Source organism: Miscanthus floridulus, chromosome 15 (assembly GCF_019320115.1).
Source record: "Miscanthus floridulus cultivar M001 chromosome 15, ASM1932011v1, whole genome shotgun sequence".
NCBI classification, from domain to species: domain Eukaryota; kingdom Viridiplantae; phylum Streptophyta; class Magnoliopsida; order Poales; family Poaceae; genus Miscanthus; species Miscanthus floridulus.
The window spans coordinates 19,137,287-19,188,117 of NC_089594.1; the positions used below are offsets into that span (position 1 = coordinate 19,137,287).

At 40.8% G+C, this 50,831-nt stretch overlaps 3 protein-coding genes across 3 annotated transcripts; 2 read left to right on the forward strand and 1 right to left on the reverse strand.

The window, feature by feature from the left end:
- The first annotated feature begins 19,312 nt into the window (after window positions 1-19,312).
- LOC136507131 (disease resistance protein RPM1-like) lies at window positions 19,313-20,371 on the forward strand. Its single transcript, XM_066501954.1, has one exon. The coding sequence runs from the start codon at window positions 19,313-19,315 to the stop codon at window positions 20,369-20,371; it is 1,059 nt and encodes a 352-aa protein (XP_066358051.1).
- A 5,992-nt stretch (window positions 20,372-26,363) lies between these two features.
- Window positions 26,364-36,374, forward strand: LOC136509415 (putative disease resistance RPP13-like protein 2). Its single transcript, XM_066504220.1, has 3 exons — window positions 26,364-26,716; window positions 28,491-28,712; window positions 33,914-36,374. Exons 1-3 carry the CDS (start codon window positions 26,451-26,453, stop codon window positions 36,204-36,206), a joined length of 2,781 nt encoding a protein of 926 aa, XP_066360317.1. The 5' UTR covers window positions 26,364-26,450; the 3' UTR covers window positions 36,207-36,374.
- Window positions 36,375-37,087: 713 nt separating this feature from the next.
- Window positions 37,088-43,006, reverse strand: LOC136508779 (UPF0400 protein C337.03-like). Its single transcript, XM_066503556.1, has 8 exons — window positions 42,927-43,006; window positions 42,619-42,822; window positions 40,562-40,809; window positions 39,623-39,799; window positions 39,373-39,529; window positions 39,116-39,255; window positions 38,987-39,022; window positions 37,088-38,312 (listed from the first exon to the last, which is right to left on the reverse strand). Exons 2-8 carry the CDS (start codon window positions 42,758-42,760, stop codon window positions 37,431-37,433), a joined length of 1,782 nt encoding a protein of 593 aa, XP_066359653.1. The 5' UTR covers window positions 42,761-42,822; window positions 42,927-43,006; the 3' UTR covers window positions 37,088-37,430.
- Window positions 43,007-50,831: the final 7,825 nt, after the last annotated feature.

The following is a 50,831-nucleotide window of genomic DNA, read 5'->3' on the forward strand; positions in this document are numbered from 1 at the left end:
TAAACAATGACTTTGATTAGTTTGTATTTAGGGCAAACTAATCAATGAATAAAGTTTTGTGTTTTTCCATGATTGTATCTCGATGCAATGTCTTTGTATATGTCATGATTGTCTTTGTTTTTGCTTTTGCTCTATAGGCGATACATCTTGTATTGGCTTTTCCCCCTTTAGGGTTAATTTTGAACTTGAGGCGATACCCTTCTTGTACCGGCTATTAGAGCTGATGACTAAACCAATCAGCTGTCAAGTGTTGATCTAAATGCTAGGATGATATTCCTTCAAACACTTTTCATTGATTGCTTTTGATAGGTTGCACCAGAACTCTTCAGGCCAAAGATTAAACAATTAACCGATCTAGGCCAGGCATCTCATCAAGCAAAACAATCTTTAACTTTCCCTTAATAAATTTATCAACTCTGGCTCATACTCAGGATTCGATTTAGTGCTCACATACATCGGCCTAGGCCTATCTTCTGGACCAAGGTCTATCTCCTTTAATCCATCGGCCGACGCGAAGCCATGCCCTAACTTACCACTTGTGCCATCTATTGGATTATCCATTAAAACAAACTCTTGGAGCTGATTGCTTGGATCGGCTGTTGGCTTTGATTACTGATTTTAATGAAGCCTCCTTCCCATAGCTTTCTAGAAAACACTCGAAGTCTTCTAGCTCCCAATATACTGGATCGGCTGTTGCGATACTCACAGATTCATCAGCACGAACCAGCTCAACATCATCTCCATGCCACTGAATCAAACATTGATGCATGGTTGATGACACACAACAATTTGCATGAATCTAGTCATGACCAAGGAGTAGACTGTATGACCCTTTTCCATCAATGATGAAGAATGTGGTGAGCAAAGTTTTACTTCCGATTGTCAATTCGACGTTCATTGCCCCCTGGTCTTTGATGCATTACCTCCGAAATCCTTAAGCATCATATCAGTTTCAATCAAATCTCCTGGCCCCTTGCCAAGCTTGCGAAAAGTGGTATATGGCATAAGAATGACAAAAGCACCTCCATCCACTAACATCTTGCTCATCGGCTTCCCAACAACAAAACCTTTTACATATAGAGCCTTTAAGTGCCGATGTTTGATTGGCTTATCGAATATAGCCTGTTGTATTACTATTAACTTGGCAACTATTTCTTCAAACTCTGATTCATCAAAATCTGAAGAGACTTCTTGGTCTGCTGGAGCTCTAAATTCTGATGGCAATAGAAAAGCCATTTGAATATTAGCCAGTGGCTAACCCCTATCGACTATCTGTTTAGCATGCCACACTTGAGGTCTACCAGATGCCTGAGCCTGTCCCAGCTCTCTATTCCTTAGGCATTGCACCCTTCTCTTCTGGCTTCTCATCAAACCTTCTAGACACCATTGGCCTTCCTACCAAACATATTCTTCCTTATTACTTTGTTCTACATAATCAGCCCAATTTGATTAACAACTCGCTTCCCAAGCCGATCATGAACACTTCTATTTTTTAAGCACCGATCCATACTATCATGATGATACTCTTCTCGAGCATGGATAGACCGGTGGTTGGCTTGAGATTGCCTAAACTCCTAATATTGCTCACTACACTCTGGGCAATTATTTCTAGTAGGCTATTTCAAACCTTCATTCCAATAATGTCTGAAGAAAGGATAATTCAAATGTGATTCAGCTTGCTTTCTTTCATACCTCTCTTTCTCTTGTTGACGTTGGTATTCTTGCTCTTCTAACCAATGCTGATAATCCTTTTCCTTCTGTCGCTGCCATTTATTCAACAAAATTTGAGATGTAACACATGGCCTTGTTGGCCCATCCTTTGACGTCTCTCCCTGCTCATATCGGCTCTTCTGTTGGTCACGATGCCTTCTAATCTCTTTATATTCATCAGCCAATATTTGCATCTCAGGATCGACTGTTCCAGTTTCTCTTGCTCACCTTAGTCTTTCCATTGAGCAGCCTAGCATTGACCATGTTCTGATCTCTTGGGAAAGGATTATCATCAACTTTCATCTTTCGAGGTGTATCGAATTTGAGCCTCCCCTGCCGAATAGCTCTCTGTATATGTTGCCAGAAAACCCTACACTCATTCGTAGATTGAGAAGTAGCGTTGTGAAATTTGCAGAACTTCTTATTCTTCAACTGATCGGGAGGCAACATAACATGATTGTTGGGTAACTTGATTTGTCCCTTCTCAAGCAAGAAATCGAAGAGCTTGTCTGATTTTGTGACATCAAAGTCATAGCTCTCTTCAACTCCTCTTCCCCAAGGATTTGGCACCATTACTGTCTTCTTACCCCAATTCCATTTAGCCACGGCAATCTCCTCTTCTTCATCGTCTTCATAGCCGTCATCAACTGAATATGGATTGCAGGTTTCGGCAATTGCGGTACTCTTCTGGAATCGGGTATCTCTACGCATATTCTAAAATTGGCTATTGAGTGCCGCCACTCATTGAGCCAACTGACCCAAATTGTCAAACTCTTGTCCTAGCAGCTTCTCTCTCCACGTTGGCAACATTCCTTGAACAGCTAAAGCAGCTAGCTGATCATCAGTCAAGTTCACTGAGAAGCACAAATTCCTGGTCTCTCAGAACCTCTAAACAAACTCGATGACCGATTCATTAGTTCTCTGCCTTATGGTTATCAAATCGGTAATTTTCTTTTCTCCTATGCTAGTGTAAAAATATGTATGAAACTTCTTCTCTAGGTCATCCCAATTGGCAATGGAGTTAACTGGCAGTGATGAAAACCAAGTGAAGGCTGGTCCTAATAGGGACAAGGAGAAGAAACGAACTCGATGGGCCTCTTCAATGGATGCTTTGCCCAACTGTATAACATACCAACTGACATGTTCTATTGTGCTTGTGCTATCTTGGCCAGTGAACTTAGCAAACTTTGGAAGCCTATAATTTATAGGCAGAGCGACCAAATCATATCACTCTGGATATGGGCGTTTGTACGAGAAGGTCTGTCCTTTTGGCTTCAAACCGAACTGATTCTTCATCATCTCGGTCACTCTAAGCAACAACTCATTAGCATTCAAATTTGGATTTCTTTGCAATTGCTGACCCATCTGTGGATTAAAATTTCGAGTACTCTGATACCCCAGATTTGGAATCATATGAAGGGTATTGTAATCTGTGCCATAATGATATCCTTATGAAATCTCTATCTATTAGGTCCTTTGCTGGTTTGCTGCTTGAAGTCTCTGGTCGTAGATGTCAGGATCTGTATCTCTACGAATCCTTTGAACAGATGGTGCTATTTTTTGAGCCGACGACAGTATTTGGCCCGCTATGCCAAAATTAACTATTTGGTTCTATACTTGCCTCGTCGGCTATTGCATGTGATGTACTGATGGTCCAGGATTGTACTGCATCTAGTCAATAGTAATGCCTTGAACTTGCTCAGATGAGCTCTGAACTGCCTAGACATCATTATTACCAGTCAGTGCTGCTTCTTGATGACTGGTACCGGCTTCATTAGTCCCCTGAGTCAACGGATGTGGAATGTTATAATAAGCTAGTCCAATCTGATCAATTGGATATCCATAAAACACCTCTCTCATGGTATTGTGGAATGTATTCAAGAAAACTGTATTATGGTTTAATATGGCATCATGAACAGATTTGCTTACGGCTTCTACGAAGAAACGCCTATCCTCATCTTCATCCGCATCTGTCTGTCCATGCAACAAAACTCTTGGCAGTAGATATTTCAAAAAAACTTTATTGTCACGTGTCTTGGTGTAGGACAACACACACTTGTTCTAAAATTCTTCTATAGCTTTACTGATGACATCTTTATCCTCATCAGGTAGATCTTCATAAGGCACTATAAGAATGTCACTATTGTTGTAAGTCGCCATGACGATTGTGGGGTCCCACCGAGCGTCCCAGAACATGTGTCGGCACAAAAACGTGTCGATGCGCCGAGGCACACAGCAAGCCAGAAGGATCTGCTTAGGATGAGCCCGGAGATCCACTTGGCTTCAATGCAGGACCCATCGACCTTGCGTATTCCTCCTGAGGCGTGCCAGTCAATTTTACCTGCAATTGACAATGAGAGAAAGTTTATCAGTAATTTAAGGTGGAACATGCCAGTCTTGCCCAGATAGTTCCAAGTGTGCCGCTTCAGGAGCAGCCAGACAGAAAACCGAAGCGCCGATACACGAAGAAATCGGTTGTTACAGACTGTGAAGCTCGTGGGTTACGATTGATTTTATGTTGACAAGTATAATGCACGCAGAAGTAAGTGAAATCATCAGCTAGGTGGATATTACCATTGTGAAGCGTTGAGCCAATGAATCTAACAAGAAAGGATATAACATGCGAACAAATCGACTGTTTAGTACAAATGGATCTACAAACGCTCTGAATCTAATATGTCACCATCAACAGTGAGGTTCAACTAGATCGATGACAGCTATGATGATGATAACAAACTAAAACCGAAGAATCCATAAAACCATCTATACATTGACAGGCTTTCCGAAAGACATGCTATATGTGTGAAGGCTCAGGCGGATCGACTGAAATAGCTGATTCAGGTGAGAAAAGGACTACAGCATGTGAACAATTGACTATTTGACATGGACAAATCTATGAACTCGTCAGACTTAACCTGCTATCTCTAACAGTGGGGTTCAATCGGATCGATGGCAGCCGTGATAAAGACACCAAATCAAACCTTTAAAGTAAATAGAACTATTCATATTTAACAGAATCATGGACACATACTATAGGCGTTGAAGCATAGGCAATTGGCTATTTAGCCGATGCAGGCATAGCAAACAGTCAAGGTCACGTCTGATCGAAAAACAAATCTACCAACTAACATCCTCCGATCTAAAGTGCCATCAGTGGGGATCGACCAGATCGTTACAGCCATAATAACGAACTGTAGACTAGATTTAACTAGCCAGCAAACCTCTTCAAGATCATATATGCCTTAACCGCGTACTATGCACGATCAAGATCGAAGTAGAACAGCCGATGAAACATAATCTGTCGCTTAAAGTAAGAATCATCGTATTGTAACAAAGCAAATGACGGACCCAAAGGATATGAGGCCGTTCTAGATCGATCTCGACTGGGCAGATTGATGTTGCCGAAAACTAATCATAGTAAGAACATCAGCAAGATCGGTAACTTAATGATTCTACCCAAAGGACGCCACTCTTAGGTAGAGCCAATAACTTGACCTTAATCTAATTCGAGCAGTGGAGGTCGGCCGGACCGATGCAGCCATACTTGAACTAGATAAGAGTCGATAACTAGCTTAAACTAGAGTTCGCAGTGGAGGTCAAACTTAACCGATGCAGCCGTACAAATGGAAGTATAAGCCATGATGGTACTTATAGACAAGCTGGAGGTCGGTCGGACCAATGCAGCCCTGTTTGTTGAAGAACTCGCCGAGATCTACACTACTCCTACTCCTAAGGGTTGGCACGGAGCCAAAAAAAGTAATTTGTATTGATTGATTGGATGTCCTTTTACAATAGCTGGGGTCCAATATTTATACCCGGGCCTAAGCATGAATCCTACTCAAGTACGACTCGTTACAATCTTTGGTATAAGACAAAAAGTTCCTAATTTAAGATAACTTGGACCCTAATCTTTCCCTTTTTGTAGAGTCTGACATGTCTTTCCTGATGCCAACCATAGCTCATTGTCATTATCTGCTGACATCATTTGAAGAGAGCCGATTCTAGTGCCACATCTGAATCAGCTGATATCGATCCTTATGCAATCGATTCCTTGATGACATAATCTTGGAAGTTTCAAGTTCCCGCGTTCTTCTTCCCAAATTTTGGTGTAAACAGAAACTCGACGGGGAAAGCACGGGAAGAAAGAGCGGGCGACGATGAACTCACCTAGGGGGTTATCATCGATGGTGAGGCACAGAAGGGGCATGGGACACGATGGAGCAAATGTCGATGGTGGCGCTAGGGTTTCATGGCGGTGGCGCGGCTTGAGGTAAGGTAGCATGATCTAGGGTTTGGGATAGAGGCGGCGAACACGAGGCTCGAATTTTATGAGGCATGGTGGCGTGCGGTGCACGGCACGACACGAAGATGTGGTGGCGGCGGACTTCCTCGGCGGTGGCTGTAGAGTCCGACGTGGTTGCGATGCGAGGAGGAAGAAAACCCCACTGATAGATGGGGCTAGGGTGACAGCGAGAGAGGAGAAGGAATGCGAGCATGGTAGCTGCATGGCTTTGCTGGGCTGGCCCAAGAGTGGGCGCGCGGCGAAGCGGGGAAAGAGAGAGAGATGGGCTATGGGGGAAAAAGAAAAATGGGAGCAGGCCGGACCAAGCGGGGAGGAAGGAAGTGGTGCAGGGCCGCTGTGGAGCTGACTGGGCCAGCACAGTGGAGAGAGGGAGAGAGTGAGTTTTCCTTTTTGTTTTTTTCTCATTTGAAAACCAATTTCAAATATAAACAAAATCAAATTTGAATATGGTTAAAATACTCTTTTCAATTCAAATAAAAATGAGCAATCTTTTAAGTTTTCCAAAAAAAAAATTTACAACTTTTTAAATTCTTTTATTTTCAAATTCTCTTTTCCTTCTTTTCTTTTACTTCAAAGCCACTTTCAAATTTATTTCCAAAGAATTTGAATTCATTTTGAATTTAGGATTCAACCACCTAGTACAAAAATCCAAATGCAGAAGCATGTATGCTCCAACATGTTGCTACCTTATGATGAATTTTAATTTAATAAAAAAATATTTTCCTATGTTTTTATGAGCTCAAAAATACCAAATTAAATGTTTTCAACCCTATTTCAAAAAGAGCAATTTTTAGGGTGTTACAATTCTACCCCCTTAAGATCAATCTCGTCCTCGAGATTCGGAAGACGTCGACTAGGAGATAGGGATACTCCGTCTTTGGATTCTTCTTTACTTCCTCGTGTAGTTCCATTGTGTAGTTCCATCTTCTTGATAAGGATTCCACCTTGCTTTGCATATGATAACCTTACTCCAGGTAACTTGCCAACTAATTCCAAGATTCTGATAGATACTCCAAATAATACTCAGGTATCTCCAATCACTAGGCCACCTTTCCTATAATACCAATTCTCTTTCTTAAAATATCCACCTTCCAATGGAGTCTGACGAATCTCTTGGAAAGAAGGAGATTCTACTACCAATCTTCAAAACATTAAGGATTCTGGTTAAGTTGCTCGAACCTTGAAGACAATTCATAGTCCTTGGTGTCACCCGAACCTTCTTAGCACAATTCTCCATTGCTAAGGGCATCGGTCATGACTTTGCTCCTCGAAGTGATATCGTTTTTCCAAGTCATAACCAATTTCATTCCAACGAGGATAACACAAGCTCAAACCAACTTAGTGAAGATGTCCTGTAGATTCTTGTGATCCTCCTAGATGTCACTTTTTATGCCCAAATAGATAGCACCTCATGCTCCACAATGGATAACTCCAGATCATACGTCAGATGTTCCATCTCATGTTTTCTTGCATAAGCCTCTACTTTTTGTTCTTGCATAAGAACACATCCCACACCTTTGATAGGGTGCACCATAGTGGATATAAAGCTCTTGTCCTGATCTGACAAAGCTAATACATCGGTTTTACTTCAACATCTTCTTGGACTCCTTCAAACACTTAGCTGAGGTCTCTTGATCCAAACTAACTTAAAAGCTTCTCCGGTAGTTCTACCAATAATTGATGATCTTGGATAAACCTTCCTTGAACCTCTAACCAAACCTCATTATTAAAAACTCTGAGTTTCTCACATCTTTGAGTGGGTTCCTATCACATCATTAACTTTCTTCAATCCAAACCTTTTTGTCATGCTTAGTATATCATTGGGATTTCTTGAGACTCAAAAGAACCATCTGTAGTTATTAGATATCCCATTCCTATGTCATCTGTGCCTACTTGTCTTGAGTATGTTGAAGATTGACTCCCAATTGATAATAACTTGAAGTGATAACCAATATGGGAAAATACCTGAGCCCCTTGATCCAACGAGTAACACATTTTTAGCAAAGATACCTATGCTTAATAGTGACTTCTCATCTAGAGACATAACCTATACTTTCAAGTGAAACACTAGAACGTATGAAACCTTCGTCTTGCAACTTCTTTAGCTTGGCTACCCCCCTTAAGAAAAGATCAACTAGGGGACACAAAAAGGTAGCTTGCATCTCCTTCCAGATGAGCTAACTAGTATCAAGACGTTATGACATCCCAATGATACTCCCGTGTATGAGCAAGAACAAGAAATCTGAAATTCTTCATGGAATGAAAAACAGCAGCACAGTAAAACAGCTGTAACTCTTATTCAGTTACTCCAATGAAGTTGTAGCTTACACCATTGGAAAGCTTATCAAATCCTCCACATCTTCCTTATAGAATACTTTTCCAAATTCTACAATTAACTTGGTCGAAAACAGTGCACAAGATAAACAATTCCAGGTTCCAAACAGCACAGATGCATCGCCTTGTGATTTTCGTATCTCCATAACCGAAATAGTTATCAGGCTGATTCTTGTGCTCAGAGAAAGACATGGAAGTGTACTATTGTCCAGAATTTTTCCATAATTTTAGGTCATCCAAGAACAGAGATATAAGCCGATAAAGACTAGCTGCTTTCAAAAGACAGAATAGGGAAAACAGGAGATAAGCGAAACCCATCTATTTATTGCATTAATCCTTATGCCTTAGGCCTATAAACTAAATGAAATTGTGACAAAATCCCACAAGATCATTACACTCATTACAAAGATGCAAAACAATCATAAACATAATGACAATTCAACAAAGCAATAAAGGTGCACAACTCAATCATTGACTCAACATGCGATACTATCGTTTTTATTACATAAAGGGCACAAACTCCTATTCCTGAACTAAGGATCTTGGATTGTCTAGCATGACTTCTTCATTCATCACTCTCACCGAATGCTTCTTTCGGGTTGGGTGTCACTGACACTTTCTAGTAGCAACCTTGTAGTGATCTGACTCTGGCCACTTCCATGGTACAATTGTTGATTCTTCTGTGGGCAAAGTTTAACATAATGTCCTTCCTGCCGGCAATGATAACACCATCTCTTAGCTGGATCTTTAGTGATGTCATACTCCACAGAATTGTTGCTTAGAGTATTGTTAGCTTGCTGACTCTGAAGGTTCATCTTTGTTAAACTAGACCGCTTTCTAGCTCGTTTGATCCTTCGGGGTTGAAACTCCTTATAGGTGATCGTCCACCCATCTATGCATACCTCATGAGGAAAGAGTGGAGCAATCTTAGCTTGAGAAACTTCTAACTCTTTAGAGTCTGAGTTTATCTGACTAGGGATTGAAGCTGGATGTGACAACGTAGTAGAACTCGAATGTTGATTGCTTCCCAATTTTGGCTCTGGTGAGTTTGTTTTCCTCTTCTTATCTACATTGGCCTCACAACTCAGGTTCACCTTGACTTCCCTCTTATTAGACTTGTTCTGAAGACAGGAAAAACCATAATGCTTACAGCATTGACATTGATACTGACTTCCGAGCATATTACTACCAGCACCTTCATTGGACTTCATTTTCTTCCAAGCTTCTACCACTTGTCCCTTCACTGGTCCCTTTGGTATGTTGGTTTGACCTTGTGGCAAGCACTATTGAGAACTCCCATGTTGAGTCATTCTTTCAAGTACTTGTTGTTGCATAGCTAAAAGCTTCTCCTTGTCGAATGCAATCAAGGACAGCATAGCCTGGTCCTCCTGACCTTTGATGCCGGTGGCCTCCTCATTATGACCCATCTAACAGATGGAGAGCAAAGATTTAGAATATAGACAAGGTTTTCGTAACAGAACAAAGGCTGAAGTGAGCATAACTTTTAGCAAATAACAAGGTTGGAGAGAAAGCAAGAACTAAGCAGAGATGAAAACATGCTAAAATGTCCAGTTCTAACTAGGCTTGCGTCCTACAGTCAGCATTACTCTGATACCAATTTGTAGCACTCGGCTTTAAGGACAAAACCAGATACACACCATATGTGAGCCCAGGAAGTCAAATCTCACATATAGCAACAAATAAGGATAAATGCTCAATATATAACGTACTTAATATAAAAGGTATAACCTTAGACAGCATACAGCGGAAAAACAACTCCGATCTTCGGGTGAAGACTCCAATTCCACAGGGACAACAGACTGGTTGATCACAAGCGTAATTCCTCCAAACTCTAGCAATCTGGTACCCATCTGGGATTTTTATCCAAATAATTGAAAAAAATAAAGCAAGCGTAAGTACATGCCGTACTCAACAAATATAACATGGGGTTCATGAGGCTCAAAAAGGCTAACACTGGTTTAACTGTGATTAGCTTTTAATGAGTCATCTTTTAGCAATTGGGTGGCAACAAGTTTATTCACAAGCCCATATAAACACATGATCTGGTAAACATGAATAATGAATAGCATAAACAGTAATCATAAGTGAGCATCTTTATAATCAGTATCATCAGTGTTCATCATCTATTCCATAAGGGTCCAAGGCCGCTCGTGACCATGAGCACAATTGATATACCAGTTTTACACTCTGCAGAGGTTGTACACTTTCACTGTGAGTCATAATTTACCCTTTCGCCCAAGGTGATCAGCCTCTTGACCCACTACCAAGGAAGGTCGGCAGGGTTCACTATGAAGCCTTTCAAAGGTTCGTCTAACAAGTTAGGGCTATTAGATTCACTCGGCAAACAGATATAGGAACCCTCCTATCGAATGGCACAATTCCATCATGGCTATACACATAAGAGTAGAGGTTGTCCTATACCTGATTCGTCAAGCCATTCTTATGCCAATAAAGGTAACCTCTAACAAGCTAAAAAAGGTCCTCATACTGAGCTAAACCCAAAGCCATGTAGCCCTCATAGCTGTACTGTAAGTCCTGGATGTTCGCTTATAGATAAGTCCTTAGGGAGAGGAATCTAGAGCACCATAAAAATAGCCCAATGCTCTAGCCCCTTGTTCCATGTTGCTAAAAAGCATCTTTTAATGTTTATTGCATATACCATTAGTCAAGTTACAAGATCATGGTTTTGGTTGAGCACTAGAAAAGCTACCCAATGCAATAACCCAAAGGTGTCAAGGAATCCAGGATATCAATTAGCTAGGAAAATCACTACAGTTGCCAAGGTAGACACATGCAGCATGAATTAAATGATTAAAAGTGTATAGGACAACAAGGAAGATACCATGCTATACTTGCCTTAAACTTAGATCCTTCTTCAAGTCCAAAACTACAAAGATCTGCTTCTTGATTCACCACGTATAACTCACCGACTGGACATGATCATAAAGCACCACAGAAGCATCCATGCCATCATACACAAAGCAAACAATAGATATAAATTAGAACAATACACTAAACATATGAAGCAGCAAGTAAAAAGGTTTTATAGGTGCTCTACACGTTACTACGAACACACAGATGCGAAAAGCACGCTAATCGGAGCTACGGTTGAAAAGATACAACTACCGAAAGATTTGCTTTATTAAAGTGAGCCAAGAGCTTTATTCATTTTAACTATATAAAAGGATGTATAAGATATTTCAGAGAAATACCTGAGTTGTATTAAGTCAAAATTCACATTTGCATTTAGAAGACAAAAGTAGAATTAATCATATTTTATTTATGAATCTAGTTGCATAATTATTATTCAAGTTAGAGTTTAAACCATGAAATCCCAAAGCTAGTGATATGATAAATATTTTTACTAATGCATAGATTACGTCGTTGCGAATCTAACGCGACTTGAAAGGATCAAATCAGAGTTAAAACGTAGAAGATATAAATTAAACAAGATATCCTTTAATAAAATAATAGATTAAATCTAACCTTGAATTTTAAAAGTTGAAAACATATCTAACAGTAGTATGAACATGTAGATTATGGAATTGCGAACCTAACGCAAGTTGAACTGGTCCAAACGGAGCTAAAACCAAGAAGTTATGGCCTAATGAAGATAGTGGCAAAACTGTAAATAACTAGATCTTTTTTCCTTTTAAACAAATAAAAACTGAATTTTACAAAAGATTGGACTGCAGGTACCATTTTGAGAAAACCCAGGGGCTAGAACAGGAGAAATAAGGGCCTGGTTACAATTACTTTACACGGACACTGGACGACAAGTTTATTTTGGGGAAACATAGGGGCCTTTGTGCTAAAGGGTGCACGGTTAGCAGGGGAGGGTGACGTGGCTACCACGTGGCACGACGGGAGTGGGGGAAGATGGTGCACCAGCTGTGGGCTCATGGAGTTGGTGCCCGTGCATGTGGTCTATGGTGCATGATTCACCTGTTATGAAGGGGTATACGGGGTTCTAATCTAGATCGTTGATCGCACATCGGGCGGTGCAAATCAAACGGGGAAATAGAAGTCATTGGAGCAGTGTTGTGCACAGCGGTGCCATGGTTGATAGCAAGAAGCTCACTAGTGATTGGTGAAAGGGCGATTCTAGGTGCGAAACTCGATGGGGAAAGCACGGGAAGAAAGAGCGGGCGACGGCGAACTCACCTAGGGGGTTATCGTCGACGTTGAGGCACATAAGGGGCAGAGGACACAATGGAGCAGATGGCGATGCGACGCTAGGGTTTCGCAGCGGTGGCGCGGCTTGAGGCGAGGCAGCATGATCTAGGGTTTGGGATAGAGGCGGCAGACACGAGGCTCAGCTTTTATGAGGCACGGTGGCGTGGGGTGCACGGCACGACGTGAAGACATGGCGGCAGCGGACTTCCTCGGTGGCGGCTACAGAGTCTGGCGTGGTTGCAATGCGAGGAGGAAGAAAACCCCACTGATAGATGGGGCTAGGGTGGCAGTGAGAGAGGAGAAGGAAGGCAAGCACGGCAGCTGCATGGCTTTGCTGGGCCAGCCCAAGAGCGGGCGCGTGGCGAAGCGGGGAAAGAGAGAAAGAGCTGGGCTACGGGGGAAAATAAAAATGGGAGCAGGCTGGGCCAAGTGGGGAGGAAGGAAGTGGTGTTGGGCCGCTACGGAGCTGAGCGGGCTGACGTAGTGGAGAGAGGGAGAGAGTGAGTTTTCCTTTTTGTTTTTTTCTCATTTCAAAACCAATTTCAAATATAAACCAAATCAAATTTGAATATGGTTAAAATACTCTTTTCAATTCAAATAAAAATGAGCAATCTTTTAAGTTTTCCCAAAATAATTTTTACAACTTTTTAAATTCTTTTATTTTCAAATTCTCTTTTCCTTCTTTTCTTTTACTTCAAAGCCACTTTCAAATTTATTTCCAAAGAATTTGAATTCATTTTGAATATTGGATTCAACCACTCAGTACAAAAATCCAAATGCAGAAGCATGTATGCTCAAACATGTTGCTACCTTATGATGAATTTTAATTTAATAAAAAAATATTTTCCTATGTTTTTATGAGCTTAAAAATACCAAATTAAATCTTTTCAACCCTATTTCAAAAAGAGCAATTTTTAGGGTGTTACAATTCTACCCCCTTAAGATCAATCTCATCCCCGAGATTCGGAAGACGTCGACTAGGAGATAGGGATACTCCGTCTTTGGATTCTTCTTTACTTCCTCATGTAGTTCCATCGTGTAGTTCCATCTTCTTGATAAGGATTCCACCTTGCTTTGCATATGATAACCTTACTCCAGGTAACTTGCCAACTAATTCCAAGATTCTGATAGATACTCCAAATAATACTCAGGTATCTCCAATCACTAGGCCACCTTTCCTATAATACCAATTCTCTTTCTTAAAATATCCACCTTCCAATGGAGTCTGACAAATCTCTTGGAAAGAAGGAGATTCTACTACCAATCTTCAAAACATTAAGGATTCTGGTTAAGCTGCTCAAACCTTGAATACAATTCATAGTCCTTGGTGTCACCCGAACCTTCTTAGCACAATTCTCCATTGCTAAGGGCATCGGTCATGACTTTGCTCCTCGAAGTGATATCGTTTTTCCAAGTCATAACCAATTTCATTCCAACAAGGATAACACAAGCTCAAGACCAACTTAGTGAAGATGTCATGTAGATTCTTGTGATCCTCCTAGATGTCACGTTTTATGCCCAAATAGATAGCACCTCATGCTCCACAATGGATAACTCTAGATCATACGTCAGATGTTCCATCTCATGTTTTCTTGCATAGGCCTCTACTTTTTCTTCTTGCATAAGAACACATCCCACACCTTTGACAAGGTGCACCATAGTGGATATAAAGCTCTTGTCCAGATCTGACAAAGCTAATACATAGGTTTTACTTCAACCTCTTCTTGGACTCCTTCAAACACTTAGCTGAATTTTAATTTAATAAAAAAATTATTTTCCTATGTTTTTATGAGCTCAAAAATATCAAATTAAATCTTTTCAACCCTATTTCAAAAAGAGCAATTTTTAGGGTGTTACAATAAATAATGAAAAGCATAAACATTAATCATTAGTGAGCATCTTCAACATCAGTATCATTAGTGTTCATCATCTATTCCGTAAGGGTTCCAAGGCCGCTCGTGACCATGAGCATGGCTGTTATAATAGTTTTACACTCTGCAAAGGTTGTACACTTTCACCATGAGTCCTGATTTACCCTTTCGCCAGAGGTCGTGAGCCTCTTAACCCACTACCAAGGAAGGTTGGCATGCTCACTATGAAGCCTTTCAAAGGTTCGTCTAACAAGTTAGGGTCGCTAAGGTTTCCCCATCAATAAGCATGAACCCCCCTCCAAGGAGTGACTAACAAAATACCAAGAAACCAAAGTGCACCCTCTTGGCAGGCCGAGATCATACCTGTTGGAGCCCCTCTTGCGCCATAAAGGTAACCACTAACAAGCTAGAAAAGGTCCTCATACTGAGCTAAAGCCAGAGCCATGTAGCCCTCACAATTGTACTGTAAGTCACGGATGATCACTTATAGATAAGTCCTTAGAAAGAGGAATCTAAAGCACCATAAAATAGCCCAATGCTCTAGCCCCCTTGTTCCATGTTGCTAAAAAGCATCTTTTAATGTTTATTGCATATACCATTAGTCAAGTTACAAGGTCATGGCTTTAGTTGAGCACTAGCATCATACTACCCAATGCAATAACCCATAGGAATCAAAGAATCCATAAAATCAAATAGCTAGGAAAATTACTACGGTTGCCAAGACACATGCATATGATTAAAATGATATTAAGATGAATAGGACAACAAGGAAGATCCTATGCTATACTTGCCTTAAACTTTGATCCGTCTTCAAGTCCAAAACTCTAAAGATCTACTTCTTGATTCACCACGTATAGCCCACCGACTGGACATGATCATAAAGCACCACACAAGCATCCATGCAATCATACATGAAGCAAACAATAGATCTAAATTAGAACAGTACACCAACCATAATAAACAGCAAGTAAAAAGGTTTTAAAGATGTTCTACATGTTGCTACGAACACACAGACGTGAGAAGCACGCTAATCGGAGCTATAACGAAAAAGATACCACTACCAAAAGATTTACTTTATACGTGGAAAAGAAAACTATAGTCTTTATTTATTTTATAAAAGTATATATAGAATATTCTATACAAATATCTAAATCATATTAAGTCAAATTAGTTTTGATTTAGAAAACCAAGAGAAAGCTAATCTTACTTTATTTAGAAAAGATTGGAGTGAAAAACCTAAGTAGCTTTTATTCGAGAATAAGGAAAACTATAAACTCCATTTATTTTAATGATTATAAAACATATATAAGATACTTCATAGAATATCTAATTGTTTTAAACCAAATTATATTTGTATTAGAAATCCACATAAGATTAATCTTATTTTATTTATAAAAGACTACAGTGAAAAACCCTAATTGCTTTTAATTAGGAAAGTAACTTCATATAGATTAATTACTATTTCATTCAAAAGTTTTAAACATGTTAAACAATGCAACTAATACGTAGATTACGTTGTTATGAATCTAACGCAACTTGAACGGGTCAAATTGGAGTTAAAACGAAGAAGATATGGCCAACAGAAGGTAGTGGCAATTTTGTAAATAGATGAAACTTAATTTTTGAATTAAAATAAATAAAATCTGATTTTTAAATCTACCAGTGGACCACGGGCACTAATAGGAGAAAGGGCAGGGGCCAAAACAGAAAAACCAAGGGCCTGTATTTAATTATTTTCTAAAGAGATGGACTGCGGGTCCTATATCACAGATCTGCAGGGGCTTCTATTCAAAAGAGCAGCGGCAGCCGGCGGCTGACCTGGTCTCCGGTGACGTGGTAGAGCGGGGTCGGCTATAGCACGTGAGCCGGGTGCGCTGTGCTGTGGACGCGTGACAGTGGACCACGTCCACGGGTCTTGGTGGACCGAAGGGGTATGCTGGGCTAGGGATCTAATCGTGGCTGTCTATTCTCAGATGGACGGCTGAGGGAGGTTAGTGGGGATGGGGTCGCTGGAGCGGCTCTTCTAGGTGGTGGTGCCATGGCCGGTGATGACCAGAGCTCATCGGAGCTCGGTGAAAACAGCGTAGAGGCCATGGTTAACCAAACAAAGAGCACCGGGAGACAGATCAGAGGACAGCGTGCTCACCTATGTGTTCTCGACGGTAGAAGATGCACGGAGATGACACGCGGTTTGGTGGGGTGACAGTGGACGGTGGCACTAGGTTTTCGGCTTGGCACGGTGGCGCAACAAGGTGGCGGTCACTCCGGAACGCGACAGGGAGGGCGGCGCGGTGCGGGCATCGGTATTTAAGGCCGGGAAGCTGCTTGGAGTGCAAGGCGACGCGGGGCGGATGGGGACTCCATCGGCGGTAGTGTCGGACGCGGATACAGCGTGAGGTAGAAGACAGCACCGACTGACATGCAGGCCTGAGGTGTCCGCGACAGAGCGAGAGAGAGGATGGCATCTGCGCGCTACTGGGTCGTGGGGTGCGCTGGGCCGAGAGAGAGGGAAGCGACGGTGAGGCTCAGTTGGGCCTCACAAATGAAGGAAAAGAGATGGGCCGCCCGCGAGAGAGGAGAAGCTAGGCCGACCGGGCCAGAAGAGGATTTTCCATTTCTATTTTGTTTTCAAAACCAAATTCAATTATGAACCAAATGCAAATTCAAATAGAGTTTCAAATATACTTTTCAACTCAAATAAAAATGAGAAATTTTGGTAAGTTTTCCAAAAATAAATTTTACAACTTTTTAAAGTCTTTTTTATTTTCAAAATCTTTTCTTTCAAAACCATTTTTAATTTCATTTTCAAAAACATTTTGAATTCATTTTGAATTTTGGATTCAACCACTCATTGCTATAAATCAAATACACCGGCATGTATGCACAACCATGTTGCTACACCCTATGATGAGTTTTAATATGATTAAAAGTATTCTTTTTCCTATATTTCTTGTGCACAAAATTCATAAATAAATCATGTTAATTCTATTTTAAAAAGTATAAATTTTAGGGTGTTATAATTCTACCCCCCCCCCCTTAAGATGAATCTCGTCCCCAAGATTCAGAAGACGTCGACTACGAGATAGAGATACTTCATTTTTAGATTCTTCTTTACTTCCTCGTGTAGTTCCATCTTTTTATAAGGATCCCACTTTGCATACGATAACCTTGCTTCAAGTAACTTACCAAACTAATTCCAAGATTTTGACAAATACTCCAAACGATACTCAGGTAACTCCAATCACTAGGCCACCTTTCCTTTTTAGTCCATACTTATTAATTCTCTTCCTTAAAATATCCACCTTCCAACAGAGCCTTCTTACTTTCTTGCTCCAAAGTAGGTTCTATAACCAACTTTAAAACATTAATGACTTTATATGCTCAGATCAAATTACTCAACTCTCAAATACAATTCTAAATCCACATAGAACCAACTATAGATGTCTCATATCTCCTTCCCAAGGTATTTGTTCCTCTACATTGCCATCTGAAAACACACGGTCCACTTTACTAACCTCACAGGACACACCTTCTAATACGTCATTCTCATCTTCCTCAGGTGCAGGTTGAATACCCTCATACTCAATTCTTTCTCTTGACGGTGTTGTTAGAAGCACCGAACGTTGAGCATACTTAATTACTCCTTTACAAGAAGATAACCATTCCTTTCCAAGGATAACATAAATGCCCATTAACTCCAAAACTACAAGGTTTGTCTCAAAGTTCTTCCCTTTGCTAGTGCTCAACTAAACCATGATCTTGTAACTTGACTAATGGTATATGCAATAAACATTAAAATATGACTTTTTAGCAACTTGGAAATAGGGGGCTGGAGTGTTTAGCTACTTTCTAAATGCTTCAGATTCCTCTCCCTAAGGACTTATCAGTAAGTGATAATCTGGGACTTACAGTACAGCTATGAGGGCTATATGGCTCTGGCTTTAGCTCAGTATGAGGACCTTTTCTAGCTTGTTAGTGGTTATGTTTATAGGCGTAAGAATGGCTTGATGAATCGGGTATAGGATAGCCTCTACTCTTATGTATATAGTCGTGATGGAATTATGCCATTCGACAGGGGATTCCTATATCTGTTTGCCGAGTGAATCTAATGGACCTAACTTGTTAGACGAACCTTTGAAAGGCTTCATAGTGAACCCTGCCTGCTCACCTTGGGAGTGTTTTGGGAGTAATTAACCCGGACATATGGGTATCACGACTCACAGTAAAAGTGTACAACCTCTGCAGAGTGTAAAACTGGTATATCAGCTGTGCTCATGGTCACGAGCGGCCTTGGAACCCTTATGGAATAGATTATCACTAAGAATTATCCATTTATGCTATTCATTATTCATGTTTACATTGATCATGTGTTTATATGGGATTGAAACCACTTGTTGCTACTCTTATGCTAAAATTGTGACAACTAAAAGCTGGATGCTGTTAAACCTGTGTCAAGCCTTTTGAGCCTCATGAACCCCATGTTACCCTTGTTGAGTACGACATGTACTTACCCTTGTTTATTTTCATTATTTAGATAAAAATCCCGGATGGGTAACAGATGGCTATGGTAATGACGACTTTCCTGAGGATTACTAGACTTGTGGTCAACTAGTTGACGTCCCAGTGATATGGAGCTTCCACAAGAGATTTTTCTTTATACTTCCGCTACATTTATGTGAAGACTGTCTTATTATTCATGATATAATAAACACTTGTGATGATACTATTTATAATTTGTCGGCTTATGTGTGTGACTGATCTCTGGGCGCACATAAAATTTTGCATCCCATTTTATCCTTAAAATCGGGTTTGACAGCTACGATCCATCTTCTCTCAGTATGAGCAAGAGCCTAATAAAGGTAACCAGGGGCACAGGTCCAAAGGAAGTCGGGCATATATGTTTCATTTATCTCAACGAAGGGCAATCTCTAAGATGAAGAAAGACATCATATCAAACATCAAGGAACTATTTCATGGATCTGAGTTTCTCCGTGTCATCAATCTACAAGGCATTAAGATTGGTGAGACTTTGACAATTGCAATTGGCAATGTTGTGCACTTGCAGTACCTTGGCATCACATCATGTTCACTGAAACATATCCCACGGTCCATCGGAAGACTCACTAGCCTCCAAACATTGGACGTGAGGGAAACTAATGTCCGAGAGCTCCCAAGGTCCTTTTGGATGATTAAGACCCTGAGACACGTCCTTGGTTTTGTCCTCAAACTGCCCAAGCAAATTGGCAACTTGAAGCAGCTGCATACACTTGACTCCATAGATCTTGAAGAAGTTTCGGAGGAGCTGACTTTGGAAAGGACACTAGGAGAGATGATCCATCTTGAGTTCTTGTCAATCTGGCATATCTCACATGTCAATGTGAAAGCTCTTTCTGGTGCTCTAGACAAACTTGAGAGCCTTAGGACCCTGATCTTAGAAGGTAAAATTATTCCTTCAAATGTCTTCGCCACCGCTTCCCTCCGACGTGTCAAGTTTATATTCCTAAGTGGGGATCTGGTACATTCATCTGATCTAGATGGTAGTGAATCCTTTTGTCTCCCTAATCTCATCATGCTTTCTCTGGAGAAAACATATGTGACTCAGGAATTCATTAGCAAGCTGTCTGAGATTCCATTTTTTGCCACCCTTGCATTATACCCTGGCTCGTACAAGGACAAGAAACTTGTATTTGCTTCATCCAAATTTCCACGCCTCAAAAAGATGAAGATGATTGACGTGGAAGTGCTGGAGATTGTTGAAGTTGAGGTGAGCACGGTTCCTGAGCTCAAAGAGTTGGAAATTCACTCCCCATTCACAGGTTGCTATCATGATATTGACCTGGGTAATGACAAGAAACGTTCTCAAAAAACAAGGATCGTGGTTGATCTTAAAAAAGAGAATAATTATGTTCATGAAGAAAATGATGATATGTCTGAATGGTGGATGATATTCGCATGAGTCATGGTAAGGTAAAATTGGCACCCACCGCAGCCATGCAAGTATTATATATAGATTAACATGCCATCGTTCCTATGAGCTACATGCTTGTATATGGCCACTGTGTATGGGGTATTGTGTGTTCCCTGGGCACTCTCTTAAATATGCTGTGTTGTTCGTGTTGAATGATTGTAATTTGTAAATATTTGGATGGAGTCGTTATTGTCGGTGTTGTTCTATGTACAAACTTATATGTAACAATAATGTGGCAAAAGTCATGACCCTTACACTGCCAAGAGCCCATACATAAATGTGTGCTACTATAATAAAAATGCAGTGAATGTTTACCTGCAGAACCGCAGAAGCATCAAGAATATGAAGTTGAACATATGTTACCATTATTTTTAAATAAAAAACATCACATAAATGATGTGCGATAATTCCACTGGAAGATTGAATTTGAGAAAAAAAAATGTGTCAATTTCTACCTACTCCACTGCTGCCAGTTCCTTGCTTGCTGCCATATCCTCAGCTGTGACAAGGCTTTGGTTATCATGTACTGTTATATATGCTTCTCATCTACACAATATTCTCAGATTGGACCAAATACTGCTGTCCCATTTCACAATGCATAACTTACATCAAAGGAATCTATTACCTCAGCAGACCATATACACGCACGGTTTTATTCACACAACTCAAGTCTGTTGATTTCTGAATCACAGCACTTGATCCAAACTGGCCCTTGTCTAATAAATATCCATTTTCAGAGGGTGTCGAGACTGTTCGCATTTATGTGATTCAAAATATCTACCTCTTAACATAAAAATCACAGTCTTCTATAAAATTATTTTGCAAAAAAAACTATTTTTATAGTAGACAAAATATCTACCCAGCTACCCCTTATAACATAAAAATCACGGTCTTCTAAATTTTTTTATAGTAGTGAGTTGATAGTGTATTGAACAAAAAAAAAGTTAAATGGAGATGCGAGGAGTTGAACCCCAATCCTTTAGAAAGCTTATCATAATGCTCTACCAATTGAGGTACATCCCCACATTTTATATTTATATTTATCCTTTAGTTAAGTATTTTATTTTTTTAGAATTACACGGTACAACACAGATGCTCATAGCGCACGCACACTCACCACCTCGCTGCCGACGGGAACATTGCCTACCCACGGAAAGCACAACGTCATTAAATCCTAGAAAATTTTGGATTATTCAAACCCAGGAACTAAGGTGCTACTAAGACTCTTATAATCATTAGACTATATGCCCTTTTGCAGTATTTTCTTTTTTTTTTTACTTGCACTCCTAAGGTCAAATTTATATAGTGCCCACCGAAAATACAACGTCTTTAAATTCTAGAATATTCAAACCTAAAAACTATGGTGCTACTAAGACTCATATAATCATTAGGTTACATGTCCTTTCGTAGTATTTTCTTTTTTACCTGCACTCCTAACGTCAATATTATATAGTAAGTTTTTTGTCGCAATTTTATATAGTGAGTTGATAGTGTATTTTTTACTTGCACTGCTAACGTCAATTTTATTGTGAGTTGACAGTGTATTTAACAAAAAAAAGTTACTAAATGGAGATGCAAGGAGTTTCACCCCAAACCATTGGAAGGCTTATCATAATGCTCTACCAATTGAGCCACATCCCAAATTTTATTTACTTATTCACTATAAATATTTTTATAGTTAACTATTTTCTTAATATAGTTATTAATTGAAGATGCGAGGAATTGAACCCCTAAGCTGCTACACTCCAATTGTTATTTACTTATATTTACTATAAATATATTTATAGTTAATTGCTAGCTTTCTTAGTCTCACTCCTACCTTCAAATTTATATTGTCGTTAATTAGACATCGATATGAAGTCATCAATGAGATTGTCATCCAATAAAAGGAGTTGTAATTGTATTTAACAAAAAATAAATTAATTGGAGATACGAGGAGTTAGAACCCTGAACCTTTAGAAAGCTTATCATAATGCTCTACCAGTTGAGCTACATCCCCGATTTTATATTTAATTATTCATTAAAATATATTTTCTTTTTTACTTGCAGTTGTAACTTATAAGAATGGACAACCTCACAATTGTTGTCATGTTATTACACTAGATCATTAGTCAATTTGAAAAGAGGTTGAGCGAGTGATTAAATCGAAATAGTTCATTGGACATGCGAGGTATCGAACCCCAACCACTAACATGGCAACATTCCCTATTTTAATTAGGTACTTTTGCACTATTATATAATTGATTTTCTAATCAAATACTTTTTATTATACTCATTACTCATAAGGGTCGACAATATTGGAACAAGCGGCTTCAATTTTGTGCTCTAGATTATTAGAGAATATGAAAACAGATCGAGATGGTGATTAAATACACAAATAGCTCTTTCGATGTTCAAATGAAAAGAGTCGTGAATGTACTAACCAAAAAAGAATTTAATTAGATATGCGAGGAACTGAATCCCAATAGAAAGCTTATCACAATGGTCCACTGATTGAACTGCATCCCAATTCTACTTATCTTTGCACTGTACAAATAATTTTATATCTGAAAACCCTAAACCCTAAACCCTAAAAAAATCACCCCAGCTCGAGCGGACGCGCTCCGCTATGACCGCGCTCTGCCGCGCCACCTCGCCGTTCTCCACGGCGGCTGGGGACCCGACAGCTAGCATCTCCACCGTGCCCGAGCGCGGCCACCCGCCTTCCTCCCTCTCCATCGCGCCTCCCAGCCGCCCGTCTTCCTTCCTCTCCACCACGCCTCCGGCCCGCCGTGGCCTTCTCTATCTCGCCAGCCACCTTCTCCACCGGAGCAGCGACAGCTCACGCCAGCACAAGAGATCGGGAGCGCCAACATCCAGTGCCACCCCATCCACCTCGCCGGTCACGGAAGGGAACGTAGGGGAGGCTTGCGCCTACGCCTGCGCCTGTGCCTGGGGAGGCTTGCGCCTGCGCCCCCATCCACCTCACACCGTCGGCAGGAAGGGGAGGCCTGAGACACCGTAGTTACCCACTAGGTAGGCCATGGCCGCCGGCGACGCTGTGTTTCAAGTGTTTCAGGGCATTATCAGACATGTTGCAGGTCGATGTTACAAATATTCCAGTTGTTTCAGATGTATGTTTCAAGTGTTTAATACGGATATTGCAAAAGTAGATCGGAATGTTGCACATTTTGCAATGGTTGTGCACTTATGTTGCAAGCGTATGTTCCCAATGTTTCATCTGTCTTTCAGACGTATGTTGCAGGTGTGTTTATCTGGATGTTGCATATGTTTCACACATATATTGCAAGTGTTTTATCTGGATGTTGCGTAATATTTGCAACGGTTTTCAAGTGTTTTTGGGTGCTTTTGCAAGTGTTTCAGACGCATGTTTCAAGTGTTTCATCTGTCTTCTTTTGTATGTTGCAAGTGTTGTATCTGAATGTTTTAAAAGTAGATCGAGGTATTGCACATGGAATGCGCGCATGGAAAGCGGGAGGGGGCGTGAGCGGTCCCCCTCACGGGTCTAGTGGCATGGGCAACGTCTGGGGCGCGTGTGGGCCTGCTGCTAGGGCGCTCGCTCGCAAGTCTGACGCTGCTAGGGGCGCTCGCTCGCAAGTCTGACGCTGCTAGGGGCGCTCGCTCGCTTGCTGCGCGGGCACCGTTCGACGCTACCACCCCGGATCGGACGTCCGGGCGCTAGCAAGGAATTGACAATGGAACAACTGGTGTCAATTTTATACAGTAGATCGTTAGTCTACATGAAAAGAGATCATTATAGTGATTGAACAGAAATACTAATTTTGATAATGTATTAAATAAAAATAGAAGATGATAGGAGAGAGGCGAGGTAGAGTAACTGAACACCAAAACTTTAGAAAGCCTATCATAGTAGCTATACACCCTCTATTTCCTTAGTTTTGCAATCATTAAATTTATAATTGCTTATTTTGTACTTGCACTCGTGAACCATAAGAATCGATAATGGAAATGGTGATGTCAATTTTATACTTTAGATCATTTATAGTCAACATGAAAAGAGGCTGAGATGGTGATTAAATAGAAAGATTTTCTTTCTTATAATTCAAATAAAAAGAGCTTCTGATAGCATATATATATTAAACAAAAAAGAGGTTATATAGAGATGCAAGGAATTTAACCCGGAACCTTAAAAAAAGCTAACATAATGTGTAACAGCTCAGAACGGCAGGATCATCCTAGGGCTCTCTATTGGTGCAGTGCTTACAATAATCCCTGTATATTTTCTTTTTATATACACTTGGGGTCGCTATGATTCTAAAAGAGATGTCCTCTAGTATTTGCTAGCTATGCATTGCTGCTACTCCATTCGTGGAAGAAACCGTGTTGAAGGAAGAAGACAAGAAAGCAAAATCCACAGGGTTTATTGTCGCCACTCCCCCAATGGCTGCTAGCCTCTGCCACCGCATCATCTGTTTGTTTGGGACGCGGCAAACAGCAGCCATTCCTTCCTCATCCCGGCATCAACGGAGCCCATGCATCCTTCCCCTGCCTTAGCCGCGCGGCTGGTTATTTGAACCACTGCCGCCATGGCAGAAGGCCGGCCTCACACAAACTCATCACAAGAGTCGTCACAACCTAGAAGGAGGCAGTACAGTACACATGGCTCCCTCCGTGATGGCCACATGGCGTCGTCGGCCACCGACGCCGCTCCGTTCCAGGGGCTCAAGTCCACCGCCGGACCCCCCCCCCCCCCCCCCCCCCCCCCCCCCCCCCCCGTCGCCCGCCGCTCCACCAACGGCTTCGGCGACGTCAGCAACGGCGAAAGGATCAGGTGCATGCAGGTAACCTCGCTCGCTCTTTATATATTTGTTAAATGTCAGTACTATCCGTTGCTCATGCTGTCATGCAACACAACAATGCAACGACACGTGTGGCCGATCGAGGGCATCAAGAGGTTCGAGACGCTGTCGTACGTGCCGCCATTGTCTACACAGCTGCTGAAGCAGATCTAACAACACAGCTGCTGAAGCAGATCGACTACCTGCTGCACTCCAACTGGGTGCCCTGCCTCGAGTTCAGCAAGGTCGGCTTGGTGCACCACGAGAGCGCGAGGTCTCCCGGGTACTACGACGGCAGACACTGCAAAAGATATTCTATTTTTTGACATTGTATATTTCTCGTAACATAGACAACTGATCTCATAGCTCACTATTTATGACATCTGTTTGACATGAACAGTCACGTCAAAAAATGCGTGTCGCGAATAACATTTTTTTACTTTTGTATTTTTCATGTTACTAATTTATAACATTGGTTTTTATGTCAGAAAAATATATGACATTGATTTTTACGTCACGGAATACTTAGACCCTGCCACACGTGTGCAAGTGCCACATATGATCGGATGCTGACATGGCGCTGTGTTGTTAGATCATGAAAATGTGACAAAATTGAAATGTGGCCTATTAAAGCCCATATGACAAGCATGCTTGAAATGGGCCACAAATATATTTGAGCGATTTTTTTATCGTGGTCCATTATTGCATTAGACTTTTTGGCTCATTTTTTTCTCTCAGATCAGATCAGCCCATGCCATAATTTGAACTAGACCCACGCCATAATTTTTTAGCCCATACAGTTTTTTAATATTATTTTCAACGCAATATTCAATATATACAGCACAACCCACTCAAGCGATTCCAAAAGGTGGTTCTAGCTACCTAGCTAGCTAGATGCATCCTTGGTTACGCTGCGTGTAGAAGCCCGGCTGTGCACGCACATCTGTCGGACGGCAAAGCACGCGAGCGCATCGAAGACAAGCAAAGAAAGGTATCATCGGCTAGCTTTGCCGCTCTTTCACCTCCGATTAGCAATGCCTATCTGAGCAGCGAAATTAAAGAATCAAATCAATCCCTATCTGAGCAGCGACTCAAAGCCCGAGATCAAGCATTTTGTTTCCACGCATGCACGCCACCGTAGCATATATACACACACACACAAATGTGCGTGTTGTCGAGCTCGTTGTTTCTGAAAGCTACCCAGGCAGCCAGCTGAGCTACGTACGTTCCCAGCAGACGCGTAGTAGCTAGCAGCTAGGTTTAGAAGGATGGCGGAGGCGATCATCGGGCCTCTGGTTGGGAGGCTGCAGGAGGTGGCCGTCGGCGAGGCCCGAGCGCTGGTGGGGGTGAACGCCGACATCCACCGGCTCCGGGACAAGCTCATGTGGCTGCAGGCCTTCCTCCGCGAGGCCGACACCAGGCGCCGGGCCGTCACCGACGAAGTCACCAGGGTCTGGACGCTGCAGACGCGGGACGCCGTCTTCGACGCCGAGGACGCCCTCGATCATTACCATCTCCATGTGGACATGTCCAGGTACCCACCCATCTTTAGTCAGTCGATCCGCAGCACACACTACTACCTAAAAACTTTTTTTTTTTGAGAAATACATAAAAACTTAACCAAGCCGTTTGGTTTTTGGTCTCCGAGACAGTTGGGCCGGTTGCCCATCTCGGTTATTCGTGGACGGACAGCCGGCCCAGCAACCGCCTCGGTTAATCATTAACCGAGGCGGACACCGTAAGCCAACCGTCTCAGTTAATCCATGATTAACCGAGGCAGTTGCCTTATGACAAGCGTCTCCGTTAATTGATTTTTTTTGGAGACGGTCATTATAAGCACCCATCTCCATAAATTGATTTACGGAGGCGGGCGTAACAAGATGTTCGCCTCACTTAATGATTATAATAAAAAATAATTCATAACTTTTTCATATGAATTTGGATGAAGACAAATTTTATATCCAAATTATAGCTCTCGATGAGATCTACAATTTTGTAGTTGAAAAGTTTTCGAATTGAAACTGTTTAGGGTCTATTGTTGTAAGTGCACAGATTTTGAAATTTAAAATTTAAAATTATCAAACGATCTCGGATGTTGATATGGTCTATACAAAAGTTATAGTTCTCAATAGAATCTGCAACTTTGTAGTTGAAAAGTTTTTAATTTGAAGATGTTTAGAGTCCTAAATATGTGTTCGAATGTTATAGATTTTGAAATTTAAAATTTTGAATTCCTAAACGATCTCAAATGTTCACATAGTTAATAACAAAGTTCTAATGGCCTGACCTGCTCTACATGTTTGATATTGACAAGTTTTTGTTTTAAAGTCATTTAGTATCTCAAATATGTGTTTGAAATTCCCATGTTTTGAGACTTAATTTTTTGAATTTTTCAAAATATCTCTGATTTAGATACATCATATACCAAAATTGTATTACTTCACAAGCTTTAAAACTTTGTAGTTAAAAGTTTTTTCATTTGAGTTCATTTAGTAGCTAAAATATTGAATATAAGATTACGGAATATTGATATAAAAAGATAGCATATTATATATAGACATGAATGAGTGTGTGGTGCAGTGGTATTAACGGAGGCGGGCATTTTAAGACGCCCGCATCGGTTAATGGGATTAACGGACTCGGACACCTTAATGCGCCCACCTCCGTTAATTGATTAACCGAGGCTGGCAAAGCAACTGCCTCTGTTAATCCACGATTAACCGTGACCTTTGGATAGAGGCGGTTGCAATGCCCGCCTCGGTAATAAAAAATATCCGCCTCAAAAAAGATTTGTGTAGTAGTGATAGAGCTTTAAGTACCAACAAGTGATAGTACTCCCCAAACCCCAATGCAAGTATGTTAGTCCCAATCAAGGTCGTGAAATATTTCCTCGGTTCCAAATATAAGATGTTTTAGCTTTCCTAACTACTACATAGCTTTCTCTGTGTAGTCAAAACATCTTATAATTTGGAATGGAGGAAGTAGATTGGCAATACACTACCAGAAAAAACAATTCTAGAAGACTGCCTCTCTAATTAACATGAAAGGGCTATGCAAAACAATTACACTAGACAATCATATAGAGCAGTCTGATCATGACCCTACAATCCACAAAATTGATGACCGAATGGTTGCAACAGATCAGACTGATGTGGAGCAAATCTGGAATAATATATCCTTAGTTTTTTCATTGTAATATCTCTACATTTTTTTGTTATGAACAGTGCTTCTTTTATATTTGCTCCAGCTCCACATAGGTTCACAAGAGTCTTCTCTAATTTATAATATGTCATATATGCATTCTGAAGGTACCCAAGGTGGGCTCGTCCTACTATGATATATCTTGAAACATTCACAATTCAAGTACGGATGAGACGCGGCCTATCTAGAAAAATTAGAGCCATCAACATGAGGCTTGATGGCATCATTGAAGACAAAGATAAATACAAGATAGAGGATTCCAACAAGAAGACAGATGTGACATGGAAACCTTCTACCTCAACATCTATAAATTACACTCATAGAAAGTTGTAAGTAGAAAGAATTACCTTTTGTACTTAACTATATTCTATCGCTGATTTCACTTATGTCATTCCTATGGTAGGGAGTAAGAAATCACTAATTTTGAGACAAGATCACTAGACTATAGATTTCTTGTCTATGAATAATCCAAAAGAGATGAATTATTTGCCTTCCAACTTCCATCCTCTTGCTTTTTTTGGTAAAAAGAAATGAGGAATGAAATGGGTGAATGCCGATTTCACTTGCATTTGAGGATAATTTTGTGCCTTACTTGATTGATAGGGCACATTAATTATGTTGTCCTAGTCAATGGGATAGATAGATAATAAAAATCTCATTTGATTAAATTGAGCTTAACTTCCTATCTAAGGATACACACCATAGCTGCTTTGGTGAGTACAAATGGAGGACCTTACTCTTTGGGTGGGTTATAACTCCAACATATTGTCTTAAGTACATTGGTATCATCTTATAGTCGGTGTGATGTTGTGCCACATAGTCTTGAGATGACTCAACAGGCAACTCATATAATGTGTAGTCTTTTAGGTTGTTTTGTGTTAATTCCAAACAACCGCCTCTTTCCCTCACCCCCTCCCACTGTCTCTCATCCACATCATCCAAAATCCAATGTGGCATTGGATAGGCGTGAGCATAATTAACCGAAACCGAAAAACTGAACCGAAAGAACCAGAACTGAAAAATTCGGTTCCTAATATTGAGGAACCTAAATAGCCGAAGAAAATTCGGTTCCTACTCTTGGATAATCGATTAATCGACAGAACCGAATTACATGAATTATACTTCCTTCACTTGCATTTTATAAGATTATGTTTGGTTTATGTGTGATGTTTCATATTTGAACTGCTATATATTTATGTTCTTATATTGCTATTGTTCCATTTTAAATTATTATTATTATCTAAAATGGATATAGTGTTGCATAAATTTGCTTTAGAACACACGTACTTATTGTTATCTTAACCTCTTCTGAAAAAGTTCGGTTAGTTTGGCTAGAACCGGAACCAAACCAAAATAACTGAAAACCGATCAAAATGGCCAGTTATGAGAATTTTTTAGAACCAATCGATTCCCATTTTATAAGAACCGAATGTTGGTATTTTATAGTGTAAGTAAGAAATTAAAAATTCTGCAAGCGCACAGATATACTATTGTAGCCTTTCACTGGGAGTAATCCGGGTATCGTGGTAATTTATATTTTACCACTAGGAGGAAAGATGGCAAGGATGGTATTGATAAATATTTATTTATGATAAAATCATTAGCTTAAACACATACTCTTATACAAGGGTAAGTTTAAGATATTCAGTAATATAAGTTCATAACAATTCAGAGAGAAGTAGATACTCATAAAATATTATATATAGTTAAGTTAAGAAAGATTTTTCATTTATTTCTAATTAACAAGTCACATAAATATACACACTAAAACAATAATCAACTTCTTATTTATATATAAGGGACATCATTAAAGAGAGATATAATAATATAACTACTCAATTAATGACTACGGTCCTACTAAGCCTACATGCCAAGCTTGGACTACAGAGAATCAATGAGAAAATATCACACACATTGATCTACCAAGTCTCAGAATATAAGTAGTATCCACAGGCAAAACTATGTCTAAGCACCATGCTCACAAAGTTCGGCTACTCAACTCACTCGAGTACTGAATTGAGCACTCTATGAACTCATATATAAACTCAAAGGTAACTAAAACTATACCATGCATATACTTGAAATAAACTAAAAACATAATAAAGAGAAACACAATATAAATTAAGATCAAAGTCACAATAAGAGATAAAGGATACATTAACTTTACCAAGTCTTCCGGAGACAAATCCGGAACCCCGAGTAATAGCACTAATCTACTTGAATCTTACTTATGCTAACTATACTAGAACTAATGATATCTGGAGTTCTACTTTCTTCTTCTGAATTGGATCTCTGAATGAATCAAGATGCTCTCTAGGAGGGGGTCTTCGGCCCCTTTTATAGGAGGGTTTGAGTAGGGAGCAAGTAATCACCACGTCATCGATCCTCACCAATTCTAACGCCCACCATTGGATCAAACCGATTTGAATAAAGGGTGGAGATTGATCCTCAAAGTCGGTGGAGGAACCGCGGCGCCGACAAGTGGGTCCAGGGGGGTCGCCCGACCTATAGGTGGGGTCAGCCGACCCCACCATGGCCCCGTCCACGTGGAATTTTATCTCTGTCCCATGAAGGGGATGTTTTGGGCCCAATAGAGTTGGTTTCGTTGCGATTGGATCAGATCTCTTGTGATATTATGGCCTACTTTATCTTATTTTCTGAGTAAATTCACCTGTAATTATAAAATCACCAAAACTCATGAAAATAGTTAATTTAAATCACTACACCTATGTTGGTGATTAATTTTAAGAATGAATTAAAGGTAAATTGATGGTTTATAATCATCAATATTGACCGTCAACACCGAATTTCTTCAAAAAGCCGAGAAACCGAACCAAAACGGAACCGTAAACCGAATGCCCAGCCCTAGCATTGGATGAGACAACATATATATAAGACTGCTTACGTGTACTAATCACCAATGTACTTGCCCTTAGGTGGTAACAACCTAATTCTTGTGTGGTGGTTGAGTTGTGAGGGTGTGACTTAACCACTATTGTTGAAATTGAATGGTTTTAGGAGTTTATTTGTAGGCATGTGATAGTAGCATCCGTGAGTATGAGATTGTGGTATGCCATGTGGGGAGGAGGGTATTACGAGAAATGTCACCATTGTAACTGCAAGAGGAAACAATTGTTCTTTGGTGCATGCGCAGCAACAGTTTTCTTATAAAGGAAAGACTTAACTATACTTTTAGAACATTAATGAGTTTTGAGAACTCTAACATGATTCAAGTTTTAGAGATGTTAGACTAATTGTTTTAGTTCATTTTAAAGTTGAAACTTCAAGAATTCAAAAATATGATTCTTCTGTTTCAAATATAAGATTTCAAGTCTTAGAAAGTGTCAATGATTAAAAAGTTTACAATGCAAAATATTTTTATTAAGTAGGGATTTCTTGTCACCAAAATAGTGTATCGAACATGAAAACACAATAAGTTATGTAGATTTAGGATTCCCAAGTGGTAATATCCCTACATCTAGTATTTTTCTTCATTATATCAAAAGAAGATTATTGCAACATGTATGTTTTAGATCTAATCATATGACCTCATGTAAAGTCCTAAATGTGTAGTCAGAAGGTTCTTGATTTGGATATGATATGGTGTCTTATCGGCTAGCTTCTAGTCTTTTTTGCAATCTAACTGTGACCTCCCTGTAATGCACCCCACCTAATGCTTTTATAGTTGGATTAAGGGGAGATATGTTATACATGGAGTTCCAAGTGAAATAGTTTGGATCATACTTTTTAGAATATTTAGGAATATTTCTTTGTCTAAGGATATCTTTTGTATAACATGAATAATAGCAAAACTACCTACATGTACCTTGTTTTTTTCTACCATTATAGTTGGCAATTACCAGTAATAATGAACATATGAGGGTATGCCCAATAATTATTAGGTTGGTTATATATGCTTTGGATCTAGAGCTAGATAGTAACACAAAAGACACAAGTTTAGACAGGTTCGGGCCCTTAGAATGGTAATACCTTATGTCTTGTGTTTGGTGGTTTATATTGCTTGTTTTCGTATGTAGATGTGGATGTTTTGTGGCCTCTATTGGCTCAGTCCTGACCAAGGGACCCTAAGTGCCTTATTTAGCTTGGGGGTAGGGTTATATGGTCGATTTTCTTTCTTAGTCGGATAAGGTATGCTTCCTATTGATATAGAATCCATTTCTCAAAGTAATGGAGTCATTCTCTTATAGGAAATGGTTCAAAAATCGATATTCAAACTTTTACGTTAAGGTATCATGAAAAGTGATACATGTGAAGATTGTGTATTTTAGTCACATTCAGATCTATTTTTTGAGTCCATGATATCACTGCATTGGATGGATCTTCCACCTATTTAGCTAAGAAAGAATAGACGCAGAGGTGGATAATATATCGAGATCAAGATCATGAGTTGGCGCATAATGAAGATGCCAGTAGTCGTGAATATCTCCTTCATTCCCTAATCCAAGATTGGAAAAGAAGACTAAGAGGGGCCTATCGAGAACAAATAGTTAATTAAGTTTAGAAGGCTATTCCATAATTCAATTCCCATTAAAAAAATACTTAGTCTCTTAAACAAGACATTCTAAAACTTAGAGAATTCAAGTCATTAGGATTTCCTTTTATATGAAGTAAGCGATATTTGAGAATTTCCTATAAACATTGGTTTTATTTGGAATTCAATCAATCAACTACGAAACAAGAGAGCTCTTTTATTTTAACAGAAAGAAACACAAATTAACAAAAATAGATACAAAATTATTATAAACTAAAATGAATCAAACTTATTTTATATTTTAATATTTTTAACCAAATTCATTGATTAACCTTTTGAATTTAAGCAACTAAACTCATTCTCAATTTTGGAACATGAAGAGATATACATGCTAGTTATCTCAACGACGACTTGAGGTGTTCTAGGTGGCACTATGACCCTAGACCAGCCCTAGGTGTGGTAGCCACAACATAGTCCCTTCGGGGTAATCGTTCGCAGGTTTTCATGATTATAAGTGAAAATTGAATAGTCCAGTTTCATAAAAGAAAAAGTAGCATTCAGTTTCTACAGGAAGAGCCACGAGTTTGTTGGTTATGATTTATCCATACATTGATGTGTGCTCAAATTTTGCGCCAACACATGGGTTCTTAAAGGCAACCGGCCCATCACTACTAAAAAAGGATTTTCAAGAGTCCTCCAATTATTCGTAGATAGCGTTTAACTTCCATTCAATGGGTCCAAGGACCCATGCCACCTCTGTAAATCGATTTATAGAGGTAGTGTGGCGGCAGTCTTAAGATGCATGCCTCTGTATTGTGCATGTGGTGTTATAGTGGTATCCCTTCTCACTTTTATTTGCAGAGTAACTTTGGCTGATTGAGGCATATATTGACTGAAAGAAATGGAAGATTATTTTCATCTTTTCTGAAAAAAATATCGATGGGCAATGGATAGATTATATTTGGCACTATGTTTGATCAACTTACTCTTCAGACAAAACTTACTGGGACTAACCACTATACAATGGTTGAATCTCAGGGATGATGTCCATGATTCAGATGAGGTGATATATGTGGAGGAGCACAAACAATTAGAGGATGCCCTTGTTAATAACCTAACTGAACACCAAGTGTGCAAAGAACACTATCCAGTCATGATCACTGTTTCCGGAGAAAGTGGTATTGGCAAGACAACTCTTGTGAGAGACATATACAAAAAAATGGAAAAGAAGAAAGTGTTTCAAGTGCAAGCCATGGAAAGTTTTGCACCTTATTTGACTGCTCCCAACATCCTTCAACAAATTACTCAACAACTGACAGAAGACGACACGAATTGCCCTAAAGAAATGGCACAGAAGATGCTGAAAAATAAATTAAAAAATAAGAAATACTTGCTCGTGATAGATGGTGAAGTCAGTGGTACTGAGTGGAAGCACTTTTTGACTAGCATCCCAGTTGGCACTAGGGGTAGTAGAGTAGTGCATATCACACAAGGTAAACCAGAAGAGCCACCTAGCAGCTACCATCATGTCACCATTCAGTTAAAAAAACTTACAGAAGATGCTTCCATGTCATTGTTTCATCAGAGGCTACCTAAGGAACTGCAAGATAAAAACCTTAAGAAGTACCAAAAGAGTATTTTCAAAATCACCCAAGGGTTACCTTTGGCGGTTGTTCTTTTATCAGGTCTTGTGCAAACCAAGGTGTTCCCAAGTGAGTGGGTGAAGGTTTTTCACTACCTTAAGTCCAAGCCATCAGCGAATCTTGAAAGCATGCTGTCAGTTTGCTTTGATGATCTTCCACATGAGCTAAAATGTTGCTTCCTCTACTTTGCTGCGTTGCCAACCAACACTACAATTGAGGCACGCAGCTTGGTATTTATGTGGGTTGCAGAGGGATTTCTAAGTTCAAAGGGCGGGAAGACAATGGAGAAGATTGGCTACATCTACCTATCTGAGTTGATTAATCGGAATCTTGTCAACCGAGTGAAAATGGATGATGATTCCAGTTTTGGGAGTATGTCGGTCACAATCCAAAACAAAGTCCATGACTTTTTGCAGATAGAAGCACATGAAGCAAGCTTCGTGGAGGTCCATAGCCATGATGATATCCCTACATTAACTAGTGCTCGCCGCCTCTCTCTGCAGAACTACACTGACAAATATGCTGTCCTAGCCCATCCATTGCCAAAGCTACGATCCATCTTCTCTCAGTATGAACAAGAGCCTAATAAAGGTGATCAGGGGCACAGGTCCAAAGGAAGTCGGGCATATATGTTTCATTTATCTCAACGAAGGGCAATCTCTAAGATGAAGAAAGACATCAGATCTCACATCAAGGAACTGTTTCATGGATCTGAGTTTCTCCGTGTCATCAATCTGCAAGGCATTGAGATTGGTGAGACTTTGACAAGTGCAATTGGCAATGTTGTGCACTTGCAGTACCTTGGCATCACATCATGTTCACTGAAACATATCCCACGGTCCATCGGAAGACTCACTAGCCTCCAAACATTGGATGTGAGGGAAACTAATGTCCGAGAGCTCCCAAGGTCCTTTTGGATGATTAAGACCCTGAGACATGTCCTTGGTTTTGTCCTCAGACTGCCCAAGCAAATTGGCAACTTGAAGCAGCTGCATACACTTGACTCCATAGATCTTGAAGAAGTTTCAGAGGAGCTGACTTTGGAAAGGACACTAGGAGAGATGATCCATCTTGAGTTCTTGTCAATCTGGCATATCTCACATGTCAATGTGAAAGCTCTTTCTGGTGCTCTAGACAAACTTGAGAGCCTTAGGACCCTGATCTTAGAAGGTAAAATTATTCCTTCAAATGTCTTCACCACCGCTTCCCTCCGACGTGTCAAGTTTATGTTCCTAAGTGGGGATCTGGTACATTCATCTGATCTAGATGGTAGTGAATCCTTTTGTCTCCCTAATCTCATCATGCTTTCTCTGGAGAAAACATATGTGACTCAGGAATTCATTAGCAAGCTGTCTGAGCTGCCATTTCTTGCCACCCTTGCATTGTACCCTGGCTCGTACAAGGACAAGAAACTTGTATTTGCTTCATCCAAATTTCCACGCCTCAAAAAGATCAAGATGATTGATGTGGAAGTGCTGGAGATTGTTGAAGTTGAGGTGAGCATGGTTCCTGAGCTCAAAGAGTTGGAAATTCACTCCCCATTCACAGGTTGTTATCATGATATTGACCTGGGTAATGACAAGAAACGTTCTCAAAAAACAAGGATCGTGGTTGATCTTAAGAAAGAGAATAATTATGTTCATGAAGAAAATGATGATATGTCTGAATGGTGGATGATATTCGCATGAGTCATGGTAAGGTAAAATTGGCACCCACCGCAGCCATGCAAGTATTATATATAGATTAACATGCCATCGTTCCTATGAGCTACATGCTTGTATATGGCCACTGTGTATGGGGTATTGTGTGTTCCCTGGGCACTCTCTTAAATATGTTGTGTTGTGTTGAATGATTGTAATTTGTAAATATTTGGATGGAGTTGTTATTGTCGGTGTTGTTCTATGTACAAACTTATATGTAATAATAATGTGGCAAAAGTCATGACCCTTACACTGCCAAGAGCCCATACATAAATGTGTGCTACTATAATAAAAATGCAGTGAATGTTTACCTGCCGAACCACAGAATCATCAAGAATATGAAGTTGAACATATGTTACCATTATTTTTAAATAAAAAACATCACATAAATGATGTGCGATAACTCCACCGGAAGATTGAATTTGGGAGAAAAATGTGTCAATTTCTACCTACTCCACTGCTGCCAGTTCCTTGCTTGCTGCCATATCCTCAGCTGTGACAAGGCTTTGGTTATCATGTACTGTTATATATGCTTCTCATCTACACAATCTTCTCATATTTGGACCAAATACTGCTGTCCCATTTCACAATGCATAACTTACATCAAAGGAATCTTTTACCTCAGCAGACCATACACGCATGGTTTTATTCACACAACTCAAGTCTGTTGATTTCTGAATCACAGCACTTGATCCAAACTGGCCCTTGTCTAATAACTGCCAAGTCAAAGGAAAGCAGCAATTTGCACCCAAAAGGGAAGCTATACTAAAAAATAATAATAATAAATATAAATAAATAAATTTAAACAACAACAGGAGAAGTATTTGCAGTTCACATCATATCTATGACACTATGACCAATAAGTTCTAAAACGGCATCAGCCCAGCCCTAAAACCGTTATGTCAGAGGGCAACTCTTAAGCAACAATTCCAGTGCCACTTTCTTTTGCCTCAGGGGATCAATGCAGATGGGGGAAAGACAAGTCTAACTACTACACAGAACCAGGAAGGGTTAAACAGCTCAGACCAAACCAAGGAGTCATCACAAAACCCTCATGCCTATTCTACAATTTTTCTAACCGTGACAACGGTCCTGCCTCTCTTGCAGGGCCAGTCACGTATAAGTTCGATACTAGGTGATTATTGTTTAATGTACAAAAGTTAGCACAAGGTGCTGCCTTTATAGCCCGATGAATGCCATGCCACCATCGAGTCATTGTCGTTGGGCAGACGGAGACTGTTGCACCTGCACTGGTGGGAAGAACCCCATGCCTGCTGATGATTGGAAGAATCCTGCTGATGTGGGTGATTGCTGTGGTGCCTGAGGAGACTGCTGCTGCTGCTGGGGTTGGTTCTGAGCCGGTGGAAGCTGAGGTGGAGGTGGTGGACCACTTGGTCCTGGAAAACCTGCCGGCATAATGTTGGACATTGGAGGCGGAGGTGGCATAGAGCCGGCCGTCATCCCGAAAGGTCCCATTCCCATCATTCCTCCAGTACTTTGACCAAATTGTTGCAGAAGTGGTGGCAAAAATGGCGGTGGAGGTGGTGCAAATGGACCTGGTACTTGGTTGATCTGCGCTGGTAGTTGCGTGGGCACTGCTCCAATCTGTTGTTGCATCTGTGGCACTTGCACAGAAAAGGGAGGAGCACCCATGTCACTGCCCTGTGCGGTTTTCTCAAGCCTAGGCCTCTTTTCAATCTGGAAGCCCGGCAGTCCTCCAGAGAGTTCTCCAGAAGGCGATCCACTATTCATGGAAGATAGTGAAGCGCCATGTTCAGCAACAAAAGATGATAAAATGGAGCTCAGAACCTGCACAGGTGCTGACAAAGATGCCAGCTTATCTGCCATTGCTGCTGCCGTTCTCTTGGGCTCATCTCCCACTGCACTGACTGTAGGGGCAAGTGAGGTTGCTGGATTCAGTGACTGTAACTGGGGAGACATCTGCCTTACTCCAGAACCCTGTATCATAGCAGCTGTTTGTTCTGTTGGGATAATCATTAGCAGACTAGAACTAGATCCTGTGCCATTTGCGACAACGGCACCATCAAATCTTTGCCTAAGTTGAATGGCATGTTCAGCCTCTGCTCGAGCAACCTGTTATGGCAATCAGATAAGGGATTACCAATAATGTCATGAGACAGCTAAAAGATTATTACACCATAAATAAATTTCAGAAAAAAAAAGAAAGGAGCTAATTGAGAAGCAGCAACTGGAATCAAGACATGCATGTCGGCATCGCCCAAGGCACAAAACAGAGAAATGCAAAGGCCCGACTAGAAGGATGTGAAGACCACTCTGAAAGGTGATCAAACATCTCAAGTTGCTATGGAAGTAGTTTAGGTGGGCTTTTTCAATATAACAGGCTTAATCTCAAGGTGCTAAGAAAGAACTCTAGGTGGGTTTTCTCAACATAACAGACTTAAAGTTGTAATCAATAAATAAATAGTTCAAGTGAGCAGTGGAATTAATAAATAGTTTTTAGTGAACATGGGTTTGGCCAGGTAGGAATCAGAACTGGCAAGAGGCATACTTGTGCCATAAAGGTGCTAGATGGCTCAGACAACACACATGCTCATGGCTTACTAGTGCAGGTGCCATTTATGAAAACAAGAATTCAGTTGGGAATGAACGGATTAGGTCTCTCCACTTGAAGTTCTACACATATCCTCTAATAGTACCCACTTTCATAGCTGTGGACGGACATGATTGCAAGGAACAATAACAGATGAAAAGTCAACATGCAATAGGGCATAAAGAATAATTCTTACTTGCAACTGGCTGCGAAGAATTTCTGACTTTGACTCCTGTTATAGAAATAAGAAAGACAATTTTGAAAAGCATGAGTCATATGTAACTGAGATGGAACATTTGGAAGATAATGAAAGTGTGCATAAGACCTGTTCAATGAGAGCTTCTTTTAATTGATTTATCAGCGATATCCTCGCCACATCTACACTTTCAAGTTGTGAAATGCACTGCTTCAGGATAGTTTCCTGTTCTTGAAGATCAGAAATCATTGTTGAGGCAGGCTGATCACCTTATGAAAAAACATGCAGACCAAAAAAAAAAGCAGAACAGATAAGAATGGTGTCAAACTTTCTTCCACAGCAGATATCCACAATGTTAATAACTAGTGAGCAAGATAAATCCTTACCTTTGGTACTAGCATCGTCTATATTTTTCTTTATCTTTTCTAGAACACTAACAGTACTCTTACATTTGTTCAAAGCTGTGTCTTCATCAAAATGTTGATCAAGCACAGCTTGGTATGCAGTCACAATCTTTTCAGGCATACCACCAACAGTCAGTTTCTACAGAAGAATTCAACAAGTTAATACTCTCATAAGCAATTCAATATGTTTTCACCAAAAAAGGAGAGTGATATAGGATAACTAGCAACTTACTTTTAGTACTGTACTGGAATCCTTCCTTGCAACTTTGGAATTTAAGGGCTTAGAGCTAGGATTTGAATTATTCTTATTCCCATTGTTATCGAATATAGGAGGGTTGTCACCAAAAATGCTGTCTTTCAAACTTTCAATACGGGTTCCAAAAACTTTGCGTTCATCCCAAATTCCTATCTGTAATTCCAAAAGATAAGTTAGAAACAATCTTTTTATTCTGGATTTCCAAGAAAAAATGAAGCAAATCAATTAGCCATCAGTTATCCAGTATTTAGTCTAGTTTCAATAAAGTATCATGTCCTATTGGTGCACATTATCCCGGCAGATTTTGCAGCAAATTTCTTTACACAGTAAAACTATGATTAAAATTGAACGACCCTTCCAAATATTTATAACATCAGAAACACCAGTGGAAGAAAACCTGAATCACTGCTTCTGGCAGATGAGTAGCAACTTACCAAGCAAGACAGTGTTTAAGAAAACAAGATATTCATTAAACCCAACACTATTGGAAATGGAGGAAATTAGGCTACAAACTAAAAGGCTAAATGCTTTACTAATTGATTCTGTTCTAGTTAGTTTAAGCTCTCAATTTCTGTACATTCAATTATATATACCAAAATCGAATGCACCATGGACATGACCATGATCATAGCTTCAAAAGACATCAGAGCAAACAAGTACTATCTGGAATCCAGAAAAGTGCGCCAGGAGAGTAATAAGGATATTTGAATAACATAAAGCAACTAATAGCATATAACTCCAATAGTTTGCTACAATTAAACTGAATTGGCCATTGATTCAATGGTACTATAGTACTTTAATTGTACTAAAACATTTAGGTCCTCCTGCATTCTTGGACAAGGCTCTAGAACAACTCTAGGAGCTGCTGCACTGCGAAGAATTAATCTCATCATAGTGAAACAAGATAATACTTACTAATCTCGCCACTAGTTTCATTCCTTCTTCTCCCCCATTTTCGTAGACATGTTTCAACGATCTGGGTAAAACCCTCCAGAACTCATGCACATAATCTCCTCCTTTGCGCTTACTGTTTTGCAAGATATCATTTGATAGAAATAGGAATGATATTTTCTTATCCTCTGTTGCACTACTGAACTGCTTTTCCCATGTGTCTACAACCCTTCTGGCCCTCTTGCGGTGAAAAATGCACCATTGTGAAAGTGCTGCATAAGGGTTAAGGAATACAAGAAAGAACTGCTAATGCAATATTTAGATGCAAACTTACATAGGAAAAATATAAAATTCTAATTAAATTTGACATATGCACAGATAGAGGAAATGAGGAAATAAATAACCAATTTGGCCATTTATTACTTAAAGCACACAAGGTATATAAACCACAAATTGAGTCCACCAACCATCAACATGAAAAAAAGGGGGAACATAGATACTTGGTATTATATAGGTGCCATCTATGAACTCTACCTACCCTGTAGATTTCCACTGACGTGTTAAAAGTTCTGCTGTTTCCTTCCAATTTTACAGTGAGTGTCATATTAAATCTCAAGAAGCAGAACATGTTCTGAGGGAAACAAATAATAACATTGCTCATAAAACCTAAAGTTTAGCTGTGGAGATCAAATTAGGTGAATGTAAGCGTGAAAAGTTAACAAGGAACAAGATCATTTTTCTTCTACAAGGCACAAATTGTTAGTATGTTTTCATATTTTATATTTCTAAGAGACACAGCAACATATGCAGTATATTTCATAGCAACTTGCTTAGAAATGGATGGCATATACCACATATGGCATGGAATTTCTCATGCAGAAGCAAGCACATTGATATCGAAACAATGATACGATTTTTACTGCATCTGTACATCAAACTCCAAAAGTATGCCCCGCAGAATGTGTTTATTTATGCAATAAGAGGTCATATATATCCATAATGTAAAAGGCAAAGTAGTTTTGAGAAATACATTTTCAGCGCAATAAAATGCTGCAGAATTTGTTTTGAACACGAAACAGAAAAATAGCAGCAGAATTCCATAAAGATTGTTCAAAGAGCTAACCAAAAGTAAAACAGGCTTACTAGTTACTACCGTACTATTGCATAAATAACAGCAACCAGGGGGAAAAAACTAGATAGCAGTTAGAATCATATGACTAAAACTTTAGGTCCTTATTAAAGGATGTGGCATATAATTGTTCTGCTCCATTAATTTAGTGAACAGGATAGCCAGGATAGCAAAAATAAGTACCCAACAAGCAAGAGACATATATAACCTAGTAATTACTGATAAAATGTAGACTCCTAGGAGTTCCTGTTAAGATTTCCCATTTCACAAAGGGGACAGCCTCAAATGACAATGAAAATCATATATATACATCTAAATGAAAGGCAAAATTGGGAGTAACAAAAAAAAATTAGTCCCAAGAAAGTTGGGGTTGGCTAGAGATGAAACCCACCCAACAAGAGCCACCAACAAAAACTATAAAGAAGTAAAATGAAAAGGGTATTAGTGGCATAGTCATGGTGATAGTACTAGTAGTAAAAGGAGATTAGTAACCTAGCCCTCACCATTCGAGCACGTGAAAGTTGATTTCTACGCGCTTATATTCAAGGATAAAAAAGAATAAAATGAACTGCAGCACCAAAGCTAATTAGAAATCCAGAAAATGTTGCATGACCTATAAGAGAAGCACTTTTCTCAAATAAACTACCGAGAAAGGCACTAAAATCAAGAGAATTTTCAGGGAGTGCAGTAACATAAACACATTAAATTCATACACAAGAGGATTTATAACTTCTACCCATGTGCACCAGCACACTACCAACAACACAGCAAGCACTGTACGGAGCTAAACAAAGAAGGGTAACTTCGTGTGCACAATGGATCTCATAGCCAGTTCTTACATAGGCATTCCAATTTGCAAGTTAGGGCTTTACTGGATATACTAGATTAACCGAAACAGGAAGAAACAGCCAGGAACACCTAGAAGTAACCACGGGAGAAAAACAAAGGATACTCTGAATGCTCGCCGCTGTGTTGTTGAGCTTGTTGAGCTTATCAACAAGCCTCTCCTCGCTGAAGGAGCCGCCGCCGCCGCTGCCGCTGCCGCTGCCGCCGTCCCTCGTTTCCACGTCTACACCCGCCTTCGCAGCAGCCATCACGAAGTCCCCAACTAATTCAACTTCCTCGCGGATAGGCCAAAACCCAAGATCGAGCCAACCTTGTGCGCAAAAATTCAGAAAAAGAATACATCCCAGAAAATCAGAAATTTGGGGATTGTGGTGAGAGATTAGAGCTCGGAGTTCTCAGGGGAAAGATGCGTACCTCGGTGGCGATGAGCTCGAGCTTGGCGCCGCAGACGAGAAGGGGGAAGTGGAAGGGGAAGCACGAAGCAGGAGGGAAGACGAGACTGAGAGGGTTTTGGTTTGTGGCTTCCACATCCACCCTTTCCTAATTTCCTTCCCTTGGGTGTATTTTTTTTCTAGTTTTTCCTCTTTTTTTCGTTTTTCCTTTTCTTTTCTCTCGCACTGAATTTTGCTGTGGGAGTCGGAACAGGAAGGGTTTTAAAAGGATCACTGTAGTGCTTTTGGAGGGGATCATGGGCTTAAATATAAAAAAACAACGCGTAAACTAGGGCCAAAACAGGGGCAGATAGCGATAGATATATTATATTCTACAGGCGGAGAGGGAAACCACAATCACGTGAGCGTCGAAGTTAAAAGAGGAATGCTTACGGTAGGATTATGCGCTATAGATTTAAGAGCGAAGGCAACGTCACGCGAAGAGTAACGCCTGCTAGCAGAATTTGTAATATTATATTCTACGGGCGGAGAGGAAAACCACCATCACGTGAGCTCCAAAGTTAGAAGAGGGATACTCACAGTAGGATTATGCGCAATAGACTGAGCGAAGGCAACGTCACACAAAGAGTAATGCCTGCTAGCAGAATTTGTAATATTATATTCTACGGGTGGAGAGGAAAACCACCATCACATGAGCGTCAAAGTTAGGAGAGAAATGCTCATGGTTGGATTGTGCGCTATAGACTTAAGAGCAAAGGCAACGTCACGCGAATAGTAACGCCAGCTAGCGGAATTTGTAGATACAAGGGATTGTATATGTGGGCCTAGAAGGAAGACACCGCCAAGTGAATGCCAAAGTTAGAAAAGTGGGCTGCTAGCGATAGATTTTGTGTTCAGTGGGCATAGAGGGAAACTTCCTTCACGTGAACGCCAAAGTTAGGTCAGGGATGCGCGCGATAGAATTGTGTGTTATGGAGTTAAGAGGTAGCCAACGTCATGTGAAGAGCAGGGTCTACTAGTAGCTTTTGTGGATATAAGGGATTACATCTATGGGCTTCGTAGGAAGACACCGCTGTGTGAATGCCAAAGTAAGAAATGCAAGGGCGACTAGCGATAGATTTCTATTCAGTGGGCATAGAGGGGACCACCTCGCGTGAAACATCAAAATTAGGGGAGGAGTGCCCGCTGGTGGGATTATGTGTTCTGACTTTAGAGGGAAGTCGTTGTCATACGGAAAGGAGGGCCTGCTAATGGCTCCTATGGATGCAAGGGATTATATCTATGGGTTTAGAGGGAAAGGGAAGACACCGCCGCATGAATGCCAAAGTTAGAAGAGAGGGTTGCTAGCGATGGATTTGTTTTCAGTATGCATAGAGGGGACCGCCTTCTCGTGAACGCCAAAGTTACGTTAGAGATGCTCACGATAGGATTATGTGCTACAGACTTAAGAGAAAGCCAATGTCATGTGAAGAGGAGGGTCTACAAGGGATTACATCTATGGGCTTAGAAGGAAGACACTGTCGCGTGAATGCCAAAGTTAGAAAACTAGATTTGTGTTCGGTGGGTGTAGAGGGGACCACCTTCACGTGAACCTCAAAGTTAGATGAGGAGTGCTCATGATGGGATTATGTGTTACAAATTTAGAGGGAAGCCATCGCCATGCAAAAAGGAGGACCTGCTAGCGGTTCCTATGGATACAAGGGACTGTATCTATGGGCTTAGAGGGCAAACACCACGCGTGAATGTCAAAGTTAGAAAAAGAGGGCTACTAGCGATGGATTTGTGTTAAGTAGGCGTAGAGGGGATCATATTCATGTGAATGCTAAAGTTAGATCAGGGATGCTCATGATAGGATTGTGTGCTATGAACTTATTAAGACAGGAAGCCAACATCATGTGAAGAGGAGGGTATGCTAACAACTTTGTAGATACAAGGGATTGCATCTATGGGCTTAGAAGGAAGACACTGTCACATGAATGCCAAAATTAGAAAAGCGAGGTCTGCTAGCAATAGATTTGTGTTCAATAGGCGTAGAGGAGACTACCTTCACGTGAACGCAAAGTTAAGGTTAGGAGTGCTCTTGATGGGACTATGTGTTACAAATTTAGAGGGAAGCCATTGTCATGCAAAAAGGAGGGCATGCTAACAGCTCCTATGGATACAAGGGAATGTATCTATGGCTTAGAGGGAAGACACCACGCGTGAATGTCAAAGTTAGAAAAAGAGGGCTGCTAGCGATGGATTTGTGTTCAGTAGGCGTAGAGGGGACCACCTTCACGTGAACGCCAAAATTAGGTCAGGGATGCTCATGATAGGATTGTGTGCTATAGACTTATTAAAAGAGGAACCAACGTCATGTGAAGAGGGGGTATGCTAATAGCTTTGTATATACAAGGGATTGCATCTATGGGATTAGAAGGAAGAAAACTTTCACATGAATGTCAAAATTAGAAAAGCAACATCTACTAGCGATAGATTTGTGTTCAATGGATGTAGAGGGGACCACCTTCGCGTGAACGCAAAGTTAAGATTAGGAGTTGTGGTAGAACCGCCTAATCTAATGCCTCCCAGGAGTACTTGTCTTCCATTAGACACTAAGTACTCAAGGGAGGACACTAAATTACTCAGTTCCGTCGAGCACACCCCAAGGGAGAACCCGAAAATCCATATTTTTCCATCAGGATCACAAATGAGAGAATAAAGCTTACAACATTCTTAAGACATTTCTTACATCACTTTTCATGCAACATCATAGTATAATATTTATTATTTATAACAGCAGAATATAACCATGTTATCAGAGTTTCAGCAGAAACAAAATTATTTAATGACAAGTTAAACATTAACATGATGATCCGTTATATACATCATAACAGGTTATAAGTTTTTCCATTATAAAATATTTTGGATGGAATTTTCAAATAAACTCTATGTCCGCAACGTTAAAAAAATCCTCGCTGAGCCCATCAGGAGGTTTTCGCACACAAGTGTTAGCTCTAGCATCCACCTATCACTTGTAAATAGGGTAGAACAAACCCTAAGTACCCAATTGTACTCCGCAAGACTTACCCGTCAAGAGGAAAGAAAAGACTCCAAGGATATACAAGGCTATCTGGCTTATGGGTTTTATTGCATCTGCAGGAGGCATTACTACGCGTGCATCCTTATATTCAATTTTATTAGCAGTCATCATTAGTTCATTAACTAACCATTCTATGTAAGCACATGTGCTACTTTTCAAGCAGGTGGTAAGCAATCAGAACTATTTTAACATCTTTCATATTCCAGTTCTTACTACGGTGCTAGATCATAGACAAGTTTTACTGTATTACACGATGATTCGTGAATCAATGTATCCCGGCTGAGTACCCCAAAACACACGCCCCGTTTGTACCTCAGGCACAAGCAGGACTAACCCACCACTCTCCTGTCAAGGGGTCCAGGTCCTCATCTAAACTTGGACTCTAAGCCCCCACACCTGAGTCCTAGACTTAGTGTAATGCTTAGACCTCCACCATCTCCGCCTCCAATCAGTTGGTCCGAAAAGAGCTAGAACCTACGACAAGAGAGCAACAAGTCTTTCCGCTCCCATAAACAAGTATGTGCTCAGGATAATAAGTCTGTGACCTAACTAGAATCCAATGCAACGGCAGATTCTTAACCGACACAGGCGAAACAAGTGCAATCCGAGCCTCGCTCGAATGCCTAACCAAGTCCAGATCCAAAGTACCATTCTATTCGGTCTCCAATTATCATTCATTTATATTCCATGTGATAGTAATATAATAACAATAATAATATTTTTTCTATCTCTCGCGAGTGACAGATAATCACTTGACTTCTACCGGATCCTATAGCATAACAATCTACATGATCCTGACATACTAGTAGGATTCAACTCCTTAAAACTTAATATACAAGCATAAAATAAAGTGCAGAATAATAGGGGTTATGCACCGAGGCTTGCATAGGTAAGATATAACTAAAAGTTAGCATTCCATCATGGTGACACGATCATCAAGGCACCATCTTTTCCGCTACTTCAGTCATCTCCACGATCCATCGTTGTTCCGATTATGACATACATGGATGCAACGCAGAGACGTAATTAATCAATGGTAACTACAACTCTATAATACGATTACGCTCTGTGAGCTAACGAGCTAGCTTAATGACTAATGTACTAGTCTACATATCCACGTCACCAAGTAAGGCTTGTTTCTGAAAAATGTTTTCGTTCTACAAACCTCCAATTATTTTTGACATTTGATTGATTAAATATATATTTTTGTACTATGGCTCATTTAGTTACTTTAACAAACTAATTCCTCTGAAGCTACAAAAATTACAGTGAGCACCTAATAATGTGAGGAATTTATTGTGAAAAATTCAGAGCCAACAGTATCACTAATTTATCACAACAATTCCTACAAGTTTATATCTTACAATATTAAGCATTTCAAATTGATTAGATAACCCCTAAAAATATTATAAAACTATATGAACAAAATATACTAACAGATAGACCATGATTTTAGGAACCTAACAAAATTGGTTTCATAATTTTTTGACATCTACACAAATTTATCATGAATTTACAAGTTCACCTTAGAAACTAAATTAGAAAATACATTAGAAAGAGGAAAGGGCCGGCAGCGACCCTTTAGGCCCGGCAGCCCAGTGCGGCACAGCTGCGCGCGCGACGTGGCGGCCCAGTATGGCCCAAAGCCAAGGCGCCCGCGCACGTAGGCCATTTTGTAGAAAATGGCTCGGGTTTTTGGATAATCACGCGGAGCAACAGAACATTATTACTACAGACTCACGCTTTGTAATAAAGACCCTGGAATGTGTTTGCCTTTGCAACGGGGCGGTCCTCGGCGTGCCCGCGCGCGGCGGCACGGCACACCGGCGGCAACGACGGTTACGTCGAGCCAACTAGGCTCGCTATGATGGAAGTAAGGGGCCGACAACCATCTACAGCTAACCGTGCAAGGATGGGTGGCGGTTAGGGACTCGAAGACGCACTATCGCGAGCTGCAGTGGCGAGCGGCTATCCACGATGGCGGCGTGACTATTCCAGCGAGCCTATGCCCTCACGGCTAGGTAGAGATGGTGGAGAAGCATCCGTAGCTCACCATGGTGTACACCCTCTTAACGGTTGAAGCGGGGAAGCACTGTGGCGGTTTGGCCACGCGCGACCGATCGGGGCGGCGGCGCTCTGTGATGGACACCGGCACGTCGCCACATCGCCGATGAGTTTCCTAGCCAAAACACTGCGAGCACCGGATAGAGGGAGTCAAGGCGAGTGCAGGGTTACGAGCAATCGAACTGCTACCATTCCTACATTCCTTACCTCCCAACCTACTGATTCGGCGGCGCCCACGGCCGACGGTCAGCAAAACACCAAATTGGCCGACTACAAGGCTCGTTTGTGCTTTGGTGCAGGTCGGTTTGCTAGCTAGCTTCCAATCCTAGCCGCTAGGGCACTGAATCGAGATGGGATATCATGGACCACGCATTTAAAGCCTGTGAAGCGGCACGACTCCTTCGACGGCAAGGCAATGGGGCAGTGGCTTCCAGGCCCGGCCAACCTTGGCCGAGGCCGCGTTTAATGAGCGAGAGCATCCGCACGGTGCAGCACAGATGGAGCGTGTCGTGGAGTGCCAGGATGGGATGGCTTGGTCTTGGCAGGTCACAGACGGCGGCAGTGGAGATATGACCACACGAGCGAGCGGTGCGTCGGTTAGCGCCTGCGTGCGTCCACGCAACGGCGTCGAGATGAGGGCGTGGTAGGTGGGTTGAGAGGCAGAGGGCGCGCGCTACAGCGGTCGAGGTGAATCGGAGGGTGGAGAAAACATCACGATGACCGAGCGACAACAGTCGTAGCCTCGCCTCGGCGCTGCGCGTGGCACAGCGGCTCGGCGTGGCTTGGCTAGCAAGAGGGCAGGCGGGGTGAAAGGCACGTCGCGATGTCGTCCCGGCAGGCGGCACTGGCCTACAGGGAAGGGCCATGACCAGCCCAGGGCCGAGCCCGGCACCAGCTCTGCACGCACGTGAGGCGACCGTGCCCACGGGGCCAAACGGACGAAACGGTGACACGCACGCATTTTAAAGCGGGCCAAAAACTACTTACCAACTCGATGAAGACTCAACCAACTCCATGAACCCAAAGTCGATACTAACACCTAGCTAACGAAGCAAACCTCACGTTCAGAGAGCGACCAGAGAGAGATAGGGAGGTGCCAACATGGGTTCGTCATGCTGAACGCCGGTTCGCGAACCGAGCACCGAATCAAGGTTCGCAGCGCGTTCTAGTGAAGTTAGGGCAATTTTAGAGCGGACAATGTGACATCCAACACAATGTCGACCTATGCCATGCTCAAGCACTCACTTTGATGCAATCAGCAATACCAAAACGTGCAACTAGTGTTTAAACATTTTTGTTAGAAATTAAATATCAAAATAGCATTGTCTTACTACTTTTCCATACTTAAGAACGTTAAGGATTTCAACTGAGGCTAAGTAACCATTAACTCTTTTGTTGCAATTTTTAATAGATCTAAACCTTGATAATTTCAACCACAAATACTTCATACAATAGTCCATACCTTATACTAACCCGTAGGAGCAAAATATTTGAGCACTATTTAACTATTTTGCTCCATATAATTCATCAAAAATGGTATTTTAACAATTGTTCAAGTGCTTGCCGACTTAACGAAAAGAGCTTATCTTAACGTCAAGTTTGATTTTTGGGCTCCCAAAACACCAATTAACAACATCTATTTTCCAAAAGTTAAAGTTGCATTGTCATCTACCAAGTTTGTACTTCTAACTTTATTTAAGTGTCACATACATGTTCTATAGTATTTTTGCTTAATAAAAATTGGTTTTAAACCCTAAGTGATATAATATGACTATTGAATCAACTTTTGTTTAGCATTCTTGTTGATCGTTTTGAGTTACGAAAATTGATCTACACACATGCATTGACACATAAACATGATGCTCATGATATAGTTTAGCAAGTTGTTTAAGCGGTAACACCGAGGGTGTTACAGGAGTGCTCATGATGGGATTATGTGTTACAAATTTCGAGGGAAGCCATCACTATACAAAAAGGAGGTTTGCTAGCGGTTTTTATGGGTACATGGGATTGTATCTATAGCTCAGAGGGAAGACACCATGCGTGAGAATGTCAAAGTTAGAAAAGAGGGGTTGCTAGGTATAGATTTGTGTTCAGTTGACGTAGAGGGGCCCACCTTCACATGAACGCCAAAGTTAGGTGAGGAGTGCTCATGATAAGATTATGCGTTACAAATTAAGATGGAAGCCATCGTCATGCAAAAAGGAGGGCCTGCTAGCGGCTTTTGTGGATACAAGGGGATTGTATCTGTGGGTTTAGAGGAAGGCACTGCCGCACGAAATAACAAAGTTACAAAAGTGAGAGCTGCTAGTGATACATTCGTGTTCAGTTGACGTAGAGGGCCCCACCTTCACATGAACGCCAAAGTTAGGTGAGAAGTACTCATGATGGGATTATGTATTACAGATTTAGAGGGAAGCCATCGTCATGCAAAAATAAAGAAGACCTGTATAGGCTTCTATGGATACACGGGATTGTATTTGTGGGCTTAGATGGAAGACATCGCCGTGTGAATGCCAAAGTTAGAAAAGAGAGGCTACTAGCGATTTATTTGTGTTATGTGGGCATAGAGGGAAACCACCTTCACATGAACGCCAAAGTTTAGAAGAGGAGTGCGCAAGATGGAATGTGTGTTGCACCTTTAGAGGAAAGTAAGCAACATACAAAGTTAAGAGAAAGAGTGCCGAAGGGATTGTGTGTTGCAGGCTTAGAGGAAAACCACTAAAGACGAGGGGCTGTAGGCTTAGCGAAAAGCCACCATCATGTCAACACCAAAATTTG

What these genes read in the sequence shown, in the direction of transcription:
- LOC136507131 (XM_066501954.1), top strand. Translation starts at nt 19,313, where the DNA reads ATGTTTCATTTATCTCAACGAAGGGCAATCTCTAAGATGAAGAAAGAC.
- LOC136509415 (XM_066504220.1), top strand. Translation starts at nt 26,451, where the DNA reads ATGGCGGAGGCGATCATCGGGCCTCTGGTTGGGAGGCTGCAGGAGGTG. An exon ending in CTCCATGTGGACATGTCCAG is followed by an intron (nt 26,717 to 28,490) that starts GTACCCACCCAT and finishes TGCATTCTGAAG; the next exon opens with GTACCCAAGGTGGGCTCGTC. An exon ending in AATTACACTCATAGAAAGTT is followed by an intron (nt 28,713 to 33,913) that starts GTAAGTAGAAAG and finishes GTTGAATCTCAG; the next exon opens with GGATGATGTCCATGATTCAG.
- LOC136508779 (XM_066503556.1), bottom strand. Translation starts at nt 42,760, where the DNA reads ATGGCTGCTGCGAAGGCGGGTGTAGACGTGGAAACGAGGGACGGCGGC. An exon ending in CACAGCGGCGAGCATTCAGA is followed by an intron (nt 40,810 to 42,618) that starts GTATCCTTTGTT and finishes ACCCTTATGCAG; the next exon opens with CACTTTCACAATGGTGCATT. An exon ending in TGAAACTAGTGGCGAGATTA is followed by an intron (nt 39,800 to 40,561) that starts GTAAGTATTATC and finishes TTGGAATTACAG; the next exon opens with ATAGGAATTTGGGATGAACG.